The 60,948-nt window shown below is 40.5% G+C and overlaps 1 protein-coding gene and 1 long non-coding RNA gene across 5 annotated transcripts; one reads left to right on the top strand and one right to left on the bottom strand.

Moving 5' to 3' along the window:
- Positions 1–27,428: 27,428 nt before the first annotated feature.
- LOC120317923 lies at positions 27,429–33,104 on the bottom strand. The gene is made up of 3 exons (XR_005559347.1): positions 32,994–33,104; positions 27,625–27,763; positions 27,429–27,486 (listed from the first exon to the last, which is right to left on the bottom strand). It is a non-coding gene; the product is annotated as an uncharacterized LOC120317923 (long non-coding RNA).
- TRMT9B (tRNA methyltransferase 9B (putative)) lies at positions 32,454–60,742 on the top strand. 4 transcript variants are annotated; one of them, XR_005559346.1, is made up of 6 exons: positions 32,900–33,127; positions 50,229–50,383; positions 51,415–51,588; positions 54,318–55,264; positions 58,305–58,720; positions 59,512–60,742. XR_005559346.1 is itself a non-coding variant. In XM_039364980.1 (5 exons), exons 2-5 carry the CDS (start codon positions 50,230–50,232, stop codon positions 58,326–58,328), a joined length of 1,299 nt encoding a protein of 432 aa, XP_039220914.1. In that variant the 5' UTR covers positions 32,900–33,127; position 50,229; the 3' UTR covers positions 58,329–58,978. The 4 variants fall into 4 exon arrangements, 3 of the variants coding, with proteins under 3 accessions (XP_039220913.1, XP_039220914.1, XP_039220912.1); XM_039364980.1 differs by lacking the exon at positions 59,512–60,742 and having other exon boundaries at positions 58,305–58,978; XM_039364979.1 differs by lacking the exons at positions 32,900–33,127; positions 58,305–58,720; positions 59,512–60,742 and adding an exon at positions 32,454–32,492 and having other exon boundaries at positions 54,318–55,665.
- Positions 60,743–60,948: the final 206 nt, after the last annotated feature.

Genomic DNA, 60,948 nt, shown 5'->3' on the forward strand with positions numbered 1-60,948 from the left:
AGAATTAGACTCTATTCAGGAGAGACTATTCTATTGGCTTTCAAAAGCCAACAGAATAAAAGGGAGTAGCACAGCTAAGGAAAAGGGGGAAAAATGGCAGACTGTGTTGTTTGGCGACCCCCGTGAAATGGTCGTTCGACCCCAAATGGGGGCCCGACCCATAGGTTGAGAACCACTGTCCCAAAGGATCTTAAAGGCAGAAAAGCAGGCCCAGTTTTCCTTAATAGCCCCCAGTAGAAACTCAGGAAACCACCTTTTAGAAATGCAGATTTGAGAATCCCATTCAGCCCCATTCATGAGCAAATACCACCAGGCAGAAGCCCATTCAAGACAAAATATTTGAAATCCCCTGCAGCAAAACTGGCAGCTAACAATAGCAGAGTGATAGAATTAGAACCAGCAACCGCTCACCCCAAAAATCCAACACAGGAAGTAAGCCATCAGCCACAGCCACAGCTACAGAGAAGCAGGATATGACCTTTGGGGCATAATAGGATTAACCCACCAATACCAAAAAGGCACACTGAACCTCAGGTCAAAGTTCATGCCACAGGAACAGGAAATCAAACACAACAGCCCAAGAAGGTATAAAAACCCGCCACTCCCAGCTATATGTGGTCAGCTGCTCCAGAGCCTCATGTCTTGTGGTTCTGCTCTCCAATAAACTACAATCTTCTTTCTAAAACCGTTTTATTTATTCCCGGCTTGGACTGGACTCTGATGAAGATATTGACTGCAGCTCGTATAGCATATGCTCAAAGTTGGAAGAGTGAAAATATTCCCACAAATGATATGATTATGTACAAAATCTTGGAATGCGCAGAAATGAACAAACTTATGTTAGAATTAAAAGACAAGGAGGCGACAGAATTTTATGAAATTCGGAATAAATGTTATAATTGGCTAGAACAGAGAAAGGAAAAGACATAACTATTGATATATATAAAATGTAAATAAGATGTAAAAATACTTAAAATGTAGAGTACTCTTCTGTTAAAAGAAAAGATTTATGTTTATGTATTTTAAGTTTGTTTTGATGTATGGTGTATGGTGAAAAATAATAATAAAAAATAATAATAATAAAGATTTTTCATTAAACAGCATCTAATGATACAATAAGAAATTGGCCTTTGTTTTTATTGTATTAATTCTACAATTAATTTGATCTTGCATGCTGCTTGCTTAGTTTTTATAAACCCTGCACGATTAATCAATAATCAATAAATAATCAACAATATAGCTTGCTATCATCTGTTTACTAATACTGCTGTTAAAATCATTATATCAGCTTTAATCAATGAAATAGGATGATAACAGCAACAGTGGTTCTGTTTCAAGAATCAACATGCATATCACCAAAATTGGTCAACTCTAGCATATATAATTTGCATTAAGAACTTTTATTATAATGGTAAAACCTATTACTCATTAAAGTGAAAAAAAGAGAATAGAAAGGAGTTAAATCCCTTGGACTGCAAGGCGTTCAAACCGGTCAGTCCTAGAAGAGATCAACCCCGACTGCTCTTTAGAAGGCCAGATCCTGAAGTTGAAACTCAAATACTTTGGCCATCTAATGAGAAGGAAGGACTCACTGGAGAAGGGCCTAATGCTGGGAATGATTGAAGGCAATAGAAGAAGGGGACGACAGAGAATGAGATGGCTGGATGGAGTCACTGAAGCAGTAGGTGTGAACTTAAATGGACTCCAGAGGATGGTAGAGGACAGGAAGACCTGGAGGAACGTTGTCCATGGGGTCGCGATGGGTCGGACACGACTTCGCAATTAACAACAACAAAAAAGTGCAAAAAAAAGAGAGGAAAGAACCTTTTCTCCTACTGGGGGAAGGGTTATTGTTTTCATTGAATGTATTTTTATTGTTGGGTTGTAATTTGTGGGAAGTCAGTCCCCCAGAGAAAGAAATATTAAAAAGGAAGAATATGATATTTCTCCAAAGGATCTTAAAGGCAGAAAAGCAGGCCCAGTTTTCCTTAATAGCTGCAGGCAGAGGCCAGGTCTATAGAAGTGCAGATTTGATAATCCCATTCAGAAAGACTCAGGCTCCATTCATGAGCAAATACTATTAGGCAGAAGCCCATTCAAGACAGCCCCAGGAAAGCAGGATATGATCTTTAGGACATAATAGGATTAACCCACCACCATCAGAATACCAGAAGGGCACAGCGAACCTCAGGTCAAAGTTCATGCCACAGGAACAACTCCAAACACAAAAGCCCAAGAAGGTATAAAAAGCCACCACTCCCAGCTACATGTATTCAGCTGCTCCAGAGCCTCATGTCTTGTGGCTCTGCTCTTCAATAAACTACAACCTTCTTTCTAAAGCAGTTTCCATTTTGTTTATTCCTGGCTTGGACTGGACCCTGATGAAAATTTTTCTTTCAACAAAGTCATCCAGTGTTTGGTTTTAAGATGGGTAGCTATACAAATGTTTTAAATAAATAAATAAAATAATACAGTTTTCAGTGCAGAGGTGGTTTGGCAGTCCCATCTTCTGGAAGGGGTTTCTCAACATTCCTCTTTAGCATTCACACTCTGCTTCCCTGAAAGTCCCCAACTATGAAAAAAGGCTGATCTTCCTTAGGTTTTTGGAGCCAAAGTACACATGATGTGAAAGGTATATAACTGGATGTAGCAATATTGCTTTAAAAAAAAAAAACAATCAAAGTGATGTCATGAGTATGGGACTCCTGGGGCTGCATTCAGCATCAGACCATCATATCAACTCAAGGGATTTTCAAATTGCCAGTTGTGAGCTAACCATGAGATTGGGAGAAGCTTAGAAGAAAGTTGCAAAACAATGTTTTAAATTTGGTTAGGCTTGCTTAGGCAAAGTCTGCTCCAGACTTTGCTCCCTACTTTTGGTGAACCCTCCATCTGCAGGCAAAACAGAAGCAAGTTCTGATTGCGTTCCCATTTCCTTTGCTTTGCTTCTCCACTTTTCCCCACTGGCTAGTTATAATGCAACAAAATGTGAGAACCGCTGTATAGGTTTGGGTTGAATTAAGTGCTGTATTTATTTATGTGCTATCAAGCTATTTTTGACTCCTAGTGACCACTTTCTGCAAATAGATTTTCTCCATGGTCATCGAATCTTTTCTCTCATTGTCACTGTTGTAACTGATCCATCCACTTTGATGCTGGCCATCCCCTCCTCTTTGCTTTAGAGCTGTTTTCAGAAAGCTGCATCTTCATGTAATTTGTCCAAAGTAGGTTGTGCCTTAACTGAGAACTTTGGTTTAATTTAATAATCTGTTGGTTTGTTTTCTTGATTGCCCATGATATCCTCAGGAACCTTCTCCAATACCAAAATTCATTTTTTTAAATTTAGTTTTTTATTAATTTTTTTTATCAAAGTATAAAATACAAAGAAAAAAGCATGGAAAACTAAAAGAAGAGGGAACGGAAAAAAGGGGGGATAGTGTAAAGGAGAAAAAAAGAAAAAGAAATAGGCACTGACTTCCAACTCTCTTTAGAACAGTAGAAGGTAACAACACTACAACCGCAACTTTTTACTTTTACACAATAGATGTACAAGCCATTTCTATAACAATAAGCCTATCTACTTTACAAAACAGAATCAAAGTTTCATTTTTTTCCTCATTGCTATCACAAAATCCGGAAGCAATTTCAAAATAGAGATTAAGTATATTCTCTTTTTTGGGCAAAGGAATCAATTTAACCATCTCTGCTTTTCTTTGCTGTGGGGAATAATATATCTTTTTTTTTTAACCCTAAAGGAAGAAGACACTTTTTTTTTAGTTTTAGTAATTTACCGACTCTGGTGAGTTCTCAGGTATTATATATAAAGGAAAAAAGAGAAAACCCTTCATTTTATAACCAAAACCCAAAGTTAGCTCATTAAGTTTGACTCTCTCCCTTGAGTTTAATTCCCATAAATTGAATCTTTTTCTTCTTATATTTTCAAATCCAGTCAATAGTATTTTATAAACTTTGGAATTTGTTCAACATTATTTAAAAAAACAGAAACTATGCATGTACATACATACTCATGTTTTATATATATACAAAACTAACTTAAAACATTCTTTCAGTACATATATCAAACGTTTAAAAATGCATCTTAATTAATTAAGGCATTAATTTTTGGTCAATCCCTCCAGTTTATCTGCATAGAATAGAGTCTTTTTTTTGTTCTCAAGAAATACCAAATTTCAAAGGCATCAGTACTCTTATCCTGTTTCTTCTTCAAAATTCAACTTTTCATTCCGTGCAGTGTCACAGGAAATACCATAGCTTGCACAATATGTTTATAGGATTGGATGCATTATAACATTTGAATTTTTCCAAGGTTTTCATGGCTGCTCTACCAAGTACTAGTATGTGCCGTATTTTTGGACTGTTTGTTCCTTTACTGTTGATGATTGATCCTATCCAGCACATTGATATCTCATTGCTAATTCTAAGTTCTGTTCTACTTGTTGCCATTAGTTTGCTCTTCCTTATATTTGATTTTAGTCCCCCTTTTTTACTTCTTAATTTTTAATCCTAAGACTCGCAAATCCTTTGCATTATCAGCCATCAAGGTGATGTCATCAGCATCAAGCAAGTTACTAATGTTTCTTCCTCCAATTTTTAAGCCCTAGTCCAGTGGTGGCGAACCTATGGCACATGTGCCAGAGGTGGCACTCGGAGCCCTCTCTGTGGGCACGTGTGCCATGCCCCGGAGATGGCAACTGTCCTCTTCAACCAGCTGCCCATTAACTTGCCGAGGTCCCACGTGGCCGGATGCATCCCAGCACCCATGCGCTTGCTGGCCTTTGTGTGCGGTGGCCGATAGTGTCAGGCAGCAGCCACCCTGGCCCCTGCCTTGCCTTGCGACATGGCACCTCCCGCACTGCCTCACCTCACCCCACAGAACCAGCCTCCTGTCCACCGCCCCACCCGCCAGAGACCCCTGGATCTCCCCCAACCCTGCCCAGCTCCCACAGGCATCCCTCCTCAGGAGCAACATCGAGCTGGCCATGCCCACCCTGGCCATGCCCACCCATCTGCTATGACCAATGTAACCACACCCACCCAGCAGGCCACACCCAGCCAGCGGCCACACCCACCCGGCACCCAGCAATACATAAGTGGGTTTTGGGTTGAGGGTTGGGCACTTGGTATCTAAAAGGTTCGCCATCACTGCCCTAGTCCTAATCCTAGTGGGGATTTACTCAGGGAGTGAAGGTTACACAAATTATTTTACTGTTTTGGGGAATTCTTATATTGTAGCATTGAAGACAGGATTCATACTTTGATACTCGGGTTTATAGTTTAGCATATTGTATGAACCTATACATATCTAAGCAACTTTTTACATTTGTTTGGGTAAGACTTTGTCTCTTCCTAGTTCCCTAAACCATTTTTATGGGAACAACCTACATCTGGAAGTGTAATTCAACATTTCTTAAATATAGAAAGAATTCTCATTTGAGGAAATGTATCTCAATCATGGATATTTTTCTTGGAGAGGGGGAGAAAGAAAGCAAAATTCAATTAAATAATGATCCTCTTGCCAAAGTGGAATATTGCTTGATAGGCAGCTAACACCTGTGGAGTTTGTAATATTATACTGGATGAATTTCAGAAGGCTTAATACATCTGAAAACAGGAGTTGCCTTAGCAACTCTCTGCAATGAATGGTGTTTGAATGACATTTTCTCCTAAAGAATTCTTCTAATTCTCCAGAAACAGCACTCTTTGTTTCTTTTGTTTTAGTCATTCAGTTCACTTCTCATTTTTGTGATCTTGCAAACAGAAGACAATACAAAGAACCTTGCAGAAAATCAGAATGCTGTTAACATCCTATTTAATATATTCTACTGGGAATGCTCAAAGTCATTTGCTGCCTCGCCTGGTCTTGTTTATGACTTATACTGCTTCAGTGCAGTATCATTATTATTGTATGGTATCTATAATTTCAGAATTAACAGACAACAGTAGGAAGATCCTTTCGTATCCAGGACTTGCTTGCTTTTAGAGGCTGTGGGGTGAACCTTGAAGAACATTAATAATGAGCCAGACAGTCCTTTGGGGTGATTCAGCATAACTCTTCTTACATTGTTATCTTGGGCTTGTTTTTCCATAAAGAACTCTCCAAATGTACAGGTACTCCGCAGCTTACAACAGTTTGTTTAGTGGCCATTTGAAGTTACGACAGCACTGAAAAAAGTAACTTATGACCACTTTTCATTCTTATGATTGTTGCAGCATTCTCCACGGTCACGTGACTTACATTTGGATGTTTGACAACTGACTCACATTTAGGATGGTTGCAGTGTCCCGGGTTCATGTGATTACCTTTTGTGATCTTCAGACAAACAAAATCAATGGGAAAAGCAGATTCACTTAACAACGGAGTTACTAATTTAACAACTGCAGTGATTCAGTTAACAAATGTGGCAAGAAAAGTCATTAAATGGGGCAAGACTCACTTAACAAATTTCTCACTTAGCAAGATAAATTTTGAGGACTACCTACATAGCAGAGGTCCACAACCTTTTGGGCACCAGGGACCAGTTACATGGTGAGAGGTTTTTCCACAGACCGGAGGGGTTTTGTGTGCTGCCTGCATCCCGTGGATGCGGTTTTGTGTGCTGCCTGCATCCCGTGGATACGGTTTTGCTTGTTTGTGCGGACTGGTTGCTGGCATGCCGCAGCCCGGTACCAGTCCACGGCCCGGGGCTTGGGGACCCTTGCTGTATAGGCTTCTTGCTGTATACTAGCAACATGCAGCGGTTCAGGTCCAAAGCTGAAAAGGTGCTTCAGAGTGGGGGGGGGTGCATGTGTGCATCGTACCTGACACCTTGCAGAAACAATGTCTTTTCCTTGCATCTCGTGCTAGCTGTGCAATCCAAAGAAAATGTTTGTTTGAGTTAAAAAGGTGCTGACAACGAAGGAGATAGTCCAAGATGCTTTGAAGCAAGGGGGGGGGAGGCATTCATTTCACATGCTGATGCCTCCTTAACGCAAATGCACATTTTGGGGGGGATTTCTTACCTATCGCCAAAGAAAAGCTTTCCGTCCAATCTGCCAGCAAAAGTTAATATCAACTTGCAAATACAAGTTGAGCCCAACATTTCTGTTGCTAAGTGAAACATTTGTTAAGTGAATTTTGCCCCATTTTGTTACCTTTCTTGCCACAGTTGTTAATTGAATCACTGTTGTCCAGTTAGTACAGTGGTTCTCAACCTTTCTAATGCTGTGACCCCATAATACAGTTCCCCATGTTGTGGTGACCCCCAAGTGGGTATGGCCACCAATAAGAGGGAGTAGGACAGCTAGGGAAAAGGGAACAAAATGGTGGACAGCATGGTTTGGCGACCCCCATGAAATGGTCGTTCGACCCCAAATGGGGTCCCGACCCACAGGTTGAGAACCACTGAGTTAGTAGCACGGTTGTTAAGTGAATCTGACTTCTCCATTGACTTTGCTTGTCAGAAGGTCCAAAAAGGTGATCATGCAATGTTGAGACACTGCAACCTTCATGAATATGAACCAGTTGCCAAGCATCCAAATTTTGATCGCATGATCATAGGGGATGCTGCAACTGTTGTGTGAAAAATAGTCATGCCAGCATGGCTTAGGAATTCTGGGAGTTGTAGTCCACAAGTCATAAAAGGGCCTTCGTTCCCCACCTCTGGCTTACGCGAACATTGAAGTACATCTATTTCCTCTAGTAGCCAATAGATTATGAGGTTACAATGGATCCATGCTTATGGAAGTGGCTCTTCTGGGAGTTGAAGTCCACAAGTCATAAATGGGCCATCGTTTTCCACCTTTGGTGTGGGGAATTCCTGGGGTTTTTCCTCACCAGCATCCAACCACAGCATGAACATACCCAGGCACGCTGTTGTGTTCATTGTTTCCTAATGATATTTTCATCTGATTCGCAGCCAGTGCTGGAGGCAACTATAAATCATCCTTAGTTACTCCAAAGATAAAATTCTATTTTCTCTTTCAACCCAACCCAGGCTTTGCTGTGGATAAAGATTTGATCGTAATTAGATGTTGAATTGGATTGGTGGGTTATTCCACCAGCAGAAGATGCTTGGAAGGGAGAGAAACAAAAACCTGACTATTTTCTTTCCTTAGCATGCATGTAGTAAGAGAGTTGGAAGGACCTTGGAGATCTTCTAGTCTGATTTCCTGCTCCAATTTCCTATTTTTTTTTTTCTGGATTTTGGGGCCTAGATGGGGCCCGCTTTTGAAACCTGTCTGTCTTTTCTTGGCTTCTTCTGCCATGCCAGTTTTGGTCATGTCTGATCTATTTTCTGAGATTTATCCTGTTAACAGAAAACAGACACTGAGCCAATTTACATATTTTTTCAATATACTTTTGCTTGCAAAGAGCAACAGTGATATTGTTGGACGGTGAGCTTGTACAGAACCACACTCAGTACAGAAAGCACTTTTATATACCAACCCAAGCATGCTTCTTATTGATTACACTGATATGTTTATGTTTGTAATAACTTCCAGTTCCTCCTTATTCCCAAAACTTCCTTTTCTCTCTTTAGTACTCTGAAGTATCATGTCAGCTTCCTCTGATCTAGCATAATGCATGGTCTTTCATTCTTTTCTTTCTTAAAATACTTGATCTACAGTCTAAACATAATTTCCTCATAAAGATGTTCTTTCAACAATCTAATAAACCCCACTTTCCAGAAATTCTTCTACAAATTGCTTCATTACTTTTATTCCTTTTTGCAGGCATATTCAAACTACATAAAAGTATTCTCACATTGAATATATTCAAGTTTTCAGTTTTAATTCCTAAGAATTCATATTCTTCCACTGATTTTTAACTAGACTTGCCATAAATGGCAAGGATTACAATTCCCAGAATTCCCATCGGTGATAAAATAACAACTTCAGTCAGCTTAGAAATATGACTGCTTTGCTAAAATTGCTTTGTAATGGTTTGTTTATTTGTTGAAAGTATTTTTATATTACTTCTCACTATAAAGAATAGCAAAATAGTCTACAGCAGAGATGTGAAAAATATGCAGTTATGGGAATCAAAATTTATATCAGTGCTTCTCAACCTTGGCAACTTTAATACATGTGGGTTTCCATTCCCAGAATTCCCCAGCCAGTATGGTAGATTGGGGACTTCTGGGAGTTGAAATGCATACATTTTAAAATTGCCAGGGTTGAGAAACACTATTTTAGAGAGTAGCCGATGTTCTGGGAATGATCCAACCTAGACCGCCATGTCCACAAGACACTTCCAGTTCGAAATATTAACTTTCAAAAAACCACGAGATGTCTCCTGTCATGATTGGATTGGCTGCTTTGATTTCATTCAGAGGAAATCCATAAAACTCCAGAATACTATGGAACAATCCTGTTGTCAGAATCCAATTATATTTCATCTCTAGTTATCGACTATGGAAAACCCCATTTCTGCCCTCTCTGGATTCTGTCATACGATGAAGGGGAAGGGGGGTGAACAAAAGGATTTTATGGCCCTCACTTCTTTAGGTACAACTTCAAAAGGGACTGAATGTGGATACCACCAAAAGGACTAACCATAACAAAGGGGCCATCAGCTTTCATCTACTCCCCTCTGAAGTCTCCCTTCCACCGGCAGTGAGGAAAAAGGGGGTGGAAATGTAACGCCTGGGATTGTCACTGGAAGGATGGTGGGGTAAGGTGGGGTTGCTGGGAACCCCTTAAAACCTTGAACCATAGGGCTTGGCTCCCAAGTCCTGTCTAGAACGCCTGCAACCATTTTGTCTTAATAAAGGATGCCTGTTGGAAGAAATATTCCAAGAGTTCTGTCTTCTTAAGATGCAAAGTGGGGTGGGTCCTTACACCTGTCTTAGAATGATAGGTTTTGCACATATTAATTTTATATTTTTTTTTACCTTTAGGCTCCATTCCAGCCATACTCCTGCTTTCAACTTCTTATTTGATGATGCTGAACAGCAAGCCCTCTAACACAGTCAACGGTGAGGAACTTTGGGAGATGTAGTTCAACAGCATCTGGAGAGCCACAGTATCCTGCTATCTGCTCCATAGTTGGGTTGTGCTCACAGAAGAGGAGATTTGTGGTTACAACAATTTTATTGCTTTCGGAGGAACTGCTTAGCCTCTTTTTCAGAAATAACTTATATTATCATAGAGTCCCATCTTAAAGGCACAGAAGAATTTAAGCAGCATTACATTCCTTTTTCTTACCTGATACATCTTCTTTTCAGGGGTGATGTTAATCCCAGCATTTTAATGAGTACTGTAAAGCAGTTTTATAATTAGTCTTAGGAAGTACCAGTGTCAAGGGAAACACACCCAGGACCCTAAGTAAACAAATATCAATGTTCCATTCGTACATAGTCCACAGTGTTAGTGCAACCAATGTTTTCTGTTTCAGTACAATTACTGAGGTATTTTAATATACTTTGCATATCTCTTCTGTCGCCAAACCCTATTAGTTTCATGTTGCATTTCTCCCAAAGAAAAGACTTCTCTTTTGTCACATGATTTGCTTTCTAACTCTTGTGAAAGACACATCTGTTCATCTGCTGAGATTTGTCACCCAGTATTTTATCACAAAGGTGACAAAACTGATGACAATATTTTCTTCAGAGCACAGTTAGGCTTTGGCTTACGATAAGCAACTCTCTCTAACACAGGAGATGTTGCAAAATACGGCAATGGGTGAGGAGAACTATTGACATAAGACAACTGGCATTTTTTCTTAAAAAAACAAAACAAAAACAAAACCTGAAGAACAAGAATATCCATGCTAGTTTGACAGGACAAAAATGTCTGTGTTGTTGAATAACGATATCCTTCAAGTGAACTTCATTGAACCTTCACATCAAAACAGTAAAGAAATCTGTAATTATCATTTGTCTCTTCCATAAGCTGTCAGAACCATGTGTATGTATGTAGCTTGCAAGGGAATTTGTGGGAAAATTTGCTGGCCAGCATCTGATTATAGTTTCATAAATTCAAATTGCTCTTGATGTATAGATAAAGTTCCTTGAGGAGTTACATTGGTGTTATTCAGCTTTTGATTTATATTATTTTGGAAAAAGCAATATAGCCATTAGTTTACTCTTATTTCAAAGGAACTCTGGAATATGGTGGGAATATGAAATCTGAGAGGCAATGCCTATCATATAGGGCAGTGGTTCTCAACCTGTGAGTCGGGACTCCATTTGGGGTCGAACGACCATTTCACGGGGGTCGCCAAACAACGCAGTCCGCCATTTTTTCCCCCTTTTCCTTAGCTACTCCCTTTTATTCTATTGGCTTTTGAAAGCCAATAGGAATTGTCCAGACTGTCTCTGCCCTGCTGAGCCTGCCAAAAGTCCCATTCTGCAAACGGTGCTGCACCCGTTGAGTAGTCCTCGACTTACAACTGGTTGGGGGTCGCGGCATTAAAAAGATTGAGAACCACTGATATAGGGACTTATTTAAGCCTGGCTGTGTAAGGAGTCAAGGCTGAAAACTTAAACCTAGCTTTACTTAGAGGAAATAAAGGCAGGGCTTTTTTTCTCATAGAACGCCCAGAACAGAACTCCGGCACCTTTTTTGGATGGAACCTTGTAGGGTAGGCAAGGCGGGTTGTATGATGTGTGTGAGTTCTGGCACCTTTTTTTTTTTTTTTTTTTTAGAAAAAAAGCACTGAATAAAGGTATAATTAGCTTTTCCACCTGCATGTTCTTTCGTGTCTCTATGGGTGGTCCAAGATATACAAGGCCATAAGATTAGGGATGTCCATACGGTATGATAAAAAATGTCAAGATGGTGGCTATAATGGTGACATCAAAACTCTGTGACACACATAAAAACCAGAGTGAGCTTCAGTCACCACTGCCACAGCCACCATCTTGATTTTTCAAACTATAACTTCCACAGGACAGTTACAGTGGAGAGATGGATAATCAGAGTTGGATCAAGAGCTCAAAACAGCAGAAGCTGACACATCAAGAGCAGAAGCTGAGGGTTAAAGTCAGGTCAAAAAGCACAGGTGACTGAGCTCAACTGAAAGGCATTCCCAATCCTGAATTGCTTTAGTGCAGTTTTTCATTCCAGAGCTTCACAGCTCTGAGGAAAGAATATGTTTTACTTCTGTGCAGAAGAATGTTAAGAATGCAGGAAGTCTACAACACCAAGAGATTAGTCTTCCAAAAGTCCTGGGACCCCAATGTGGGTGCCAACTAGCCTGGGGTCCTAATGAAGTTGTGGCATTTTGGAGGTGGCTAATGGAACAGATAACATCCCATTTCTTCCTTCTACTCACTTTGCTTCCTAATCTTATTTTAACTGAATTTTAAATTTAAGATCCCTATTGATTTTTTTATTTTATAATAGTGCGTTTCAATCAATGTCTTTGCCTAGAGTTGCTTTGGTGATATAGGGGGCATATAAGTTTAATAAATAAATAAAACATAATGGCTTAAGTCAGCATTCTGTTGCCAGGCCCTAAGAGAGGATCTTAGTCGTGTTGCCTGTCTGTGAGGACATGCTGCAATAATAATAGTTTGGCACTCAGCAGCAGCTTTTGTGAGTTTGCAGATTGTGGCACTGGGTGCCAGGAGCTTAATTAAATGTAACTGCTTTTAAACTGCTGTATGACATATGGTGACAGGTGGTAAGAACACCTTAAGTAAACAAAGTAGTTGGACATTGGTGTTTTATATCATTTGGTACCTAAAAAGGTTGCCAGATCTGATGGAGAGGCAAATAATAGCATTGCAAAGTTTTGCAAGGCTCAACATGGGAGGGGAATGAATTTCATGCTGCTGGAGAAGATTGTGGGATAGGGTTGATATGATCTGTGATGCAATGGGACAAATTGCAATGGCCAACATACCACGGCCAACTCACTGTGGGACACACAACTCACTGTATTCAATGAATACAAAAATTAAATTAATAACAATAAAATAAAGAAAATCAATCCAGAAATACAAGTTATAATAATTTCAGTGAAAACATGATTACCAATAATAAAAGTACCTGAATGAAACAATTACTACAGCATGGAATTATCTTGTGGCAAGTTGCCCTGCAGCAAGTGGCTGTGGTGAGTTGGCCACAGTGGGTTGTCCTAAACCAGTGGTGGCGAACCTATGGCACGGGTGCCAGAGGTGGCACTCAGAGCCCTCTCTGTGGGCATGCACGCCATCGCCCCAGCCCCGCCACTTCCTATGGCCCCCTCACCAGCAGCCCCCCTGGAGGAGAGTCGCCCCTGGCACAGCCTGTACAGAGCAGTGCAGCCAAGGACATGGCAGCCGGGCAGCGGGGATAAGGTTCCACCCTCGCGCCCCATTGCGTACAGATGATGCTGCGGGGAGCAGAGGGCGTGGCTGCCATGACGCTGCTGGGCTGCCTGGGCGATCTGCTGTGGCAGGCTGTGAAGGTGGTGGGTGGCCCTGCAGGCAGATGTGGGGACGGGGCAGGGGCGAGTTTTGGGCACTCGGTCTCTAAAAGGTTCGCCATCACTGTCCTAAACCCTATTTGTGAGCTGGTCTGAGTAACTCATGCATTAAAGCTGTTACAGCCTGTGCAAATCACACCCTGGCTACAAGAAGGTGTTCTGGTGGACATCTCCAGTGGTCTGCATTCATAAAGGCAGTTACATAGAGGGATCCTTATATTGAATTTCCTCTTTGTCCTATATTTTAAACCAGTATGGTCTTTTTCATTCCTCTTTAATTTGGCCTGCTATAGTCTCAAGTAATGCTCAATATTAATATATATTAATACTCAATGTTAATATTCAATACTAATCAATATTACCTAAATATATATTAACATTCAATACTAAAATGCAAATTAATATTCTATTTGATATTTTGATGGCTTTTGAAGCAGGGTATTGTGGCAAAATCTGTTTGATAGGTCCGAGATGATGCTGGTCTTTTTCTCCTCTGTTGAAATTATTCCATCAACTTCTTCAAGGGTTGGGCTTGTCCTGTAGATATGAAAGTCCTGGGAGATATTAGTCTGTGAGCAGTGGTGGGATTCAGCCAGTTCGCACCACTTTGGCAGAACCGGTAGCTAATTTTTTGTTGCCCAGGCTCAGAATGAACTTCCAGAAGCAGCATCCACACAGAGAACTGGTTGTTCACATATTTGAATCCTACCACTGTCTGTGAGGCAGTTGGGATGAGGAGGCACTGGCTGTTCTTTTAACAAAGGGCAAAGTTGAGGAAGTTCTCAGCAAGTTCTGCTGAAGTAGAATCAGTGTTTCTCAACCTCAGCGACTTTAAGATGTATGGACTTTCAGTCCCAAATGGCTGGGAAGCTGGATAACTTGCAGGTCACTCCCAACAAGATTGGCTTGTTAATGGTAGGAGGAGCAATTCATTTGGATATTGGTACAGTAGTTTTCCTGATAGGGTGGGCAGATATTGTATTGAGTTGCAATAACTGAATCTAGCTAAAATACTTTTTTACCAGTTTAAGCTAGTTTTATAACTATACATTTATTAAGTCAAGAGCTTCTTGTTTGCTCACTTACCTTCTTTTTCCTTTTTTGGATCACTGTTTTAATGTTTATATTACATCTAATAAGAAAATGGCGATTTAATCTTGGCTTAGCTAATAGCATTTAAAACAAGATTCTCATCTGATGTTCATAAATTGAATTTCAACTAGCTGGATTTCTGAGATCTATGGCCAGTAACTTCCAGGCCAAACTAGTGTAGAGCTAGTGAAGAACAACCAGGATGATTAGGGGACAGTAGGCTAAAACATAGGAAGAACGATTGTAGGAATTGGGTATGTCTAGTTTAATGAAAAGAAGGACTAAGGATGACATGATAGCAGTGTTCCAATATCTCAGGGCCTGCCCCAAAGAAGAGGGGGTCAACCTATTCTCCAAAGCACCTGAGCACACGACAAGCAATGGATGGAAACTAATCAAGGAGAGAAGTAACCTAGAACTAAGGAGAAATTCCCCGACGAACAATTAACCAGCGGAACAACTCCAGAAATTACAAATGCTCCAACACTGGTTTTTTTTAATAATACTTTATTAGTTTTCTACATTTACAATTCATAAGTGCTTGGTAAACAATGTATTGTCTGGATCCATTTGTTTTACTTAATAATGCACATTAAATTCCTAATCTCTACCCCGTTTTTTCAGCCATTGATAAAATACACCCCATATTTGAAAATATTGTGTCTTCTTTTTCTTTAATTTTCAGTGTAAGTCAATCCATTTCTGCACAGTCCAGTATTTTCTTGATTATCTCTTCTTCAGATGTTGTTTTTTTATTTTTCCAGTAGTGAGCAAATACAGTTCTTTCTGCTAATACATGCAACATTAATTATATACTTTAATCATATTTTCTTGATAATATACCTAATAAAAATAGTTCTGGTTTAAAATCTACATGTTTTCTTAACATCTTTTCTAGCCAAATATGTATTTTCTTTATAAGCAGTTGTGATTGTCAATTTATAATTTCTTTCCCAAAGATTTTGCCATTTTTCTAGTTCTATATTGTGCCCAAAATGTTTTGCCCATGTTATCATTGTTTCTTTTACTTGTTTATTTTCCATTTTTAAATTTAATAGAAAATTATACAGTTTCTTAATCAGCTTTTCATCTGAAGTCAACAATATCTGATGAAACATTGTCTGGTCTTTATAGAAACCATGTATTTTAGCATCTTTCTCATATCTCAGTTGTATTTGCAATTGAGGCCACCATGATAAATCAACACCCTGATCTTCCAACTCTTGTTTAGGTTTTAATTTCCCTTCAGTGTTCAAAATATCTTTATAGGTTACAATTTTCTCAAAGTTAGTTAGGTATCGTTAGGGTGAATAAAAGTTTTCATCAACACTGGAAGTTTTAAAGAAGAGATTGGACGACCATTTGTCTGAAATTGCATATGGAAGGTCCCTTCCAATTCTTGTTATTCTGTTAGGACTCTGTAATATTTTGCTTTGGAGGACTGATGCTTCAATGGATGCAATACAAAACATCAGGTTAATTGCAATAATTAGCCCCAAGGAGAACATTGCAACATTGTTCAAACAGCTTTACCGGGTCCCCATTTGTTTTCCAGCCCAATTTGGAAGGATGGGTTTAACCTTTAAAATCTACACAACGCTTGTGTAATTTGTGAGCAGGAACTTCAGCCATGATTCCTTTCTGTACACGTATTTTTAATATTCTGTCGGCATCATCTTGTCTAAGGAATTATTCATCATACTCGCTCTTCTCAAGGTCTGATTTTCACTCTGAGGGAGTAGTTCTCCTTCTGCTCTGTCCCTGGGTTAAGGCAAAAATTTGTGATGTCTAATCAAGCTTGCTACCTCTCTTGCTTGCTTGCTTTCTTAAAAACAAATGGCTGCAGCCTACTGTGAACTAAGAGATCTTTGGCTGTATAGTGTAGTAAACCCCACAGGAGATAAAAAAATTTAAATGGCTGTAGGAAAAGAAGGAAAGGTTGTAAATTTGGAGAGCTGTTGCTTCTCCAGGTGAATGCTGGATAAAAATACGCTTTTATTCTGCTCGCTCTCTCTAGAGATTACTATCTAACCCTGTAGGGTTCTTATAAAACATTCTTGTATAATTCCTTTCTGCTATTCAGAGCACGTTGGCAAGTCAATAAGTGGCAAAGGTCTTTTTTGAAATAGCTTTTCTTTTAACATCTCAAAGAGGACTTTTTTCTTTTTTCTGAAAAGATGGGAAAGCCTGTAAACCAGAGATTTATTACCAACATTTGGATGAGTCTTTCCTTAAGGGGATAATCTACTCTTTTTAACTGATTAAATATTTGCTCCTCTTTTGGCCTTTTGTATAAAAGTTATTTTGAAGGAGCATGACACCTCCTGAGGTATATTTATTTATTAAGTTTATTTGCTGCCTATCTCACTGTAAGTCTACTGTAGGCAGTTTACAATAATAAAAAGGGGGAAAAAAAGAAAGGTGTGTAAACAGAAGTAAAATGATAGAACAATAAAATAAACCCTGACAAAGGAACACAGGAGTATATCATAATCAAAAAGATGGATAGGTGACCAGCAGACAGCAAGAGGCGGGTGGCGGAGTCCACCACTGACTCCTTCAAACCAAACATCCATTTTTTTTTTTGTTTGCATTACATTATTCTTCTCCTTTCATGAAATGAAATTCACTTTAGGGTCAAAATTGTTTTGCTACCACAGAAACAAATACAAGTTTTTTTTCCCTTCAGAAAGTTTGAGTTGTGCTCATTGAACCTTTTAAAGTAAGTTCAGAAAGTGATGGATGTTATTACATTTAGGTTAGTAATATAAGAAACTTAATTTAAAAAAAACCTTGAATACAGGTAGTTCTTAATGCTTGTATTTATGACAGCTCCAATATCCCGGGGGGTCACATGATCCCCCTTTGCGACGTTCTGACTAGCAAAGTCAATGGAGAAGCCAGATTCACCTAACCACCATGTTACTAACTTAGTAACTGCAGTGATTCACTTAACAACTGTGGCAAGAAAAGTCATAAAATGGGGCAAAATTCACTTAACAAATGTTTCACTTAGCAACATAAATTTTGGGGTCAATTGTATAATAATAATAATAACAATAATAATGATGATGTTGGAAGGGACCTTGGAGGTCAGCTAGTCCAACCCCCTACTCAGGCAGGAAACCCTATACCAGAGGTCCCCAACCTTTGGGGCAGCAGGGACCAGTTCCATGAAGAGGTTTTTCTGTGGACCAGAGGGGGCGTGGTTTTACGTGTTGCCTGTATCCTGTGGATGGGGTTTCACTTGTTTGCCCGGACTGCTGCCGGTCCACGGACCAGGGGTTGGGGACCCCTCCCCTATACCATTTCAGACAAATGGCTGTCCAATCTCTTCTTAAAAACTTCCAGTATTGGCGCATTCACCGCTTCGGGAGGCAGGTTGTTTCACTGATTAATTGTTCTGTCAGGAAATTTCTCGTTGTTCTAGATTTCTTCTCTTTGGTTAGTTTCCATCCGTTGCTTCTTGTCCTTCCTTCAGGCACTTTGGAGAATAGCTTGACTCCCTCTTCTTTGTGGCAGCCCCTGAGATATTGGAACACTGCCATCATGTCACCCCTCGTCCTTCTCTTAGGTTTTGTTACAGTTTTGATGGAGCTTCAGACAAAAGCAGCTCTTTTGAGAATGGAGTTTCTTCTCTCTTGCTTTCTTTTGAGGATTGCTGAGCTGGTGAAGAGAAGAAGCCATCGTTTTTTTCCCCACAGCGGGCAAGCAGATAGATGATTAGGGCTCCTTACTTATGCAAAGGTCTCCATTTTATGGAATTATTTCTCTCCACAGTTCAGGCAGGCATCCTCACTGGTAGTTTTTCAAAAAGCTGCCAAGATGCTGTGACAATGTGCTTGCTGCATTTTATGAAGTTTACTATGTATCTAAATTGTCTGCTGAATTTGGTGTGTGTGTGTGTGTGTGTAAATTTATGCGATGGGTTTATGATTGTAATTTGCCAGATGTGTGATTTGAAGGCAGTGTGTGTGAATGAAATGAAATAATACTGCTTTGATCTCAAATGCTACTGGGACAAATATAAAAGGTTATGTTTTACAAAAGATTGAATAAACCTTTTTAGTGCCATTCTTATTACAAATATTAACATATCTTTTCTGAGGCCTAGAATTAATTATTTCAGAAATAAATGCACAGCGTAACTCAGCTAGCTGTTTAAAGAATGGGGCCAGTCAGTTTCAGACAACACAATTAATATTTTTCTATTCCTTCGTGACTTTTATGGACCAACTGGTCAGCTTTCGTAACACCAGAACATATGAGTCATGCCTTTTCAAACCATTTCTTCACATAATTATATTCATAATTCCTAGTGCAAAATAAAGGATGTAATTAAAGAAGCACATTTTATAAGCATTTGAATTTTATTAACCTTCCAACTTAGTTAGAAAAAGAAAGGCCATATTAAGAAAGAAATGTCTGGCAACAGAGTGAATTGCATCAAAAATTGCATTATGGACTGATGGGAGGCAGGATTAACTTTTATATCTTGCACATCTTCAAGTGACTAAGGCTGAGGAACACCGGTTTAGATGTTCATGAATCCATCCATTCTGGGTGATCCTGGTTAGGTCCAAATGATTTAGAAAAGCTGTTATGATTTATGATCTCTAAGTTGGGACAAATTCTCTGCAATGCAGGAAGACTCATTAGAATAAAAGAGAGGACCAACCCTGAAACCTTTTCCTACACTGATCCAGAAGTCCCTAATGAATGAAAAATTCAGAAAAAAATGTATTATGTCATGTTATGGTATAAGATGGTAGTGCAATGATAGTACTACTATTAGTATGGTATGTCATTAAGCAAACATTTATTAAATAGAAAAAATTCCTGTGAAACAGCTACTTCACTTTGACTATTTAGCTGACTGCATTTTCCTTAATTTAAGTATTCATATTTGGTTTTATTGCCAGGTCAACAGGCAGTATTTTTTTAATAGTTTTGACTAGTGTATAATCCAGGAAACCCATTAAAAGCGGCCTAAATGCTCCACCTTTTCTTCTCTGCCCATTCTGAGTTAGCAGAGTTTTTTTTTTTTTGCTTCGGTTATTTTTGTTTGTTTGTTTCTTTCACTACTGTTCTTTCCTTGCGTGGAATCCATCCATCCACCCATCCATTCTTGCTATGTACCTACTTACCCACGTACTGCAAACTTGCTTGATAGCTCATTGCTTTTCCCCTTTCTTTCTTTTTCTTTTTAATATATTTTATTGTATTTTAAATTTTAACAAAAAGTATTTGAGACACACCGTGGTGTTTGGGTAAACAAACATTCCAAGGGAAAAAAAAACATACAAAAACAGCTTAACTTAATACATTCACTATCATCTCTCTATTTCTCACATATAACATAATAGATTTAATATATTCCGTTTCTAGCTTAAGTTTCTATTGCTACTCAACCTGTTTTAAAGCTTTATCAATTTAGAATTACCATAATCAAATATTGTTTTACATCAACAAATTATCACTTCAAATATCTCTACCAAGTATATTAAAGTTCTTAATCTCTCTCAGCCCTCTTTTTTATCATCAATCTCATTCATTTCTTCTTCCAATGATAACTAACTTAATTAAAAAAAACAATGTTAAACCTTAATTCCTTTCAATTCATTACACAAATTTCAAATTCCATTCAATTAATTATCATACCTTATCAACCATAAAGCCAAGGTTCTTTTTCCCAAACAAATTTCCATACAATAACAAAAAAACACATATGTATATAATTGTAGCTAACTTAATTAAGAGAAAAAAAGAAAAGAAAAATCCTTTCAATTCATTACACAAACTTCAAATTCCATCCAATTAATTATCATACTTTATCAGATCATATTATTATCAAAAAATCACCTAAACAATTTAAGCATTTCAAAATTCCATTTCCATAACTGAACATTTTTTCAATTCCAGAACATATATATCTGTACGTATATGATTATATATTTTTTATCCTTAATAGACTTTCAAAAAAAATCATCTAACTAATTAAATACACATGTATATAATTGCATTTTTCTTACTTCTAACTTTAAATCATTATCCTTAAAACAATCCATAAAATCAGCATTGCCTTTTACTCCATTAAACATTTTTGAATTTCTTTTTAAGTCTAATTCTGGGTTTCTTTCTATGCCATACAGGCTTCCATAAAAGTGCTTCCCTTTCAACCAATAAATCCATTCTTGTTGCTTATAGTGGTCTTTGAGGAAATATAAATCCCTTCCTCTGCAGTAAACGTCTTTTCCTGTTCTCCTTGGAATGTAGTTGCTTTGTAGTTAGAAATCTTGGTCTCTGCTTCTTCTGGTTCTCTAAGTTGCTGAAGAAAGAGTTGTCAGATGAAGTAAATTCCTCTTCTATCTCTATAGAATCCTCTTCTGGTACATTTTGATTTATGCCATAGTCAGTTGTAACCTGAACAAATGTAGTAGAGTCTCTGGATCTTAATTCTAAATTAAAGTTTTTAATTGTAGCACATATTTCTGCAGTGGCCTCATAAATCTTTTCCAGTATAAGTGCACAGTTCAGTTGTAACTGAGGTTTCTCCATTTTAATACTAATGCTTAAAAGAAGATCTCTTTTTCTTTTTTGTGAAGGCTATATTTAATACAAAAAACATCCACCCCCACAGCTTCACAGGTGCACAGCTTATCTTTAGTATTTTGAAATTCAATAGAAAAATAAGCAAAGTTTGCAGTACTGAACTTTCGCTACTAGATGCCCTCAGTGAGTTAAGAAAGTCTTTTCCAAAAATCAATTCCTTTTTTCTGTCTTTTGAAATATTTTATGTATGTGTATGTATGTATGTACATATATAAATTTATATAAATATAAATGAAATGGTACAGTTCTTAAAAAGAGAGTAGAGAGAAAACCTTTTCCATCTTTTTTTTCCTTTTTAGTATCCAAATAGAAGTAAATAGTCTTTCAGTGTTTGTAAAATGCCTTTCTTCCCCCCCCCCCCCAACCAAAAAAGCAGAAGACACCTTTCCAAGCCAGGGAAATAATTCCAGAGGCTCTTACAGGTACACAAACAAAAAAATCAGAGAAGAGAGAAAAAACAAGAAAAAAATCTCACCCGGATTCACCACAGGGGCACTCTTACCTTAGATGTTGTCTGACTTACGGTCTGAAGCAGCAGGGCGATCGGCCATTTTACTGGCCAATCTTCTTTTCCATCGGCCCTCGGAGATTCGTTCAGACAGCTGGAGGAGCCACCGCTCCTCCACAGCCAGACAGCAGCCTCCTCAACGGAAGTCGCACCCTCCAGGGCGACTTCGGACCCGTATAAGGGTCCGACAGAGGGAAACCTAGCCAATGAGAAGTCTCCCTGTACGATTAGTGACGCCGCAAACCGGAACCGGAAGTCACTTTTCCCCTTTCTTGCCTGGCACAAAGACCCTCATGGTGGGGCACTCAGATCTTATGATCTGCCTTTTCTCTTCCTTAAAGTGCCTCAACTCCTTGGCCCATCATCCCTGGCCAAAGCCTCACTTCCCCATTGCCCTTACCTGGAGCCATCTCAGAAGGATAAGTGATATGTGTACAACTATTACATCTATATATTTACAAGATAATAATACATAACACATGTGAAGCAGTCTGAATAAGAAACTTTTTTTAAAAAAATTCTGAGCTGTTCTTTTAATGAAGGAAATTTTTAGAAAACTGTTAAACTGGGGACGCACTAATGCTGTTGATGGAACAGAACTATAATTGACAACCAGTACGAATTTATAAAAATATTCTAGGAATTGTACATAATGTTTAGTTGGATTCAATGCTACAAATACATTGACTTAAATCAGCAGGTAAAACCTTTGCTCTTAGCATTATGCAGTTTCAAAAATTTGAATATGTTTATAATTTAAATGCTTTGCCAGAAATATGTGTTTTGAGCAGATTGACCAGATTGAAGTCATTCCCATCAAGAACTGGAGTAAGAAATTGTACAGAATCAAAACACTAAGCATCATGTTTCACCCAAAACACTGAATGTTGCTTTGTTAGAGTCAGAAAGATTTTCTCCACAGGGTTGGGTATTATATGAGGAAGTAAAATAATGTATTAACTGCAACTGCTCAACAGAAAAACCGGTTGTATCTGCAGGAAAAAAAAAAACAACAGCTGCCTGTTATGCACTCTTAATTCTAATGGAGAGTGCCAAGATTCAGATAGGTAGAAGTGTTAGGTAGTTCTCTTTTAGTACTAAATCAAGGAACTTCAATGAGTCTTAATGCCTAAGAAATACATTTTCTCTTCTTATACTCATTGACAAGATCCAAAGCAATCATCTGGAACAAGTCATCTAAGTGGTTTTCTAGTCATTTGTACCTTCCACACACACACACATTCTATAGATTTTCAGGCAAGTACCTACATTCAGAAACTACGTAAAATAAGTGCTTTATTAACGATTAAGCCCCCAGGTATTCTGGACTCCCTCATTGATTCTTACAGTCTGCAGATAACATCAAAGCAACATACTGAAGTTATCTTTGTTTAATTTCAGTTTGGCATATCCAACTAATTAAGTTCAGCTAAATGAGGGTTTAAGAAGCATTGCATGGACATAATTCCTGAACAACACATTTCCCTCACTCCTTTTCTACAATAAAACCATAACAATTTGCTTTTTCTGATCCCTTTTCATTGTTGGGTGCGTTCCGCTAGAGAACAATTAGCTTCTTTACAGAGCAGAGTTGCTAATCCAACTATCAGTTGTCCAGTGTGCTGGTTGCAGACATGAGATGAACACTATTTCTCTCCAGGAACATGTTCCATTACTGATCCACAGATTCTGGGAGATGGTGGCTTTGCAGAGAAAGAGTTCAGAGAAGAGTAACAAAGATGATCGGGGACTGGAGGCTAAAACATATGAAGAATAGTTGTAGAGATTGGGTATGTCTAGTCTAGTGAAGAGAAGGACGAGGAGAGACATGATAGCCATGTTCTAATAACTTAGGGGCTGCCACAAAGAAGAGGGGGTCAACCTGTTCTTCAAAGCACCTGAGGGCAAGACAAGAAGTAATGGATGTACACTAATCAAAGAGAGAACCAGCCTAATTAGGAGGAATTTTCCTGACAGAACAATTAATCAGTGGAACAACTTGCCTCCAGAAATTATGAGTTTATAAGAGATTGGGAAACCATTTGTCTGAAATGAGAGAGTTTCCTATATCAAGGTCCCTTCCAACTCCATTGTTCTGTTAAAAGACACAGTAAACCACATCAACTTTTGCATACCTTGAAAATGGTGTGAAAAAAATTCCACATTAACTCCAGTTTCTAACTTTCTGCAAGTCCTAAAATGAAAGAATATGGTGCCAACGGAATAGAGGAGAGAAAATAGCTTCAAAGGGTAAATTTTGCAGTCCTGTTTCATCGTCATGAAATATTCAGTCAGCAACCCAGGAACTGCCCTAAGAATGTGGACCAAACTAGACAAATGGTTGGGAAGCTATGATTTAATTTCCTTTAAATTTATTTACAAAGCCATAGTGGATACAACAGAATGGACTGGAGCCATAACTCTAGGAAATGTTGGAGTCCACACTTTTCTTCCATATCCTTCTTCCTCCAGTAAATCCCAAAACAGCTTGTTCTGAGAGTTCAGTGGCTTGGAAAAAAAAAAAAGAATGTCTTCACTGTTTTTATTTTACCAGGTAACAGAAGAACAGAATACCAGAACACTAGAGTTGGAAGGGACCTTGGAGGTCTTTTAGTCCAGAGGTTCTCAACCTGTGGGTCATGACCCCTTTGGGGGTCGAACAACCCTTTCACAGGGGTTGCCTAAGACCATCGGAAAACACATATTTCCGATAGTCTTAGGAACCGAGACACCGCTCCTCTATCCGTCTCCGCACGGCTTCGAGCTGGGGGCCGTTGCAGCACTGGATTCGTTTCTGTCGAGCATCTCCTAAGAGAGGCTATGCTGCTTCGCAGACCTTTCCACAGAGGAGGCTGAATTAAGCTCTGCCGGTGCTGTCGCCCTCTTGGCTCTCTCTCTCTCTTCCTCCCTCTCCCCGCCTGGGCGCTTCTCCAACCAGGCTGGGCGGAGCGGCCTTCCTGCCCCCCCCCTCCCTGGCCAGCTGGAGCCGAGCAGGCCGGCGACTTTCGTAAGTGAGGTGAGGTGCGCTGAACCCCGGGCGCGGTGGGTGAGTGGGCAGCGTTGGTGCGCTCATGGAGAACCCTTAGGGTTGGGGTTCACCACAAAATGAGGAACTGTATTAAAGGGTCGCGGCATTAGGAAGGTTGAGAACCACTGATATAAACGATTCCAATAGTTCAAGGGTCTTCAAATTTGGTCCTTTTATGACTTGTGGACTTCAACTCCCAGAATTCCTCAGCCAGGCATGCTGACTGAGGAATTCTGGGAGTTGAAGTCCACAAGTCATAAAAGGGCCAAGTTTGAAGACCCCTGTTCTAGTCCAACCCCCTGCACAAGCAGAAGACGCTATTCCATTCTGGACAAATTGCTGTCCAATCTTTTCTTAAAAATCTCTAGTGATAAGAGCACCCACAACTTCCTCTGGTTAACTGTAAAAGTATCTAGTGAGTAGCCAATTAGTTTAGTTTCAGTGTAGCTTTGCAAACTTAAAACAGGAAGGAATAGCAATGTTAACACTAACAAACAGGAGAAACTTTCACTGACCTTTTTTTATTTATTTTGATGTGTTGACAATGGAGACCAAATGCATTTTGGATTGAACTGTCCCCTTTCCAGGGTCACCAAATCAATGGTGTAGACCAGGGATGTTCAACCTTGGCAACTTTAAGACCTGTGGACTTCAATTCCCAACTATGCTGGCTGGGAAATTATGGGAGTTGAAGTCCACAGGTCTTAAAGTTGCCAAGCTTGAACACCCCCGACATAGACTTAAGCTAGGTTGACTTCCAAATTAAAGGACTCTTTATGTAACACACTTTATGGCATCTGTATTAATACAACTTTGAAAGTTTAGACAAATCAAGCATTTGCAGATTTCCTGCATAACTAATACAGCCACCATAAGGTGTGTAAATGCACTTTTTTCCCACAGCAAAGATTTTTCTTATTGTTCTTCAGGGTGTTCTTTTCTAACGTGGCTTTGCATATTTACTGAACCACAGAAATACACGAATCCATACTTCACTGATTAGGTATGTTGGTTCTGGGATTATCTGTAAAAAGAAGTCCCTATGATACCACACATTTTTGTAAAGCTAGACACAAAGCGTGCAAAACAGAAAATCTTTAATATCTGCTTCAAGAGGCTCACAATCTGCTGAAAGCTGTATTTTTAAAGCAATAATAAAAGACAACTAGTCAGCAATATGTGTTGATCATATTTAAAAATAATGCTTAACACTTACGGAACATAGGCTTTATGATTTTCAGACAGCTTTATGAATCTTAACCAGATAATCCTCACAGACACATTAAGGGATAAAATGAAGGTTGCAGCTTGAAAACTTTCCATTCTCCATGTATGCCAGAATACAAATCTCTCTTTTATGTAGAAAAAGAAAAAAATCAAATCCTAACATACGTTAAAACCATGCTCATTTCTTAAAAAAAAAACAAAAACCCCACCCTCTTACATATTGTTTATTAAAAATGCTGCATATAAAAATATAGTAGTTTAATAATTGCATCCTGATCATTTGTTACTTTTTAAAAATACAGATATTTTTTATACTGCCAATTCCCTTAATAGCTCATAGCAGTTCACAGAAATAAAATGGAAATGCCAGAAGTGTCATTCAAATAATCTAAAACCTTTACTGAAACAACACTCTAGTTCAGGGGTAGGCAACCTTGGCTCTTTTATGACTCGTGGACTTCAATTCCCAGAATTCCTGAGCCAGCCCTGCTGAGGAGAAAGGGAGAGGTTTTCATGCTGAGCTATGCTGGCTCAGGAATTCTGGGAGTTGAAGTCCACGAGTCATAAAAGATCCAAGGTTGCCTCCCCCTGCTCCAGTTACTAGTACATTGAAAGACTTTTGAAACAATTAACAGGCTTAGCGGTAAAGAATTATACAGTGAGCCTTTTCCTAATTAGTTTTTTTTGTTTCAATTCTGTTGGCTTCAACTCACAGAATTCCCCAGCACTGTCCTAAACTGCTTCAAGTCCAAAGGCAGCAGAGGTGTCTAGGAAGGGCAAAAACCAAAATGGTGGTTGCAATTAGCTCATGGTGATTGCAGCTATCATTTTGACCTTATGTAAGGTGACCAACTTTTTTACAATGAAAAGGAGGACACAAATAAATTGAATAAAAAATATTGTAAATAAAAGAAACATTTTATTCATTGCAACAATACAGAATACACTATAATATAATAAATGCATAATAAAAAACATTTGCAACAATAACATTTTATATTGTAATTATGCTTACATGCCGCGCTCCCGCCCGCAGCTGCCCCGCCAGCACTGCTGCCCCGCCGTGTAGAGCGGGCCCCGTGGCTCCCAAAGCACCAGCTGCGCCGGCTGCGGGAGGGCAGCCCGTCGACACACCCCGTCTGCAGCCGCCCCGCCAGCACTACTCATCCTGCACAGCCCCGTGTAGAGCAGGCCCTGTGGCTCCCACAGCACGGGGGGCAGCCTGCCACCGCCACCCCTCACACCCCCGCCCACAGCAGCCCCGCCGCCCCTGCCTCTGGCGTCCACAGCCATTATTGCCCTAGCAGGGCCGAAGATCAAGAGAATGTCACCGTGGCGTTACCGCTCCAGTCTCCTCCAGGTATCTTTGGGACTAACTAGGAGATGGTGTAGTTGGATAGCAGGGAGGGGTGCAAAGTTCCTGCCAATTTGCCTGCGTTGCAGACAACTTACATGTGCAAAGTTTGTCGGCCGGGTGTTTTGGCATGCTCAGCAGCAATTCCTATTGGCTTTCGAAAGCCAAAAGGGGGAATAGCACAGCTCATGCAAAAGTTGAAAAAAAACCCCATCAAAAAAAGGTACCAGAACACCGTTCTGAGAGTTCTATGAGAAAAAAAAAAGGCCTGCAGATTAGTCTTCAAATATCGAAAAGGAGGACATGTGGAGGACACTTTTTGAGGGAGGACAGAACTCACAAAAGGAGGACTGTCCTCCCTAAAGGAGGACGGTTGGTCACTTTACCTTATGCATTCTTCTTGCGGGCAGCCCCAAAAGGCAATTTGTTCCACTACCTGGATCGGCATGAAGGAAGTTGAATTAACAGTAGGTGTCAATGTAGCAGCAGCAGGACCCATGGAAAAGCATCTGTTGCTGGGGTGAACTGTAAGAATAGAGGGTGCACTAGTTCAGTTGTAATTTACATGAGACTCTGTGCATTCTAGATTGGGTTACAAGATAAGTACCAATCAAAGAATGTTTCAACAAACATGTTAGATGGGACTTACGGAAGAAATTGATTTTTCAGATCAATATCTGGATTGAATTTATGAGTCACTCGAAAAGGAGGGCATAACCATATCTAATTTTGAGATTATTTGTGACTGAGTCGCCCAAGTCAGTTTATCTTCTCTTTATAGAGACCCAGTTGATTTCTATATAAACCTATGCAGTTATTGGGTTATCGTGGAGAATGGAGTAGTATATTTATTCATTCATTCATTTATTTATTTGTATCCGGCCTTTATTATTTCAATAACTCAAGGCGGTGAACATATCCAACACACCTTCTCCTCCTATTTTCCCTACAACAGTCCTGTAAGGTGGGGCTGAGAGAATGAGCCTGACCCAAAGTTACCCATCTGGCCTTCATGGCTAGGGTGGGACTTGAACTCATAGCCTCCCGCTTTCTAGCCTAGTGCCTTAACCACTAGGCCAAACTGGCTCTCTATACTTTGTGTCCCTGAAGAAAAAACAGGATTTAAATTTAACCTTTAAGTAATAAATAAGACCCTGATGGATACAAGGCACAGCAAGGAGGCTCTCTCCATCTTCAGTGTTTCTCAACCTTGACAATTTTAAGGCATGTGGACTTCAACTCCCAGAATTCCACAGCCAGCAATGCTGATCTAAATGCTGCTGAATCAGAATTCTTGCATCTCATCATTTTCCATGTTATCTATGATGGGTGGAAATCACAGTTCTACACCACAGAAAAGGCCACAACTTCCTCATTTCTGCTTTAAGGGAAATGCAGCCTCTTAAACAAGCAACACTCTCTCCACCCCAGGTGGCTGGACCGCATCCAGCTTAGCCTCACAGTCCGTTACAGAGACCAGGCACAGATTTTCCAGCCCGACACCTAACCGGTTAAACCGTAAATAATCCGAAACCCTCTGGCTTTCTGATTAGCTCTCTGTGAAACGAACCAACGGCAGGTCAAATGAGTAAGAGCTCTTAATCATGTGCATAAAAAGGCATGCTGGGATAGCTATAATCATCCTTACATTATTTATAGCACAGGAAGCCGAAGCTTGTTAACATCACTTCAGTGATCAGTGTCCCTGATATGTAAGAAAATGGGGATAGGTTTCAGTTCCTTGGGCCTCTGGGAAATAGCATTTGTATCTTATTCAAGAGCGGAAGTCATTTTTAATCCACAAGCTCCTTTTGTTCATTTGGCGCCGACACTTAAGTCACAAGGATATCAAAGTAGGTGATAGTACCTACTGAGAGGGCTGATCTTGGAACAAGAGCTAGTCAATTCTTAGGTAAGGTCCTCTGGTCTGTAGGCCACATGGGGAGATTAAAAACTATGCCCTAGTTCAGGGGTAGGCAACCTTGGCTCTTTTATGACGCGTGGACTTCAACTCCCAGAATTCCTGAGCCAGCCACGCTGAGGGGAAAGGGTGAGGTTTCCAAGCTGAGCCATGCTGGCTCAGGAATTCTGGGAGTTGAAGTCCACGCGTCATAAAAGAGCCAAAGTTGCCTACCCCTGCCCTAGTTAGTAGTAGTAAACAATGGAAGCTGACTTTATTACAGCCATAGACCAACCATCTCAAAAATAAAGAAAATGAAATGTGAAGCAGCAACACGAGAAGTCCAGTAATCATAACTGCGTGATGTATTTTACAAACGGTAAAAGAAAGCCTAGCCAGGTAAAGAGAAAGAGGACCATGCTGATTGGATAGTAGCAGCTGAAAATAAAATGGATCTGGGTGACGACTTGGAAGCCTGATCAGTTGTGTTGTGATCAACTGGACTGGACATCTTTGTAATAAGAGCAATACAGCAAGACATGAATTGGGGTTTCAGGAATACCTTCACCACAAGGGAAGTCTTTCTCCAAATTAGACATGCTGGCACACTTGCAATGACAAATTACATCCTGTTATCGCCAAGGAATAATTTGGATGCAATTTGTAACAGTTGGATGACAACTCTGACTTTCCTATACATATTTCTCTGCTTGGGATAATTTGCAAAATGATGAACCAGCTTAGGGAGCCATGCTGCTTCTCAAGCACCTGTGAATGTACACCTGCAAAGTTCTATGTGTTGGCCTTACAGTCAGCATCCTGCAAGTACCAATAGTGTTTCCAAAGCAACTGCTTCTCTTTGTTGATCTCACAGGTTACAGGGGGTAGAGATGGGGATTAAACTCTTATTTAATTGAAAGTCAGACCATGAGAAGGAGCTTGTGGGAAGTCTGCTCAACATGGACAGATGCATAGGTCAAAAAAGGTGACACCCCTAAAAATACGCAGTTTCCTTGACCTTGGCACTGATTAGTCCCTCTTCTTCTGCCCACCTTCCTTCAAAATCCATTATGAAACATCTAGCAAGTCCCAACAATCCATGAACTTGTTGCTAGGTCTACTGTTTACAAATGAACCATTCATTGTGCCCACTTGGTTGGCATCAACAACCTTGTTAAATATTAGCTGAATGATCAAGAAACTATGGCAGCTAGGAGCACCCTGAAGGTAACATATGAGCTATTTGCTTTTATTGTGTATTAGGTTTATGACCTCTTGTCTTTGCAGGGGCTCACTCAGAATAGAAAAATAACAGGAACCCAATGGGAATTCTGGAGAGGATATTGACTATTTGTGACTCTATCCCTTTTCTGTCCCAGAATTTGGCCCAGTGTTTTGTCCTGCTAACCTAATGAGAGCCATTACTGTAAGGAGAAAACTTCACATTTCCTTTATAAAAAGCGAGAAGTGCCCTGGTGTATCTATTGAAGGCTACTGAATCCAACATTCTGTTCCTATAGCAGCCAACAATGTGCTGATAGAAACCCAACACCAGATATGAACACAATAGCAATGTGGCCTGCTTTTGCTCCCCACCAACTGCCAGTGAAAGTATCCGTGTGTGTATATAATATGCAAATAATTATGCAAATAATATGCAGACCGGCACATGCAATTATACCCAAAGCATATACAGGTTGTCTTTGACTTATGACCACAATTGTCTTCGACTTACGGCCCCAAATTTTTGTTGCTAAGTGAGACAGATGTTAAGTGAATTTTGCCCCATTTTACGACCTTTCTTGCCGCAGTTGTTAAGTTATTAAGTTAGTAACACAGTTGTGAAGTGAATCCGGCTTCCCCACCGACTTTGCTTCCCAGATCACAAAAGGTGATCACATAATCCCTAGACATGCAACTGTCATAAATACGAGTCAGTTGCCAAGCTTCTGAACTGCGATCACGTGAACATGGGGAATCGGCAATGGTCATAAATGTGAAAAATGGTCATAAGTTACTTTTTTCAGTGAGGTTGTAACTTCAAACGATCACTAAATGAAGTGCTGTAATTCAAGGACTACCTGTAACATAACACTTACTGCACCCTCTTGAAGGATTAAGAAAATTCTGTATCAGTTTCACAGTTCAAGATAAAATTCAGCTGCAAATGCTGATGGATTAGCACAAACCTCTGACTGCTTCTCTCTCCACTTTTTCCTAACACACTGACGTGCATTCCTACCTCCCCCCCAACTGCTCCATGGGGTGCACTGGATTTTATGTGCTTTCAGTCCATTTTGCACGCGTAAATGAAATTAATCGGGATCAAACTGTCCTAGGTATAAGGCCAGATTGCAAAACAAAAGGAATGGGAGAGAGCCAGGAAATTCCAACTAACAAAAATTTTATTTATCAGATTTTTATCCTGCCTTTATCACTTTATAAGTAACTCAGATGAATGAACATATACAGTATAAATAGTCCTTCCTTCTATTTTCCTCACGACATCAACAATGTGAGGTAAACTGTGTTTACTGTTTTCGGAGGGATATGCTATGTGTATCTTGGATTGGATTGTTTTGGGCTGAGTTCTGAACTGGATAATAATCTGTTTGACAGCTCCTAGTTCATATTGAAAAACCTCCTGGGAGTCAGATGTCCTAGGATGAACCACCACCAAGAAATCTATGGAAGGCAAGAAAGAACTACATGGAGGGCCCACAACTTCTTATTGCTACCCAGAAACCAATATATAATCAGTGATGTCCACAGAATATAGTAAAAAAAGTGTAGGTGCCATTGAGCTTGCTTGATTTTTTTACCTGCACAGGTAAGTTGTTCACTTTCAACAGTTTATTTAGTGACTGTTCAAAGTTCCAACGGGACTGAAAAATGTGACTTATGACCCTTTTTCACAATTATGACGTTTGCAGCATCCCCGCGATCATGTGATCAAAATTCGGAGGCTTGGCAACTGGTTCACACTTACGACCTTTGCTGTGCCCCAAGGTCATGGGATCCCCTTTTGCGACCTTCACGGGGAAGCCAGATTCACTTACTAACTTACCAACTGCGGTGACTCGCTTAACAACCCATCGTAAAATGGGGCAAAACTCCCTTGGCAAATGTCTCACTTAACAACAGAAATATGTTGGGCTCAATGGTGGCCGTGAAGTCGAAGACTACCTGCAGCGGCCATAAAAAAAAAAAAGGAACAAAACTTCAATTGCCCCCCCCCCATCCATGGCTGCCAAAATTGACTTTTTTTTGACCATACCCTGAAGCTGGACCTGCCCGCGGAGGCGCTAGCAGCCGGCCTGACCGGAGCCTGCTCCCGTCTCCTGGTCTTTCAGGGTCGGAAACGGGGACTCCCCGCTTTCTCCAAGCTTGCATCTCTCCAGAGCAACTGCAGGAACATATTTGCAAGCCGCAGACTTCCAACCCAGAATCGGCACCTCCGGAGAACGGAAGGGAGGGGGGGGGGGAAATCCCACGGGTCCCCCCTCCCCGTTTCTGTCACGCGGGCGCGCGCGCGCGCCCCCACCCCCGCCCGGCGGGGATCGAGACCTCCCCGACGCTCCGCGCGCGCCCCCGACTTTCTCACCCAAGCCAGCCAACGCCGGCCGGAGGGGGTGGGGGTGGGTGGGTGTGTGGGAAGCGCGTGCGCGCGCGCTCCGCCACAGCCTCCCCCCCCCACCTCGGCTCCCTTTTTTCGCGCGCGCGCCAGGGTTCCCTCCCGCTTCCCCCCCCCCCCCATCCGCCCGGATCGCCGCCGAAGCCCGCTCTTCGCCGCCTCAGGCCGAACGGAGGAAGCGGGCGCGGCTGAGCCCGCCTGGCGACGGAAGAGCCCCTCACCGCCGCTGTGGGTCAGGTACCCCCTTTCCTTCTCCCCAGGCGGGATGCGGCAGCGGCGACCGGCAACCTGCAGCTCGTGGTGCACGAGGGGCGGATGAGGCGGGCTCCGCCCTGCCTCCTACTGGCCGGTGCAGGTAAAGGGGAAAGCATTTGCATTACAGTATTTGTCCGAGCGGCCGGCCGGGCTAGTTTAAGCTTTTGAATGGAAGCACGCCGTTTGCGGGTCTGCTAGGAGGTTTACGGTATCCCCCTTGGTCTCTTGTGTGGCGCGGTCTCTTTTGGCGAGGGTTGACCTCGCTCGACTCGCTGCGCGTTATGGGTATCGGGGCTTCCCCCCCCCCCCCCAAACCCTGCTTCCCGAGGAAAGCATCCTGATTCCTGGTTGGGAGTCAGGCTGCGAAAATAGCCTCCAAATGATTTATTGCGCTTACTGCTTCCCCATCCTCTATATGCCCACGCATTCCTGCACCACAAAAGCGCTAAAGTCATTCCGAGATTTCCCGGAAAGTTGGCCGCTTTCCTTGCATGTTCACTACTAAAGAGGCTGGTTTTCAATCCGAGCCTCGAACAGCTTCTCCCTCTTGCTTTTATTTTTTTAATTCATTCCGCCACCGCTGGCTGCTCTTTGGGAATGAAAACTCTCCCTGTTGCTATTTGGCATCTTTGCCCATCTTTTGATCGTCGGGCTCGTTTGGCGTGCTGCAAAAAAATCTTAAGTGTTTCCCAAACTTGACCATTTTAAGGCATGTGGACTTCAACTCCCAGAATTCCACAGCCAGCGTTGCTGGCTGTGGAATTCTGGGAGTTGAAGTCCTCATGCCTTAAAATGGTCAAGTTTGGGAAACACTGCATTACAGCAGTGGTTCTCAACCTGTGGGTCGGGACCCCATTTGGGGTCGAATGACCATTTCCGTCCATTACACTGCATTACAGCAGTGGTTCTCAACCTGTGGGTCGGGACCCCATTTGGGGTCGAATGACCATTTCACGTGGGTCGCCAAACAACGCAGTCCGCCATTTCCCCCCCTTTTTCCTTAGCTGTGCTACTCCCTTTTATTCTATTGGCTTTTGAAAGCCAATAGAATAGACTCTTGAATAGAGTCTAATTCTATTGGCTTTCAAAAGCCAATAGGAATTGTCCAGGCTGTCTCTGCCCTGCTGAGCCCGCCAAAAGTCCCATTCTGCAAACGGTGCTGCACCAGTTGAGTAGTCCTCGACTTACGACCGGTTGAGTAGTCCTCGACTTACGACCGGTTGAGTAGTCCTCGACTTACGACCGGCTGGGGGGTCACGGCATTAAAAAGGTTGAGAACCACTGCATTACAGTAATGGATGAAACGGCGGTTGCTTCCTCAATGCTGAAAAGCCATATATACAGTAGATAGTATTTCACTATGGACAAGGTGAAGCCGTAGGGCAAAACTGCCGATCCTTATACATCTGTAACAGTTCTTGGATTAGCTTCCCTTTTAGCCTTATGCGCTCGGTTTTGAGTCCAGAAAAGGGTGATTCTCTCCTTTAGCCAAAACTGCAAAATATCCGTGGCCCTTTAATAATAATTGCCAGTGTCTGGCTTTTCTCTGCCTCATTTTCTTCCCATCACATTGTTTACAGCTCTTTCTCTCCTTCTCTTAAGGCAGTGGTGGGGAACCTATGGCACGGGTGCCAGAGGCGGCACTCAGAGCCCTCTCTGTGGGCATGCGCGCCGTCGCCCCAGTCCTAGGCCTTCAGCTGGGTTTTATAAAACCTTTTCACTTTAGACCTCCGCCGTCGTGTGCAAAAAAAAAAAAGGTTCAATCAATCAATCAATTTCAACTTCTCGTGGGAAAAAAAAAGATCTTGCAAAGTTGGAACTGATTGTTCGAACTTTTTAGTCCCACCCAGTCTGCCGTTACCACTGCAGCCACGCCCACCCAATGGGCCACATCCACTCGGCACCCGAGGATGCATAAGTGGGTTTTGGGTTGCAGTTTGGGCACTCAGTCTCCAAAAGGTTCGCCATCACTGTCTTAAGGCTTTATAGGCATTGGCAGTGTAAGACTGGAGGAAGTCGATTATAATCCACAAAAGTCTAGGCTGTCAGATACCTTGATTTTTTTTAATTACCATTTGTTATGTTAAGGGATGGCAAATTTAGCAGAGTTGGTAAAGACAGTATAAGCTCATCCCAGCCCGATTCTATGGAAGGATTTCATATCTTCCCCAACAAAGGGAATTGTAATCCTGTGTGGCAAAAAGGTAACTGGCTTCCCATGAATGCCACGTTCTCCTTTTGCTTGTTTTCATCTTTTTTTAAAAAGCGCCTTGATGCCTTTGAGAATCCGTCTTGATTCCTGGCAATTGTCTGGACAAATCCCTACAGTTTTCTTGGCAAGATTTTTCAGAAGTGATTTGCCATTTCCTTCTTCGGCATGCTGAGTGAGCGACTGGTCCCAGGTCACCTAGCTGGCTTCGTGCCTAAGATGGGTCTAGTACACACAGTCTCCTGTCACCTTAACCATTACCCTAAACTGGATCTCTATTTGTTTAATTAACCCAGCATTTTTTTTAAAGCTGGAAAGCATCTCTCCTAGGTTACTGGAATATACCTTACACTCAGTTCCAGTATGATCCTTTTAACTGGAAATAGAAGGAAGGAACCTGGAAATCAGGTGTGCAACACATAAGATCTGCTTCTATTGTTGCTATATTGGAATTTTGTAAAACTTCCTCCCTTTGACACGTGAAGTTCTGAAGGTTTAGAGCAGTGGTTCTCAACCTGTGGGTTGGGACCCCATTTGGGGTCGAACGACCATTTCACGGGGGTCGCCAAACAAGGCTGTCTGCCATTTTTCCCCCTTTTCTTTGGCCACGCCCCTGGCACCCGGTGATGTATAAGTGGTTGGGGGTCACCACAACATGGGGAACTGTATTATGGGGTTGCGGCATTAGAAAGGTTGAGAACCACTGGTTTAGAGATTATGCAAATGTTTGGTTATCATCTAAACTTTATGGATACCTTCCCTTCCCTTTCCCCTTTGCTACTGGAAACCAGTTTTCTTTTCTCCAGTTGTCGGGAATGAAACCTACTCATTGTTTCCATGTTTTGCCCACTGAATTGATCACCAAGCCCTTTAGAGACTAACCCTAGTATTGCATTAAAATTACATGATTTCGTATATGAGACCCCAAGTACTTAGAATGTTGTTGTTTTTTGGTGGCGTGTAATATACTGCAAAGATTTCTTCTGTGCAATTATTTCCTTTATCACTTGCTTTTGGCATTGTGTAACAGAAATGTGTGAACCTGCTGAAGACAAAAGGGCTCTTCTGTTTGCAGCAACAGAGAAGGCCTTTAAATATCCTGCCAAATTAGGTCATTTGTTCTTTTACGGTATACAAAGAAAGAGATAAGCAAAAAAAGATGAGTACTGTTCTACAAGGGATAAGCAGTCACAGGATAACATTCTGCCTCAGCATTCATTATGCCGACTCTGCTTGGCGGTGATGGAAAACTATTTAAGTATGCACATATCTTAAAATTTTAGAACAGACGTTTACAGGAGTAGGAGGCTAGCAATGCACATGAAACATCATGCAGAAAGCTTTGCATGAAAATCACCAGTACTTATCCTATGATTGCTTATGCTCTATTCTGAAAATGTACTCAGAGGAACTGCATGGAGTGGTAAGATATTCAGATTGTTTAACCTGGGGTATTCAAAACATGTTTTAAGTTCGGCTTTCTATTGCCCAACTTCCATGCTTCAGGATGGGCTATTTCTTCCAGCCGAAATAGCAGGTCACCTACTAAGTCACGTGGTTTTCTTGGCACTCGTCGGTTTCTGGAACATATTACCGACAAATATCAAGGTACCACTGTATATTGAAAGTGCTAAATGCTAAGCCCATATCATAACTCAATATATATTTTGCACGGCCTGTGATAAATCTACATTCATTTCAACATTTTTAATATAATTTTTTATTGAAAAGTTTTACAAAGATCATAAAAATTAGAACAAATTAATAAAATGAAAAAAGCTGAAAACAGAAGGGAAGACCCCCCCCAAAAAAAAGTGCAGAAAGAAAGGAGAAAAAAGTAGAAAGAAGAAACTTCCCATTTTCTTTCCAGCAAATATAAGTACAATTAAACAATTATCTCTTACTCTATGTTTACAACAGGAAGCTTACTCTTTTCCATTAGCCAGACTTTTTTTCCCTAATCATCAAAATCACAAATCATAAGTCCATTTTATGCAAAAAGTCTATAAGAGGTCTCCAGTGCGCCATAAATGTAGCTATTATTTTCTCTAAGCAAAGAAATTAATTTATCTATCTCTGCAAGTTCCATCATCTTCACCAACCTTTCCACTGTTGTGGGTATTATTGAACTTATGCACATTTGAAGATATAGTAGTCTTGCTGCAATTATCATATCACAAAGTGATATTATTTTCTCTAGTTGCGTATCCATTAGTTCCAAAGTCTGTGGTTTCAATTATATCCATTACAACACGTAGAATGGGGTCTGCTAATGTGAAGATTTGCAAGAGATATTTCTCAGATTACCATTTAATTACGCTGACATGAAGATGGGAGTTTTTGGGAGCTCATCATGTCCAAAATGATACGCAAGAATAGTTTACTACAGGAGAGAAAATGATATGTTTCTTGTCATCTACAGCTGTAATGAAATGTATCCGCAATGATTTATCACTCACCCCAAATCTTTACTTGTCTGCAACTGCATCTCCACTAAAATAATCCTACGGTTTGTAATATAATAAAGGTGGCTTCGTAGATCTACCCAGACAGTATTTTTTGAAAGCAGGATATTTGCCAATCCATTCTTCTGTGTGAAGAAGATGAGTTACCTATTGAGACAATAACACTATGGTATACAACAGATATGAGGGCAGAGGACATTTTGGACCAGTATCTCCTGCCGACTGATCTAAATCTAGAAACATCATTACAGGATTTGGACTATGTAAGAGTTGCAATTTCTGCTCAATTTCCAATATGGATATGGCATTTCGAAGCAATATTTTTTTTTGCGTTCTATATAGGATGAAAAGACTTTTATCCACAAAAGTAAATCGACACAATAAGCGACAAGATACAAAACAGGGACAAATACGATTGGGGTGGATATTGCAACTTCCCAGAATGCTCTTGTGACTAAATTTTTTGATGGCCATTCTGGAATTATGAAATTTCAGAGAAAGATTGAAATGTGAAAGAGCTGAAGTGTCATTTATTAGCAAATTACTTCAGTTGTAGTGTAAACTAATATAAACATTTGTCACATCAAATGTATTAATTGACTATACCCAGATATGGCCCATGTAAATTGTATTGTGATAATAGGAGTCCACTAGTGCTGAATTTTCCAACTATCTGTGCTCAACTCTCATAGTTTATTGATTGATTTGTGCAGTTACATCTTTGAGACTGCATTTAAAACTTGTGCACGTTATCATTTCTGTAATTATATTTTTATAAAAAGCAGCAAAAATAATCTGTACTTTTTTCCCTCCAAAATGACATCTTGTTCCCAGGATGTGATTATTAGTTTTTATTCTAGCAGACTAATTAAAAGTGTATTTGCTGTCATTTTGTTCCCTTTTTTAAATATGAATTTATCTACTTTCTTTTGGATATGATTCATCCATTGAAGTATCCACCACTTCCAAGCTCTTTTTGTTCGTGATTAGATTTTATTATGCAATTTGCTGCATTATTGGTTGTTTAGCAATATTGCAGCAAACTGCATAATAAAATCTAATCACGAACAAAAAGAGCTTGGAAGTGGTGGATACTTCAATGGATGAATCATATCCAAAAGAAAGTAGATAAATTCATATTAAAAAAGGGAACAAAATGGCAGCAAATGCACTTTAAATTAGTCTGCTAGAATCAAAAAAAATAATCACATCCTGGGAACAGGATGTCATTTTGGAGGGAAAAAAGTACAGATTATTTTTGCTGCTTTTTATAAAAATATAATTACTACTTGACCTTTAAAGTGCAGACTGTAATTATATAAAATACCATCAATAAAGCAATTCATCTTGTTTAATAATATAGAACATGTCACAGCCTTAATCATCTTAGTAGAAGTTTAGACCAACTTTCCCCAGCTTGGTCTTTTTCCAGGGATTTGGGCTTCATCCTCTGTAATCTTCAACCAAAATGTGTATTGGTCATATTGTTTTAGAATTACAAAAATTGAATTCAAAAATATTTGGAGGGACTTGTTTGGGAAGGGTTGCCTTAAAACTCCATGAAATGCCCTTCCTCTTGTGTGTTGATAAAGCCTCTACTAAATCTCCAAATTCATGTTTGGTAAGAAGACTTTTTTATGTGGCTTGTGGAGAACCAGTTTCAATCTGCAACCTTGGCATGTCATACATATGTGCTTTTAAAAAATGAATGATTGGTAAAAATAGAATGGTCCGATCAAGCTGTATTTCTCTGTCTGCCACTAATTCACTTTGTTCAAGGAACAAAATTCTATCACACATCCTAGACATGGGAGAATGTATTCTGATATTTGAAGTTATGCTTCCAGCTGTTGCTGTGACATTTGCATTGGCAGAACAGAGTGATCAGAATAAGGTTTTTCTTCCTCTAGGCCAGGGATAGGCAACCTTGGCTGTTTTATGACTTGTGGACTTCAACTCCCAGAATTCCTGAGCCAGCCATGCTGAGGGGAAAGAGAGAGGTTACCAAGCTGAGCCATGCTGGCTCAGGAATTCTGGGAGTTGAAGTTCACGAGTCATAAAAGAGCCAAGGTTGCCTACCCTTGCTCTAGACCAGTGGTTCTCAACCTGTGGGTCAGGATCCCATTTGGGGTCGAACGACCATTTCACGGGGGTCGCCAAACAACGCAATCCGCCATTTTCCCCCCCCCTTTTCTTTAGCTGTGCTACTCCCTTTTATTCTATTGGCTTTTGAAAGCCAATAGAATAGACTCTCTTGAATAGAGTCTAATTCTATTGGCTTTCAAAAGCCAATAGGAATTGTCCAGGCTGTCTCTGCCCTGCTGAGCCTGCCAAAAGTCCCATTCTGCAAACGGTGCTGCACCAGTTGAGTAGTCCTCGACTTACGACCGGTTGAATAGTCCTCGACTTACGACCGGTTGGGGGTTGCGGCATTAAAAAGGTTGAGAACCACTGCTCTAGACAACAGCACTTTACTATTCTGGGAAGACTGGACTTGGAAGGAAGGAAGGAAGGAAGGAAGGAAGGAAGGAAGGAAGGAAGGAAGGAAGAGATGGAGCAATTCTTTGTTAAAAGCAATCAGCCTTATTATATGATAGAGTAAATTTAGCCTATTGTAGAAAATGCAAAAAGAATTTAATGAGTTTTGACATGAATTTATTAATTTGAAGCATGCTTGTGTAACTGTATGTTGGAATGACTTTGGGAGAACTTGAGTGAAGAGACGTGGAATAGTCAGATCAGAGCCCAGAGCTGCATAGTGAACAGAGCAAGAGGTTTAGAGCCAGCCTGGAGCCGCCATTGGGGAGCCCACCATCCTACCCGCCAGAGACCCCCTGGATCTCCCCCAACCCTGCCCTACCTGGCTCCCACAGGTATCCCTCCCCATAAGCAACATCGAATTGGCCATGCCCACCCAGTCTGCCATGATTACTGCAGCCACGCCCACTGTAGCTGCGCCCGGCGATACATAAGTGGGTTTTGGGTTGCAGTTTGGGCACTCAGTCTCTAAAAGGTTCGCCATCACTATTCTAGCACCTTCTAACAATATTTGCATAGCTATGTTGATTTGAAAATGTTAACTGAATTAAGGGAAGTTTCTTGCCTGGCATTTGAAGTTCACTTGATTTTTCAAATTACCAGAAGGTTAATCACTGCTTAAATTTTTAGTTGCTCAGTTATCAAATATATATATGTATGTATGTATGTATGTATGTATGTATGTATGTATGTATGTATATACGTATATATATACATACATACTTCCAATTTTACGCGGGAGAAAACCCAAACAACCAAAGACCTACCTACATACATACATACACACACACACACACACACACACACACACACACACACACACCCATGCTGAATGAAATGTAACCTACTGAATTTTGAGTTAACTATAGCCTCAATTTTTCCAAATCATTGTTCTACATAGACTGGACATAAGTCACGGCAATTTGAGTTTGCATCAGATCACAACCTAAGGAGCTGAATTGGATCCATTAGGATCTTGCTTCCTAAGGAATGCAGAAAATAGCTGTTGCAATACAGGTTGTCCTTGACTTACAACAGTTTGTTCAAAGTTACAATGGGACTGAAAAATGTGACTTATGTCCATTTTTAACGGTTACAAATTCAGGCGTTTGGCAACTGACTCATATTTATGAAAGCTGCAGTGTTCCAAGATTATGTGGTCCCCTTTTGCAACCTTCTGACAAGCAAGGTCAATGGGAAACCAGATTCACTTAACAACTGAGTTACTTAGATATTAGTTACTTAAAATTATATATTTAAAAAGTAATCCATTTTTTTGCATTGTTTTCATTATTACTCTATCTATAATATACTCCCAGCGCCAAGTCAAAAGCAGACTTTTCTTTCTATGCTTATCCTTAATACCTTTTTTATCTTTGCTTTTTTAAAATATATTTTAACATTACTTGATCTTTTTTTTTGTTTCAGTGCCTATATACATCTTTCCCTAAAAGTAACAGTGGAAATTATAATTCTGGTAAACGTTAACAAAATGGATTACTTTTTATACAATATACAGTTTTAAAAAAGATCATAAAGTGATTTTAAAAGTTAATTGAATTTCAGAATATTTCAGAAGTTAATCAGTTGTTTAGTGGAACAAAATGTAACATTTCTGTGAGGATCCCTGTTTTGCTTGCTTGATTTTGTTCTTCAAGGATGAAAGCAGAGTCTCCCATCTGCCTTGAAGCTTGAAATTAGATGACTTGATCTAATGGTGCTTTTCAGAGACCTGTAGAGAGTAGATAACTCCATGAAACAAATCTTAATCCATTGTTTAGATAGTAAAATAATCTTGAGTTCATGAAAAAAGATTGGTGGACTTTTCAACTTTCCATCAGGAAAACTTTGTTCCAAATGTTTAGCGTAAATATTTCTACAATACAAAGACTTGATGCACGTTCTTGGGATTTTGTCATGGAAAGGAAGCAAGAAGAGATTGGTTTGACATTACAGAAGAAAAATAGACCCTGGTAATAATAATAAATCTTTATTGATTAGCCCTTGGGCTATATCAAAGTGCAAAGTTCCAGCAACAAATTATTACTAAAGTTTGATAAAAGCAATTTAAAATGGAATTTGATAAAATACAGTTTAAAATGGAATTAGAGTAAAGTACGACTTAAAATGAAATTGGAATAAAATACAATCTAAAATGAAATTAAACTAGAGTACAATAATTTAAAATATAGGTAAAATATGATAAAATTATATCTCGGAGTCACCCTTGCAATCTACCCCAATCAGTCCCACATATGCAGATCTCAACCGAACCATTTTGTTTAAATACTGTGCTGCGTTAAGTGTTATTTTTAAGATAAGTTGTTTTGATATGGGGATCCCAATGAGTCATTCGTTTGATATAAAGACCAAGGTATCTGTCTCTCACTCTCTTGTTCAGGCAACAATCAAATAGTATGTGAGCCAGGTCTTTTACCTTTGCCGCTCCGCAAATGCAGAGACGCTCATTGTAAGGTATAGAATGGAATCTCCCATATCTGACCATTGTGTCAAGCTGTTCGAATCTCGCTCACGTAAATATCTCCCTAAGGTGTTTTGGCAGTTTATAGACCCTGGTAAGAAGGTGTGGAGAGTTGCTATACATCAAAAGAAAAGAGTCAGCCAACTAAATCTGAAGGCCAGATTTAAGATTGGACAAAGAGAAGATATATGGTATATACCAGTGATGGCGAACCTTTTAGAGACCGAGTGCCCAAACTGTAACCCAAAACCCACTTATGCATCGTCAGGTGCCGGGTGGGTGTGGCCCATTGGTTGGGTGTGGCCATTGGTTGGGTGTGGCCCATTGGGTGGGTGTGGCCCATTGGGTGGGCATGGCTGCAGTGGTAACAGCAGACTGGGTGGGACTAAAAAGTTCAATCAATCAATTCCAACTTTACGAGATCTTTTTTTTCCCCGCGAGAAGTTAAAATTGACTGATTGAACCTTTATTTTTGTACACGGCGGCGGAGGCTTAAAGCGAAAAGATTTTATAAAACCCAGCTGCAGGCCTAGGGCTGGGGCGATGGCACATGTGCCCATAGAGAGGGCTCTGAGTGCCGCCTCTGGCACCCGTGCCATAAGTTCACTACCACTGGTATATACCCTTGGATCTTCATCTTGATGTCTTACTTTTGTACTGGAAGTGTTTTGACACAAAACTCTTGAATTTTAGTTTGAAACCCAGTTTCCTATGATTCATCCACAGTTGACCTTAATTATTCCAAAGAACTCTCAACTACTCAGTGACTTTTACCCTTGATAACTATTCATATCCATGTTTGAACAAACCTGGACTTACAGCAGGAGATAAGCGGTGTCTACTGAATTGCTCCTGGGAACAAACCTTTGCTCCTTCTTTTGCTAACCAATAACATTGTGGTGTAACAGATGGATTAAGCCAGAGTATATTTAACTTGATGGAATATGTGACAATTTTGAAAGCTGGAAATTCTACAGGCCTAACTCAAAACTAGATTGCCTGCACTGTTTTTAAAAAATATCCCATGGAGAAAAGTTGATGTGTTGAATGTATGTGGGCGGGGAAATTGCAAATCTGTGTGAACATATTTATTTATTGTTAGAAAAAGATTAAACTTATCATTCAGGGCACACTGTTCTGAAAATATGGTATGAAGTGCATAATACCATTGCAGGTGTCCAAGAAGTTTTGGAAATTCATTGCTGATTTTTTTCTATATGTAGAAGTCTTGTGTGGGGTTGAGGGTATGTGTGTGAGAAAGAGAAAGAGAAGGCAACAATAATTCTTTGACTTCTTAGCTGGACCAATTCCTGTAGTGCAGTGGTTCTCAACCTGTGGGTCGGGACCCCATTTGGGGTCGAACGACCATTTCACGGGGGTCGCCAAACAACGCAGTCCGCCATTTTTTTCCCCCTTTTCCTTAGCTGTGCTACTCCCTTTTATTCTATTGGCTTTTGAAAGCCAATAGAATAGACTCTCTTGAATAGAGTCTAATTCTATTGGCTTTCAAAAGCCAATAGGAATTGTCCAGGCTGTCTCTGCCCTGCTGAGCCCGCCAAAAGTCCCATTCTGCAAACGGTGCTGCACCAGTTGAGTAGTCCTTGACTTACGACCGGTTGAGTAGTCCTCGACTTACAACCGGTTGGGGGTCGCGGCATTAAAAGGTTGGGAACCACTGCTGTAGTGGATCCTGGCAAAGATTGCTGCCATGCAGACTAAGTCCAGATTCAATTAGCCTCATATCCTGAAAGCTTCGTGTCTTTTTTTTCCTCCAGTGACCAGATGGTGACTTTTGTCCTTTCCACTTCCCTGATGGGAATCAGAAAACCAATTTATCAATCAAATTATGTTTTCTCACTACTGTGGGCAGTCCGCGGTTATTATTTTGCAGCTGATATCATGATTGATGCCAGATGTCAAGAGTCTCATCATAGCAGAGCCCAGCCTTTTTTCTGTGACAGAAGCCAAGATCCCTGCCATGCTTTCAGAGAGATAAAGATTTTCTAGATGGGAACTTAAATCAATCAGGCTTTGTAATTTAGAGATATTCAAAATATGTAGATCCTTTCTGTACTCTTTGACCAAGTAGATTGCAGGAAAGTTGATCTGCCATAGGGGTCATGCAAACCTTTCTCTCTGATTTGATCCTTCAGCACTAAACTACTTTCTTTTGAAGATGGAGTTCCAAGCTTCTCTTCTTTATCTAAAATGTCGATTGATATCTCTGTTTTTTTTTAAAGGTGATGGTCTGTTAATTGAGCTTCAATGACTGAATTCATAATTTAGTCTAAGGCAGGGGTTCTCAACCTTGGCAACTTTAAGACTTGTGGACTTCAATTCCCAGAATTCCTCAGCCAGCTTTGCTGGCTGAGGAATTCTAGGAGATGAAGTCCACAAGTCTTAAAGTTGCCAAGGTTGAGAACCCCTGGTCTAAGGTATAGTAACCAGGTCCACACAAACTGCCTTAAACTGCAAATAAAATGGCTGAGGATGACTTGGTGCAATATGTGGACCAGTTCTGCATATCCTTTAGCAATACAAACTGTTATTTAAGCATGTTATTTATATCTGGGGTTCCTAAATAGGGATGCTTTCTATTTCAATATCTATTGAATTGCAGTTCACATATTACCTATTTATCCAGAATTTATTTCGGCATCCACATCACCATTGAAGGATCCCTAGAAAAAGTTTGTGTTGACTTTGGACTTTGACTGAAGACTTTTGTTTCAATTTTCAGCCAAGAAAATACAACACACTTTTGGCATTGGCTGGCAATTCCCTCAAGTGGTTTGAATTCAATGTGAGCAGTTTGTTCCAGGGAGCAGAAGAAAACATTTCCAGAGCAAAGGAAAGGATACTTGGCCTGCTCTTTATGAACCATTTAGGACAGTGGTTCTCAACCTGTGGGTCGGGACCCCATTTGGGGTCGAACGACCATTTCACGGGGGTCGCCAAACAACGCAGTCCGCCATTTTTTCCCCCTTTTCCTTAGCTGTGCTACTCCCTTTTATTCTATTGGCTTTTGAAAGCCAATAGAATAGACTCTCTTGAATGGAGTCTAATTCTATTGGCTTTCAAAAGCCAATAGGGGACTTCCGGTGGATCTGCACGGCGATGGCGGCTACTTTGTAGCCGTCCTCCTGGGTAAGTGTAATGAACCGCTATGAACAGCAGACATCAGCTGTTCAGCAGTTCAAAATCCCCCTCCCGGGCAAAGGGGGGGGTAGAGGGTTGTCTGAATAGTGGTAGAGCCTCTTATGTACCCCCATTCTTTTTTGGGGGGGGTGACAGAGTGCTCCCACGGAGTTCAGACTGTCTCCGCTTCCTAGCTGCTTTTGTCCCTAGGGACAAAACAAGCGGTTGCAAACACCTCCGCGCTTAAAGTGATCTGGTGAGTTTTTTTTTAGAAGCGGACAGAGTTGATTAGAGGATATTTTTTTTTGCTTTCTTTGACTTTATATGTATTTTAAGTTTAAAGATTTATTTTCATGTTTATATTCTCTCCTTTTACTTTTTACTTTGTGCTGAAAGGGAAAGTAAAATGGTGATCGGCAGATTTTCCAGCGTTTTTTTTTTTTTTTGGGAAGCTAGAACGGCGATCGGTTTCTTCCTTTTTTTGCCTTTTTAATGACTGGATGGATTTTAGAAGATTTTTTGTATTTTTAACAGTCTGGCTTTTTGGTGTTTAAGACTTTTAAAAGGCAGGCTTTTTGATGTTTCTTCTCCCCCTTTTCTTTCCTTTTCTTTTTAATGATTGGAATGGATATTTTAACTCCCTTTTTTTTTTAAACTCCCTTTTTTCTTTTTATCATAATGATTTTTCTTTTGAGGGAGTTTTGATATTTTTTTTTGAAGGAATTTTTGTAACTTTTAAGAAGGAGTAAGTTTTTTTTTTTTTTAAGATGGCTCCAAAGCGCCCAGGAACCTCTACAGCTCCTAAATCAATAGTTCCACCCTCTTCTGTGGCCCAGCCAACAATTGTGAAGGATTTGCAAGATATAATGGGAAATGTTATAATTCAAATTAGGGCAGAAATGAAAAAGATTTTAGAGGAAAATAATAAGACTTTGAGGCAAGATATAGTTTTGGCTTTAAAAGGAGTTGCTTCTGTTCTTGAAAAGTTGAATTCCCGTGTGGAAGAAGTAGCTGAAAAAGTGGAATTAATGGAGGGAAAAATTGAAAGTATGGAAAAAGAAATGGAAAATGAGATTCTTATGCTTCAATATGGTCAAATGGAATATGCCTTAAGAATAAGAGGCTTGGGAGAGTCTTTGCAAGGAGATCTGAAAGAGATGGTTGCAAAGGACTTTGCCGTGATTTTGAATAAAAGAAAGGAGGAAATATTTAGTGAAATTGAAAAATTATTTAGAGTTAACTCCGTGGTGGCAGTGCAAAAGAATTTGCCAAGAGATGTGGTAATTTATTTTGGAAAAAGATCTTTACGCAATGAAATCATACAAGCTTTTTATAAGAAGAGATTTCAAATTGCCTCACAAGACATTATAATCTTAAAGGAGATCCCACCCAAAATTTTAAGAAGAAGAAAGGACTTTGTTTTCTTAGCAGATGAACTTAAAAAGAGACGAATTTCGTTTAGATGGGATGTTCCGATTGGAATGGTGGTGAACTACCTGGATATGTTATAGACTTAATACTGTTGCTCAAGCAAAAGATTTTTATACTTCGGTCCTGGGGGTATGTTCATCGCCATCTATTAAGTTTAAAGCCTTGGAAGAAAAGAATGTAGAATTACAGTTTGAAGAGCCTATATTTATGAAAATTGGGGAATCTTTGTTTGGGAGGCCTCAACAAGCTCAGGTTGAGGAGCAGAAGACAACTTGTGCAGCACACAACTGTAAAGAAAAGCAGCAACAGAAGAAGGTTAAGGAAGCCTCACATTTAGTGGTATCTGAATCTGCGGGAGAAGCAAGATTTATAAAGCCTTTGGAGCAATCCTCAAGGGTTGAATTGTTGTCTGAAGAAATGGAAAATGGGAAATCTCAGCTTGAGGGGTTTCAACAAGCTGAGAGGGGACAGAGGATAACTCGTGCAACACATAATTGTAAAGACCAACAGAATAAAGAGTTTAAGGAATCCTCACAGGTATTGGCTTCGGAGTCGTTGGGAGATTCAGGAATTTTGGAGCAATCTTTCAAGGAAGATCTCAAAGCATTTCTTTTGAGCTTGATAAGGATAAGGATGGAGAATGAAAATTAAGATTGATAAGGATCGAGAATGAAAATGGACAACTGAGACTGATAATAATAATATTAGTATGATAAGGATGGAGAATGAAAATGGATAATTGAGACTGATAAGGACTGTGTTTTTTGTGGATGGGATTTGTTATTGGTGAAGATTTAAATGTTTAATGTGTTTATTCTTGATGGAGTTTGTTATTGATAAAGATTTAAATGTGCATAAGGGAATTCTAATGTTTTAAGTTTTAAGTAATGTTTAAACTTGTGTTTTAGAGGGAGTTTATAAAGAATGATAATAATATCAGTAATTATTATTATTACTATTTTCAAGATGGAATTTGATTAAATGTGTATAAGGGGATTCTAATGTTTTAAGTTTTAAGTTTTATGTAATGTTTAAATTTGTGTTTTGGAGGGAGTACAATTTGTTTATGTTAATGTTTTAAGTTTTAACTTGTTTATTCTAATGTTTTAAGTTTCAAGTAATGTTTAAATTTGTGTTTTGGAGGGAGTATAATTTGTTTAACTAAATGTATTTAGATTTGTTTATGATTTATATTAGATTTTATATTATAGGTATAGATGTTCAAAGAAAGTTTAGAGTATATTATAATGTGTTTAATGATTTTAATTATTATTTTTTTTAGAGAAGATAATCTACTTAATTTAAGGTATTCAGATTTGTTTAGGATTCATATGTGTTTTAAGTTTCTTTTTTTTTTTTCTTTTTGAAATATTTAGGATAAGCCTGTAATCAACTCTGGGAGGCCTAGGGGAGGGTTAGGGAGGTTTGGGGAGATGGGGGAGGGTATGGGAGGGTGGGTTTGGGGAGGGGATTTGTTTTGTAAAATTTAAAAAAAAATTTAATAATAAAAAAAAAAGCCAATAGGAATTGTCCAGGCTGTCTCTGCCCTGCTGAGCCCGCCAAAAGTCCCATTCTGCAAACGGTGCTGCACCAGTTGAGTAGTCCTCGACTTATGACCGGTTGAGTAGTCCTCGACTTACGACCGGTTGGGGGTCGCGGCATTAAAAAGGTTGAGAACCACTGATTTAGGAGTACTCTTGAATGGTTCAATGAGTTCACTGAGCGTCTGTTGGCTTCCAGGAAAGCTTTGAAGAGTCTCATTTTCACTGAATCCCCGTTATCAGCTGTTGAAGATAACTAAGTTATGAAAGATATGAAAAAAAATATTAAAACTCTGTTTTATTGAGACTGACTATATAGGGTATAGTATCAATATAGACTATAATAATATAATCAGTTTACAGTCAGAATAGAGCTGGAAGGGACCTTGAAATAGACCTAAGCTATTTCAGACAAGTGGCTGTCCAGTCTCTTCTTAAAAACCTTCAGTGATGGAGCACCCACCACTTCTAAAGGTGAACTTATTTATTTATTTATTTATTTATTGATGAGACTTATATACCGCTTTAAGTGCAAGCACTCTCTAAGCGGTGTACACCAGTAAGCAATGTATATATATATATTTTACATTGCCCCCAACAATCTGGGTCCTCATTTTACCTACCCCGGAAGGATGGAAGGCTGAGTCAACCTTGAGCCGGTGAGATTTGAACCGCTGACCTGCTGAACACAGTCAGCTAAAGTGGCCTGCAGTACTGCACTCGAACTGCTGCGCCACCTCGGCTCTTTTTTTTTTTTTTTTTACTTAGGAAGTTTCTCCTTAATTCCAGTTTTTTTCATGGCCCCATCTCCATACTCTTGTATACTGACAAATCAGGACTGCAATGGGACAAGTTAAGCAGCTCAGTTGCAAGATGTAGTTGATGTAGATGGGATGAGAATTGCAATTGGCCAATTAGATTCCTTTTGAGGAAAAAAAAAGAATCGGTTGCATTCAGGGAAGGGCAATAAACTTTAAATCAGCGGTTCTCAACGGGGGTTGCCAAGCAAGGCTGTCTGCCATTTTTTTCCCCTTTTCCAGCGGGTGCCTTACCTCCCTTGGGCTGGGCCAGCTGGTGGCCCAGCCGGTGGTCAGCCTGCTCCGTCTCTGCCGCTTGCGAGCTACGCCTCGGCCGGTGCAGGGGGCAGCACCACACATGCGTGGCGCTCCCGGGCAGGGAGAGTCCTCGACTTATGACCGGTTGGGTAGTCCTTGACTTACGACCGGTTTAGTCCTCGACTTACGACCGGCATTAAAAATGCTTTAAATCCTGGGGCCTCAAGTTGTTCAGCCTGATATAGTGAATTGACCATTATTATTCCTGTGTTTCTAGAAATTAACCATAGTTCATAAATGTGTTACTGCTTCGATACATACTCAGTCTGTGGTTTCTTGTAGAATGGAACATGAGGCCTTCCAGCTAGAAAAGCAACATGTCCATAAGGTCTATGAAAGCACAGCCTCTTATTTCAATGACTTGCAAGGCAAAGCGTGGCCCCGGGTCCGACAGTTTCTACTTGAACAGAAGCCTGGCAGCCTGATTGCAGATATTGGTAAGTTGTTTTTTTTTTTTTTTTTAAAAAGCTCTCTATAGAGATCCTGAATGAGATGGAAGAAAAGAGATGACAAGAGAATCCCAACTGTGTGAGGAGCTCATAGGCAGAATGGCAGTTTTGGATGTGGGGAGGGGAACGATCAGAAGAATGGCTAATTCCCTGTTCTGAAGCAAAGGTAGGTAATAGTTGACCATTTTTGTCTTATCTGGTCTCCTCAGATATAGATAGCCAGAACGTTATTCTGTATGGTTCAAACCCTCTCTGAAGAAATGAACTTATTATCTGTGTACTTTAGATTATACAGGATCTACAGTGTGTAAAAGCACAGAAATATTCCTCTCCTTGGAGAGCAGAAGTGGAAGTCATATAACATGCCTCCCCTTTTCTCTTAAGGGTCCATTTTTGAACCCTACGTTCTTCACACAGAGCACACTGATGCTAGAAACCAATCCCAACCAATCCTGAATCTCTGTCAGGCCTCTTTTTCATTAGAGTAGAGTAGAGTAGAATAGAACAGAACAGAACAGAACAGAGCTGGAAGGAATCTTGGAGGTCTTCTAGTCCAGCCCCCAGCTCAAGCAGGAGAACCTATACCGTCTCAGTCTTTTCTAAAAATCTCCAGTGATGGGACACCCGCAATTTCTAGGGGTAAGCTGTTCTACTGGTTGATTGTCCTCACTGTCAGGAAGTTTCTCCTTACTTCCAGGTTGCTTCTCTCTTTGATCAGTTTCCAACCATTAACAAGACTCCAGTCCATTTCCAGCAACGAGGAGTGTTTAAGTTCTTTCTCAGCATCTCTCCAAGTTAGAAAACCCACCATTATTCCTGATGTTCAAATGAAAGTGCAGAAATCCTGGGACAACTGCCCATGTTTTAGGTTTAGACATGTTGAGGGGAGCTAAGCAGGACTATGTTGTGTTGGCCATGGACCTCTTTCTGATTTCCTGGTTTCTTCTTCTATGTAAAAAATTCTCACGAACGAAGGCAATCAATCTCGCGTTTAAAAAATCTCTTTTGTTTGGCTTAAGGCTGTGGGACTGGAAAATATCTTGATGTCAACCACCTAGTGTATAATCTTGGATGCGATTATTGTGGCCCCTTAATAGAGATTGCAAGAAGTAAAGGCTGTGAAGTAATGATCTGTGATAACCTACACCTCCCTTTTCGGGACCTGTGCTTCAATGCCATCATCTCCGTGGGAGGTAAGAGTTTTTAATTGTCTGAACAGTTTCAGTAAGAGGAAACACTTTCAATATGTACCAGTTGACACTACATTAATATTTACTTATTATAGGAAGATTAGATAATAGGGATTTTTGTCAGGCCAGTTCAGGGATTTTATATAAGCATTCTTAAAAAAAAACAAAAACAAGAAGGGTGCATGGCTACAGGGGAAAAGAAGACAAAGGTAAACTAAGAACATTTAGAGCAGCGGTTCTCAACCTGTGGGTCGCGACCCCATTTGGGGTTGAACGACCATTTCACGGGGGTCGCCAAACAACGTGATCTGCCATTTTTTCCGCCATTTTTTCCCCCTTTTCCTTAGCTGTGCTACTCCCTCTTATTCTATTGGCTTTCGAAAGCCAATAGAATAGACTCTCTTGAACAGAGTCTAATTCTGTTGGCTTTCAAAAGCCAATAGGAATTGTCCAGGGCTGTCTCTGCACTGCTGAGCCCGCCAAAAGCCCCAGTCTGCAAACGGTGCTGTAAGGGGAACAGTCTGCAGAGCTTCCCTCCCTGTTGAGCAACTAAAAAGTAAGTAAAAGAGGGCCGGGGGTGGGAGGTGGGAGGCCGGTGGGTGCAAGGAGGGTTGCTGGTGCGCGTGGGGCCTGGCAGGTGCCTTACCTGCCTTGGGCTGGGCCAGCTGGTGGCCCAGCCGGTGGTCGCCCTGTGCCGCTGCTGCTGCAGCCACCCGGGAGCGTCCGGGCCTGCCTGCCGCCGCCCCTTGCCGGCTATGCCTCAGCCAGCGCAGGGGGCGGCACCACGCATGCGCGCCGCGTGCTTATAACTGGGGTCGCCGGTATAAAAAGGTTGAGAACCACTGATTTAGAGGATGTCCTTTTCTCTGGTTAGCTAATGTATGAATCAATCAGCCTGTTCCCATTGGGAGAGCATTTAAGGAAAGACCCTATGCCTCATTCCCGGAATTTCCAGTTGAAAAAAGTGCCCCATCTCAGTAGGCTGAAAAGAACTGATATTTGGAAATTTTAAGCAGGGATGTTTCTCTTCATTTTATACCCAATATTTTTAAACTGAACTTAGCTGAGTATAAGTAAACTCAGAATTTTGGAAAATAAACGTGCATGAATGATTCCCCTATGTTTAGAAGGGGGGGGGGCAGAATAATTTGCTTGGGCTGGAAGCAGCAGAGGATGCAATGCTTTGTTGATTAGAGAGCGTGATATATCAGAAAGCTATATCAGAAATTGCCTGGGTACATAGTGGGCAGAACTGAATTAGATACAGCCATAATTGTAAACCTGCAACAAATGTGCTTTGGGAAAATGGGAAAACACGGGAAATGGGAAAATGTGATATCCCTGACACGGGGGAAAAAAGGTTGTTAAAGAAACACATTGGAATCTAAGCTACAATATGCATTTTTCTTCATAAAAAACGGTATCTGCAAAGATGAGAAGTGATTATAGTGAATTAGACGTGGTCATCTGCTAAAATCTCAGAAAACAGGAATGGAATGGTGATGATAAAGTATAAGAGAATTAAATCATCTCCATAGCCTTATTTTTAAAGTTTAGATATCATTTGTATGTATTTTGCACCTGTACATTTTTAGTTTTGTTTAGTTTTCTTTTTAAAGTTTTTTTTTTTAATTTTCATTTTCATTTTTCCATTAGTTTAATATGAATCCTTTTTCACCCTACAGGTTTTTCTATATAATAGGCTTCCTCTATTTTTTAATTCAATAGATGCATACAAATATAGCTATTTTGTTTATATACAATATTGCATATGCATAGCTAGCATTTTTCAAGAAATGTTAACTTTTAAAAAATTAATTTAGAAAACTTTTAAAAGATAATTTCTCTCTTGACTCAGGCTCACTCTGGTAACCACACAGACATACCAATATTATTATTATTATTGCTGGTCACAGTCAGCCAGATGTTTAGATTGGATTTGGCATTTTTACCCGCCTATCTTTTTCCCAAGGACCTAGGATAGGCTGATGTTCTTGTTTGATGGTGTTAAAGGTACCATTGCAGGATGTAAGCTGTTCCAAGTAAAGCTGTTCCTTTTGAAATTGACTTGTGCCAATGGTATAATTGATCTGTGCTGGTGGTATATTATGAGCCCTGGTGGCTAGAATGCAGTACTTGCAGGCTACTTCTGCTGACTGCCAGCTGCCAGCTGTTCGATTTTGACCGAGTCAAGGTGGACTCAACCTTCCATCCTTCCAAGATCAGTAAAATGAGGACCCAGATTGTTGGGGGCAATAGGCTGATTCTGTAAACCGCTTAGAGAGGGCTGTAAAGCACTGTGAAGCAGTATATAAGTGCTATTGCTATGGCTATTATTGTTTGTAGTAATATTAGTAGTAGTATTGCTGTTGCTACTGCTGCTACTGGTAACAAAATGGAAGCCATCTGCTATTATCTTCTTACAGTTTTTTTTCTTTTTCCCCCTTTTACTTCTCAATCTAGTCCATAAACTGAAAATAGAAGAATTAAACAAATTAGGCTAGAAGGCAATGGATTTTATGAGTTGCATAGTTTTTTTTTTGGCCCTCTAATAGCTGGCAAAGCTATTCGTCCATTTTATCATGCAGCACAATAGAACCAAGAATTAATTTTGAAAATATTGCAAATGCTACTAATGAGCAATGCCACTCTTGAATCATAACTCTAAAGACATTTAATTCAAAATATGCATATCCCTAATGAAAGAATACGGTTTCCTCTTTTTTTTCCAGTGATTCATCATTTCTCCACAAAACAAAGACGGATCCAGGCGATCCAGGAAATGGTCAGGGTGCTGGTACCCGGTGGCCAAATGATGATTTACGTCTGGGCTATGGAGCAAAAAACCCGGCATTTTGAGAAACAGGACATATTTGTCCCTTGGAACAAAGCCTTGTGTTCACGGTTGCTTTCAGAATCCAACAACACTGGTATTGCATCCCCCACGGAAACTCAGACAATGCACTCAAAGCCACCGATAAGTTCAAAACGCAGCCACCCTGGTCTCCTTGATCAGAAACATCCTCTGAGATTGGGTAACTGCCTCCCTGGATCCTGCTGCGTGAAAATTACTGAAGACGAAGAAAAAAGATTTTACGGTGCCCTCGGGAGATCTTTTCGTTCCTGGTTTTCCTCCAGATCACTTGACGAGTCTGCCTTAAGAAAGCAAAATGAAAAGATGGAGCCCTTGAAGGATGCGGTGGGATGGACGAGCAACGCCATTTCTATTCAGCCCCTTAGGCACTGCAGTGTAGACTTAGGGTGTCAGTCAGCATTGCTCAGGGAACGGCGGCTAGATCACTATGATGACGTGTTTACAAAGTGCGTGGCTTGTAAAGAAATCCAGCGGCTGGCAGCTTCAGGGTCCCTGAGGGGTTTTAACGGGGAGCCGGCTACATTGGTCCAACACCACAACGGAGAAACCTCGTTTCTAAGAGGGTCTGTGGAAAACATAAAGAATAGCTGTAGCCATCAAAGCAAGAGTCATTCCTTTGCAGGAAAAGCCTTGAGAAGGATTTCATCTGTTAGCTCCAGTAACTCGGTGGTAGACTCAGCGGTGGCGGTGGGAGACTGCGCGGTTAACGGACAGGACCCCAGAGCCTTCATGCGCTATTACCATGTTTTTCGCGAAGGGGAGCTGTGCTCTCTCCTCGAAGACAACGTTCCTGAGGTTCGCATAGTAAGTTCAAGCTATGACCATGGAAACTGGTGCATTATTGTGAGGAAAACAATAAGCGATGGCTGAAAAGTTGGGCTTCCAGAAACGGCGATCGAAGGAATGGTGCACATTTTGCCAACCTTGGTCATCCATTCTGTGCGCAAAGACGTCACGATGAAAGAATAGCACTTAATGGTTTGTTGAAGAGCAAGCTTTTTTACCAATGCCCGTCCTCAATTTGTGTTGCTTTTAGGAAATTTGGCGGTGTTTTGTTTTTTTTTAAGCATTTTATAAATAAAACTTTTTACACGAGAAAGAAGGAGACATTTCTTCATACCCCCTCCCCCCACTCCCCTGAAAATACAGGTAATCCTCAACTTACCACCACAACGGAGCCCAACCTTTCCGTTGCTAAGTGAAACATTTGTTAAGTGAATTTTGCCCCATTTTATGACCTTTCTTGCCACAGTTGTTAAGTCACTGCAGTTGTTAAATTAGTAACACAGTTGTTAAGTGAATCTGGCTTCCCCATTGACTTTGCTTGTTAAGTTGCAAAAGGGGATCATGTGACCCCGGGACACTGCGACCGTCGTAAGTATGAATCAGTTGCCAAGTGTCTGAATTTTGATCATGTGACTATGGGGATGTTGCAATGGTCCTAAGTGTGAAAAACGGTTGTAAGTAACTTTGAATGGTCATTAAAGGAACTGTTGTAAGTCGAGGACTACTTGTAGTGTCTTCCCAATGAAATGGCAGTACAATTTGTGCTTGCGTTTTACCATCTGAGCCTTTTTTGGTCAGGAATTTGGTGAAATACACATTTAATTTTTAAAATGCTCTTTTGAAGAAATCTTGCTATCTAAATCGACTGCCGAGACCTAACAGTGCAAAAGGCCCTAAAAAAAAATGAAGGCTACTTCCTATGGAATTTTAAAGAGGTGAGGCAGATACCAAAAGAGGGCAAAATGAGTTGTCCCCAAAATATCTCCAGGAAAAACAAGCAGATGATCTCTGTAGAAGAGATGCTGCTTGCAAATACTCAACAACAATATGACTTCTAATCTGCAACTGCAAGGTCACAACAGCTATAGATAGTCCCCATTGAACAACAGTTCAGCTATGAGGGTGATGAAAAAGTCACTTTATGACCAATCCTTGCATTAACGATCTTTGCAGGTCTGTAAAGCAAAGGGAAGCTGACATAAGATCATAAACACTGTTGCAGTTTCACTTGGTGACCACTTCACTTAAGGACCGGGTTGCCAGCCTCAACTGTGGTTGCTCTACGATGTGGTTCTCAACCTTTTTATACCGGTGACCCCGGTCATAAGCATGCGTCGCGCATGTGCGCTGCGGCGCGCATGCGTGGTGCCGCCCCATGCGCTGCCCCATGCGGCGCCCCATGCGCGCTGCGGCCCCCTGCGCGGCCCCCTGCGTGGTGCCGCCCCCTGCGCCGGCTGAGGAAAAAATGGCAGACAAAATGGCGGATCGCGTTGTTTGGCGACCCCTGTGAAATGGTCGTTCAACCCCAAATGGGGTTGCGACCCACAGGTTGAGAACCGCTGCTCTACGAGATCTGAGCAAAGTCAGTGAATGGATGAGCTGCAAAATTTCAAACACTCCAAAAATGTACATTTTCCATAGGCTTCATTCAGGCAGCGACAATTTTCTTGGTGTTTCTAAATCTACACGAGTTGTGACTAGCTTTCAGTAGGATTTAATGAAATAAACCAACTTCAAACCATATTCTCTGATCCTTGTTTTCCTAAACCCTACCTTTAGGGCCAACCATTTATTTTGGCTTAAACTATGTAAAAATTTCCCATCCTCCCCATGAAGCCAACTCAAAAAATTAGAGCCAAGAGAAGAAATGATCCTATGCATGTATCACTAAATCATTGTTTAGTATTATGCTCAAGCAGTCTGTTTCCTTGCAGTGAATTAACTGTTATCAGTGAATGTCTACTTTAGATATGGTTGTTGCACCTGCTTCTTCAGTTTATTCAATAACAAGTTAATCCGAAAAAAAAGAACTAAGGAATCTACTTGTTTCATATGCAGACTTGAGGATCTGCCTAGAAGCAGTTTTTTAAATTCACAGGACTATTGATTTTTTAAAAATGTTATTATCTGATAGCTTAGTCATCAGATAATACCTGATTTTATCTGATATATAAGAACATTAATTAGAGATAAGCAGTTCCTAACACCTTAGTTCAGGGATAGGCAACCTTGGCTCTTTTATGACTGATGGACTTCAACTCCCAGAATTCCTGAGCCAGCCATGCTGAGGGGAAAGGGAGAGTTTTGAAGCTGAGCCATACTGGCTCAGGAATTCTGGGCGTTGAAGTCCACGAGTCATAAAAGAGGCAAGGTTGCCTACTGCTGCCTTAGTTTAACACTGAAATTTTGTATCCTTTGAAAATAAATTGGTTTTTTTTAAAAGATTGCTGTTTCTTAATAGTATAATTTTTCTTCTTCTCCTGGGTAGAGATGGTGAACATTTACAAATAAATGTTTAGTTTCAGCTGGAACTTTCCCCCCCCCCCCTGCACTGCACCAATAAGCTGGCCAGATTCACTTGGTAGTGAAATAGGTGCCATATAAATGAAATAAATATATAACCTCTGCACTGCAATAGGGAAAACCCTCACCCTAAATTGCTTTCTGCTATATAATAATGCCGATTTATAAATATTTTTTGATTTCTATTGAGAACAAATCCAATTTCTTCAGAATGAACTTCAATTTATGTTAAGCTGAAAACACAAATGATGCTTAAAATGTCTAACTCTAATCAAAACCCTGGAGATTAGCTTTAAAGGGCAAGTGTCTGTAAGCTATTGAGTTCGTGAGGACTTTTCAACAGACAGGATGTTACATATATTAAAAACAAGGTGGAAAAAGAAGTTTAAAAATTAAGCCAAATATTGAAGCCTTAAATTTTGTATTTCTAAGTTTAGTTGATAACTGAAGCAATAGTTTGAATGCAAAGCAGTTCAAAAGAGGCTGGCATCAGCTAAGTACCCAATATATAATCATTCTACTCTCCTTATTTCAGATAATCTGGAAACTCTCTGACTGATTTCAAGAATGGTACCAACCAGTTGTGCTTTGGGGGATGAAGTGATCTCCAATGGTCTCCAAGATCATTACAACCATGGTGGTTTTGTCTAGACCAAGGTGTCCAACCTTGGCAACTGTAAGACCTGTGGACTTCAACTCCCAGAGTTCCCCAACTAGGGGAATTCTGGAAGTTGAAGTCCACAAGTCTTAAAAGTTGCCAAGCTTGGACACTCTTGTTCTAGAACTATACTCAGCAATGTTACTACATTCTGGTTTACTTGTCAGAATGGCCTGGGTCTTAGTTCACACTACAGTTGGCAGAGTGTCATTCATCTTTCATCCACACAACAAGCGAAAGAGATTATCCATATTCTTTTTCAAAGGGAGGTTTTGAACCGAGTTCCATTTCTGGTGAGTAAAAGGAAATGGTTCATTATTGCCTCCTATGGGATGTTTTCTCAAATCACTTATCTAGTCTAGAATCCGGGGATTTCACGCTGGGCTCTCACCTAGGTCCTCACTGTTATAACCCTGTTTGGCTTTTTCTGGACGAGATAATCAGGTTTGGCTAGGTCAGTGATGGCTAGGCCCAAACTGCAACCCAAAACCCATTTATTTATTGCCAGATGCCAGGTGGGCATGGCCCACTGGGTGGGCGTGGCTGTGGTGGTCATGGCAGACTGGGTGTGTGGCCAAGGTGGGCGTGGTCACTTCGATGTTGCTTGTGGGGAGGGACGCCTGTGGGGATGGGCAGGTTTGGGGGAGATTCAGGAGGTCTCTGGCAGGTGGGATGGTGAGTAGGAGGCTCGTCCTAAGGGGTGAGGCGAGGCAGGGTGGGGGTGCCATTATCTCAGGGCAAGGCAAGGCAGGGGCCGGGACAGCTGCTTCCTGACACCATCAGCCCCCATGCATGGGGGCCAACAGTGCAGCTAATGCGCACTCTGGGGCTCCGCAGCCCGCCACCAGCAGTTCAGAGAAGTGCCCCCAGAGAGGGCTCTGAGTACAGCCATAGGTTCGCCACCACTAGGCTAGGTGCTATGAGACCATTTTATTTATTCTGCAAAATCAAGGTACATTTTGAAAGGCTTTGTTGGATCTTGAAAATTGCACTGCCATTCATTATTGTCTTTTCTTCCTCCTAGTAACTTATCCTCCTGCATTTTAAAAAATCCAGTCCATCTCATTTTTCTTTCTCTGTATAGAATTTCATTAGAACATCTCTTGTTTTTGAGGCATTGTTGCAGTGGGTTATTTCCCCCCTACTTCTACATCACAGTCGCTGTAGTCACATATTAAGGACAACTATACTTGGAGCACAATCAACAGAACTACGTAAATAATAGTGCTGTAAATTTGCAGGATTGCTTGGAGAAATTTGAAAAGTTGTGTACCTGTTACTTGTGTTTGTAGATTAAATGCATGCTACAAGTCATAACATGGGGTTCTAAAGATGGGAGAAGACTCCAGTGCTGCTGCTCTTTCATGTGACTTTAAAAATTATATCTGGTCAATATATGTGTGCCAAAGCAAAAAGGATGCTTTGGATATTCACAGTTGCCAAGAAAAAACCAAGAAAACAGAACGGAGTTGACTATGTCATCTGTTAGATGAGATGCAAAACAATCATAGATTTCCTTCCTACCAATTCTTCCCCTTCCTACCACCTCAATTAAGTGGAAGGAGCAAAAGGTTTATTCAAAACAGGTTCCGCTGTTTTGAAGCCCTTTGAGTTGGCCCTAAATGCAGCATTGTTTGGTTAGGATACATCTAAATCATTACCACTCAGAAATCCTGCAACTCAGAAAATCTATAAAAGTAGCAGAAAAAAAACATTGGCTTGGTATAAGGATGATGAGCTAGTACGGTGTTAAGTGCCTAGTAGTGATCCAAGTACACACTGAACAGGAAGGCATCCCTAATACAAATTTAGCTAGGTGATATGCTAAGTCTAAGACCTTTTGCATTACAGATACTGTAATCCTTGACTTGCCACTAGAAATGGGACCGGAATTTCGGTCCTATGTTATTGAGGTCATAAATCGAGGCACCACCTGACTGGAATTTATACTTGGTTTTACGAATGTGATTAAGTAAATCATGGTTAAATGAAACAATGGTTAGTAAGTGAACCACACAGTTATAAATACCAACTCATTTTATCCAATGATATTTTTTTTTTGCTGAAAAATGCCAAAAATGTTGCAAAACACAATCATCTGATTGTGGAACCCTGCAACCGATCATAAATATGAGCCAAGTGGCCAAAATGCAATTATGTGACCACAGCGGTGATGTCGCAGTCGTAACTTTGAGGATGGGTCGTAAGTAACTTTTTTTTCTAGTCCAGGGATAGGCAACCCTGGCTCTTTTATGACTCGTGGACTTCAACTCCCAGAATTCCTGAGCCAGCCATGCTGAGAGGAAAGGGAGAGGTTTCCAAGCTGAGCCATGTTGGCTCAGGAATTTTGGGAGTTGAAGTCCACGAGTCATAAAAGAGCCAAGGTTGCCTACCCCTGTTCTAGTTCATCCTATCTTTGAATGGTCACTGACTGTAAGTCAAGGACTGTCTGTATCAGCACTTTATACCAAGGCTGTCCATGAAGAAAGGGTCAAAAAACTCCAGAGGATGGTCCTGACAT

This window comes from Crotalus tigris, unplaced genomic scaffold, assembly GCF_016545835.1.
Source record: "Crotalus tigris isolate CLP2741 ecotype Arizona unplaced genomic scaffold, ASM1654583v1 scf7180000019936.317499, whole genome shotgun sequence".
NCBI lineage: Eukaryota > Metazoa > Chordata > Lepidosauria > Squamata > Viperidae > Crotalus > Crotalus tigris.

Excerpts from the sequence above, each read along its gene's own strand:
- TRMT9B (XM_039364979.1), top strand. The coding sequence starts at position 50,230 with ATGGAACATGAGGCCTTCCAGCTAGAAAAGCAACATGTCCATAAGGTC. Across the intron at positions 50,384-51,414 it reads CAGCCTGATTGCAGATATTG|GCTGTGGGACTGGAAAATAT; the intron begins GTAAGTTGTTTT and ends GTTTGGCTTAAG. Across the intron at positions 51,589-54,317 it reads TGCCATCATCTCCGTGGGAG|TGATTCATCATTTCTCCACA; the intron begins GTAAGAGTTTTT and ends TTTTTTTTCCAG.